This window comes from Cololabis saira, chromosome 20, assembly GCF_033807715.1.
Source record: "Cololabis saira isolate AMF1-May2022 chromosome 20, fColSai1.1, whole genome shotgun sequence".
Taxonomy (NCBI): domain Eukaryota; kingdom Metazoa; phylum Chordata; class Actinopteri; order Beloniformes; family Belonidae; genus Cololabis; species Cololabis saira.
In genome coordinates, this window is record NC_084606.1 from 25,859,280 (window position 1) to 25,931,368 (window position 72,089).

General features: G+C 45.6%; 2 protein-coding genes across 2 annotated transcripts; both read left to right on the forward strand.

Annotated features, from left to right (window-relative positions):
* Window positions 1-2,231: 2,231 nt before the first annotated feature.
* On the forward strand, window positions 2,232-58,093 carry kdm6ba (lysine (K)-specific demethylase 6B, a). The gene is made up of 24 exons (XM_061710521.1): window positions 2,232-2,613; window positions 26,041-26,121; window positions 42,168-42,254; window positions 43,718-43,839; window positions 43,941-44,064; window positions 44,212-44,307; window positions 44,932-45,217; window positions 45,306-45,383; window positions 45,571-45,741; window positions 46,513-46,695; window positions 46,864-47,415; window positions 48,361-51,728; window positions 51,849-51,975; window positions 52,113-52,218; window positions 52,338-52,543; window positions 53,282-53,373; window positions 53,455-53,523; window positions 53,607-53,755; window positions 54,691-54,805; window positions 54,882-55,069; window positions 55,151-55,292; window positions 55,375-55,501; window positions 56,288-56,458; window positions 56,541-58,093. The coding sequence occupies exons 5-24, from the start codon at window positions 43,946-43,948 to the stop codon at window positions 56,562-56,564; spliced, it is 6,369 nt and encodes a 2,122-aa protein (XP_061566505.1). The 5' UTR covers window positions 2,232-2,613; window positions 26,041-26,121; window positions 42,168-42,254; window positions 43,718-43,839; window positions 43,941-43,945; the 3' UTR covers window positions 56,565-58,093.
* Window positions 58,094-61,916: 3,823 nt separating this feature from the next.
* On the forward strand, window positions 61,917-71,205 carry tmem88b (transmembrane protein 88 b). Its single transcript, XM_061709778.1, has 4 exons — window positions 61,917-62,357; window positions 64,684-65,082; window positions 69,318-69,619; window positions 70,931-71,205. Exons 2-3 carry the CDS (start codon window positions 64,690-64,692, stop codon window positions 69,603-69,605), a joined length of 681 nt encoding a protein of 226 aa, XP_061565762.1. The 5' UTR covers window positions 61,917-62,357; window positions 64,684-64,689; the 3' UTR covers window positions 69,606-69,619; window positions 70,931-71,205.
* The last annotated feature ends 884 nt before the right edge of the window (window positions 71,206-72,089 follow it).

The following is a 72,089-nucleotide window of genomic DNA, read 5'->3' on the forward strand; positions in this document are numbered from 1 at the left end:
AAGATTCATGCTCTGTGCAGCAGCAATGCCCACGCTGTCATTGGTATTTATACTGTATGTCTGCGTCGCTCTGCAGTTACACCACCAGCCACTAGTTGGCTGTGTGGATTCTTTTGTGCAGTGGTACGCTTTCTGTTGTTCATTCATTCATCAAAAATGGCGACAGTAGAGCAGATCTTGTGTGAGTTGGAGATTATAAAAGTTTAACAGCAGTTAAATGAAATTACGGCAACTAAAAGTGGAATTGAGCCATCTGGCTGTCTTTGTTGTGCGGAAATGATGTATCCCATAAATGAATAAACTTTCAGACTTTTTTTAATCTGCTCATCAATCTGCTCTGTTTCTCGCCGTCTGTATTGGAAATAGCAGCAAAGAAGATGGAAAAAGTGGGGGATAAAATGCTTTAACGCGTAACACCACACATTCCACTGTGGTGCGATTCGATTGGCCGATTCTTTCATCATCCACTACGTAGGATCAGGCTCCAAAACTTCTCTCAAATCTACACAAGTCATTAAGGTTTTGTTCCTGTATTCATGTAGTTTGGTCAGAATGTTGTGGTTCTTTCTGAGAGTACTTCACTTCTCACTATAACTGGAACAAGCAGTTCACAAACAGAATTTGTCACCATGAGGACACCTGCTTAAATTTAGTTTGATTCTGATGTCAAAATGCACAAAGCAAACTACACAAACAGTAAACAGTATGTACTCGGTACTGGTGTGCCATTCAGCATTGCTACGTAGTATGCTTGAAAACCTGAACGCCAGCCACGAGACGACTGGACTGGCCTCAGCGGCAGCGACCCGCCTCCCTACGTGATCACCGTATCCAGGGTAGATGGTCAGTTACTCTGGAAACTTTGTCAGGTCTCGCTCACCAGCTACATATTTTCTGCAGACCGTGGATTGTGGCAGCGCTGGACGGTGGGTGTTTTCTCACCCCTTCACCAAGTCCCCACCACTATTTCACTGGCGAGCACCAGGCTGCGAGCTGCGATTCGTTGGCCGATTCTTTCATCAGCACCTGCAGGTCATCATGACATGAGAAAAGCTTCCTCCCCATTTAAAGTCGGTGGATAGGGTGCCGTAAAGTAAGACACAGGTGTCACAAGAGACGACCGCGACAGGACTCAGGTGTTACTTTGGTTGGTAGCAGGTACAGCAGACCACAAGAGTTCCCAAAAATATTCCTTCAAGTGCTTTAGAAAGTGATATTTTATCATTAAAAAAACCTCCTTGCTGGTGTTTTAATTAGCAGCATAAATAATCTGATTATTTTTAATTTGAAGAAGTCACTGGCTGCAGGAAGAGAGTAACAAACTCCTCCGGTGTAATGTTGCACCGTGTCTTTGTACCCAACCTGGGAGCCATTGTTCTCCCAGTGCCACATGTGAGCCGGTTTTTAGCTGCTTATCACCAGCTTCACACATCTGTCAGGCATGAAGATGTCAGCGCAATAAAAACCCACATCTGCAGGGCAACACATGCTGCAGACTTTTACAACCCCAATCAAGGGGTAATCTGCGTCTGTGTTTTTTTTTTTTTTATTCAATTTTTTTTTAAATCATCAGCGTTCCTACTGTAGGTCGGAGCGCGCCTCCATCAGTCTTACATCACACTAATAAAGTGGAGAAATCGAGGTAGAGAGTGAACACAGAGGCTCCTTCTGCTCTCCAATCCCATCTGTTTGACTGAGAGGGAGGGAGGAGAGAGTATGTGAGGGGGGGGGGGTGGCAGACGAATGAGAACGAGGCCAGATCAGGCGGAGGGAGGGATGGAGGGAGGGAAGAGGGGGCTGTTTAGAGAAAGGCAGGGAGCGAGGAAAAAGGGAGAATCAGAGGGAGGCAGGCTGGGGGGTTGGGCTCCGAGCTTGTGAGGGAGCAGGAGAGAGGAGGCAGCAAGCAAATGTGTGTTGTATATGTCTGTGTTTGTGCGCGTGTGTGCACGCTCGCTCTGTTCCTTTCCTTTCTTTGTTTGACTACTGAGTGAGGAGAAAAAAAAGAAAAAAAAAAAGAGTCAGAATAAAGGAAGGCTGAGGAGAGGGTGAGGAAGAGAAACGCAGGCTGAAGGGGGAAAGAAGAGGAGGATCTAAAACCAGTCACTTTTATTCTTTAGAGAGGTGAAGAGGATTTCTATTTTGGTCTGCTTCTTCTTTCTTTTTTTTTTAATCCCTGACTTCTGCCTTGCAGGCTGTAGAATAAGACAGATAATATATATATATATATATATAAATACAACAACAAAAACAACAGTGCTGCATGCTTTTGAACACAGTATCATATTCAGGAGCAGTGAGTGTTTTGTGTGGCGCCGTGTGAGTGTGTGAGAGTGTGTGTGTGTGTGTGTGTGTGTGTGTGAGTGTGTGTGTGTGTGCCGGCTGAGGCGGTGGGGGGAGGCAGTCCGTGCAGTTTAAAGGGAAAACACAAGGCACACACAAAGCTGGGAGCGCAGGCAGGCAAGGCAGCAGGAAAGGCAGGGATAGGAGAGGAAAGGAAAGGTTGTGGGAATCTGCTGAGCTGGCTGAGGCTCTAATCAACAAGCCTCTCTTGGATTTTACCCCCTGAGCCGGCTCCGTGGGTCTCCCCGTCCGCCGAGCCTGAGCGTTGCCACGGTAAGATGAGCCTCGTATCCACAACCCTCTCAGCTGTTTGTCCTGCTACCACTCTGCAGACAAAAGCAGCAGAAAGTTGCTGTATGTGTGTGTGTGTGTGTGTGTGTGTGTGTGTGTGTGTGTGTGTGTGTGTGTGTGTGTGTGCAGGCAGAGAGGAGCTAAGCTAAGGGCTGAAGCCGAGGCTAAAAGGTGTGAGGAATGCAGCACAAAGGGAGCTTGTGTGCTCCAGCTGGGGCTGTGTGTGTTTGCATGTGTGTGTATCTTTGCGGAGTAGCCTGAATGTTTATGTCTCGGGGCTACCCAAAGTTTTGCATGTGGTGGACACCCAGAAATAGACGAGCTCAGGACCTCATTGCTCCCCTTTTGGAAGAAAGAAAAGTCTTGTTTTAGCTGTTGAAAGCTCCCATCCTGTCATGCTTTTACAAAGTGAATATTCAAAGCAAATTTACTTCAATTTTTCCTCATCGTCTTTTTGTTTCACCTTCCCTCTTCACCTCATGCTGATTTAAATGTCTTCTCTCTCTTTTATCTGCACCCGTCAGACCGCTCTCTTTATCTCCCAGTCATTGAACTAGCAGGTGACTGTACTGAACATGTGTCTTGTGACTTTGCTGCTCAATAGTCTCAATAGTGTCTATCAGAGGAGCACGAAGGCACCGAAACGCCGGCTCCCGGTGACCTTAAAGGCACCGCCGGTTCAACACGGGTCTCAGTCGCACAAAGTTTGGGTTGTGCTGTGGTCACAGGAGCTTGTTCACCCGTCTGTGGATGGCACCCGTTTTCTATGTGTGTGTGTGTGTTTGTGTGTGTGTGTATATATATGTGTGTGTGTGTGTGTGTGGGTGTGTGTGTGTGTCTTAGAGATATTAAAGAGCTACTAGGGGCCGGTTTTCAGTGTGAGCTTGCTCCTCCCCTCTGCTAGTGTGTGAGAAACTTAACACTTGTGCCAGCGTCTGCCTGAAGCTAATATTGGTGTCAGTGTGTGACTGTGTAAGCGTGTGTGTGTGTGTGTGTGTGTGTGTGTCTGTGGGGGGTGGGGAGGCTGTCCCCTGTCCTAATTAAGTCTGTGCCCCCCCCCACCCACCCCGTGTTCAACCAATATAAACATTCCCAGAACAAAACCCCCTCCAGAAAGACATCCCTGGCGTCCTACTGTAAACTGATCCCTACAGTACTGCGCTCACACACATGCACGACATACGAAATAATGTCACTATTACATTTTCTGCCCCCACTCTTTACTCCCCCCCCCCATCTCTCTTCACAAGTTCATTACCAGTGGAATCTCACTAAAATCTAGTTTTCCTCTTCTTTTTTCTCCCCCCTTCCTCCACCACATCCTGTCCAGCTGCGATTATCCAATAGCAAAGGTTGTCTGCTGTGGACTGCAATACATCATAGCTGCACACTCGCTATCTGACATAGCCTTGCCCAATTAGGAAACGCAGCATACAGGACGTGGCCAGCGCTAATGCTGTGTTAATCTGTTTATACTGGACTGCTGGTTCCCATACAGAATAAACAGCGGGGTCTATTACATCACAATATGAAAGAGTATGATGTATAACATTTTTGCTGTGGCAAAATTGATTATGCCTGAATAGATTGCTTTTTAACTGAGTTCTGCATGTCTGAAGTGAAGCAGTTAGTCTGTAATGTATGTACTGGATTACACTGTAGATTAGAATAGATTACGTTAAATGGTGCAGTTTCCTGGATAAATACAAGACTCAAAGACAGCACCTCTAGAAAATGGGTTAATATTATATATAATATTATAGTAAAAAATGTCTTATTTTAAGCAAAAACATCCTTGCTAATGGGGTAAGAAACATTTCTTGACTAGAATTCCCAAAACTGGGAAAATTGTCCAGATTTTCTCAAAACAAGGCTTTCTAGGAAATTGGTTTTTACAGTGTAGAGTTGATAATGTTGCATTTAGGAAAGACGTGTTATATTGGATTTTAAGAAGGATTTGTACACTGTGTTAAACAAAAAACTCCAGGAAAATGGAATTAGGTCGCATATTTAGTAGCCACCATATCAGGCATGGGAGGAAAGATTGTCTGTTGAATTGATTTTATTTTTAAAAAAAATGTTGTATACCTCTGAATCAGCTTTTAGAGAGTAAAACAATCAGCTAGTGAAAGATAGCAGAGGCTGCAGGGTGAGCACTCCACTACCTTTTTCTGGGCTCTCTTCAGCGGATTTATGGTCCCACGTAGCCTACCTGTTGTTTTGGGTTTATACTCGTCTGCTGTCATTTGCTTCAGCTTGCAGTTACACCAGCAAATGCTAGGTGGCAGTGCAGCTTCTTCTTTTCTGTGGTGCGTCTCCTCGCAGTGATTTTGTTTGCTTCCTTTATAAAACACAGACGTGGCGCCAGAGGAATTAAAACTGGCTTTATGTGAGTTTGAGTTAATAAATGTTAGCTTCAACAAACAGTTGGACATCAGGTTATAGCGTTGTTTACAGCGTAGGGATCCCTGCTATGGAGTACATATGTCATTGGTTCAACGTTGATGAATAAATCAACCCAGGTCATCCAGGTCATTCCCTTTTACGTCTTGGATTAGAGTCGTTGTCCCAAATTTGTGTTTTTGTATTCTGCTCTTGCCGTGAGAAACGTCCCCAACATCATGGTTTCTAAGTACTTTACAATGATACTTTTTGTTTTTAACCCACCAAACAAACAAAAAAAGGATTTTTAAGCATTATTCATGGGATGCATTCAGGAAAAAACATCAGATTTATAAGTTTATCGGCACTAAACTTGGCTGATCACTGGTCAGAACCAGTTGGCTAGAAAATTGGCTCCAACCAGTCAGAGCTTTGTCTAGCTTGATTTCTATCTCCAACATTTGGTCTTTATTAAGAAACAATTCAGACAGTAAACAACCTCTTCCCTCTGTCGTTAAAAATAAAAAAGGGGGAAAAAAAGCCATGAATACTTAAAAGGGCCATTATACACCAGCGTAGCATTTGGCTACCAAACCGTGTGAGTGTTTTCAGATCTCCCCGTCAGACATCAATATTTACGAAGTTAAACATTAAAGCTTAAATATATTGAGGTGTTTTTGTTTAGTTTTTATTTTTCCCTTTTGAAAGTTGATTTGACTTAAGTATTTGCACTAATCTGCACGTCCACTAAAACATCGCTGGAGTAGTTTTACAAAACCTTGTCAAAGTTTAGAAAAGTCTGTTTTCATCCGTGTTTTGCGGAAACTTTTATGAAAAATTCAACATTTTAAAATATATTTCTAAGCAACGCATTATACGGGAAATATCCTGCATTTGTTAAAATGTGTTAAACACACGTTAAACGACTACTGGTCACCAAGTCCGGTGCTATAATAGTGTCCAGAACGCGTCCTCGCAGGTTGTTTTGCATGACGCTGTTTCTTTGTAAGCTCGGTTTGCATAGTCATTAATTGGGGGAGGGGCCAGCCCTGCCCAGCTGTAGGACAACGTGTGCGCTGGAACCCTCTGTTCAGCAACAAGACCCCCCCCATCATCACCCCCTGTGGCCGCCGTGCTCATGCACTCCTCTGCAGATGTGCACAAACACACATGCAGACGAGATAGAGGGAGCATGGTTGGCTGATTGAATTTGTGTGTGTGCATGTGTGCTGCACTCCTCTGTACCCCTCTTCAGCCCCAGGGCAACCCCCCCAACACACACACACACACACACACACACACACACACACACACACACACACACACACACACACACACACACACACAGACACACACACACACACACAAACAACTGAGGAGATTGTGCATTCATTGGACTGGAGGCTGAGATGGCGAGGGGGTGGTGGCGGTGATTGAGTGTGCTGCCTAGAGAAGAAAAAGAGAGGCGGAAAGAAGAGAGAGAGAGAAGAGGGGGAAGGGAGGGCTGCCTTGCGTTTAAAAAAAAGGGGGGGGGGGGAGGGGGGAGAAGAGCAGACTTGGGGGGTGGAGGTGAGGGGAGCATGGCGGGGCTGCTGGCGCCGCGGCTGGGTTGTGTCTGGAGAGAGAGAGAGGGGCTAATAACAGCTCATGTTCGGCTAATAATCTGAGACACGCTCGTCTCAATAAACGTGCTTCTGTGTTCGGACGCTGGAACAATTCAACGTGCAGCCGCTTCACACGAGCTCCTGCATCCTCAGCTCCGCCGCCACCGGTGTCGGCGGGGAAAAGTGCTGTCCGGCTCGAGAGGGATGTGCACGACATTTCTATTTAAAGCTCTGGCTGGGGTTGAAGACCAAGGAGTTCAGTGCAGCATCCAACTTCTGAACTAGATAACATGGGAGTAAAGATGGGTACAAACATACATATACACAGATATATATATATATATATATGTGTATATGTATATGTATATATATATATATATATATATATATATTGCTGTAGCACCTGAATTTCCCCTCTGGGGATGAATAAAGGACTATCTTATCTATGTTATCTTATTTTACTGGCATATTTATTTATTTTTACAGTCATATTTGAAAATGAAACTACCACCCCATAGTGCAAGCGTACAAACTCGTTGACTAAAACAAAGAGCAAAACATTATATGCATATATATATATATATATATATATATATATACATATACATATACACCGTATGTATATTTTGTGCATTTAAGTCAAGACGGATGCATGTTTGTGAATCTTGAAGGAAAATGTTAATGAACTGATTAACATTTTAGCCAATCTTTTTCTAATCTTGATAGAAGGACAATGTTTCACATTTTGTTCTGCGTCTTAATGGTCTGCGCTAATTCTTTATCTATGATTACACTGATTTCCTACTCAAAAGAAGGATAAGGCTTTGGTAGGTAATTCTATTATGCAGGGTCAAAGGGCTGTTGCAGATTAGCTTTGGCCTTGAAGCTTATATCCACCACAGCGACTATCTTGTGAAGGTAGCTGTACATGATTAGCCGAGAGCAAGACAAAGGAGCAGAGAAGCCGGGGATGAGATGTAAGAGAGGGAAATAAAAACTAGTGTAGATGAAGAGATCTTTGAGAGAGTGAAAGGGACAAAACGTCCACGCTGTTACTCCGAAATTAGCGCAGACCGTAAATGGCGCTCGTGGGAGTTTTCGGTTCTGCTGGTGAGGTTCCAGCGTTGCAGCCTGATCTGCAAACAAACATTCAACCAGATTAGTGTTGACTGTTGATGGTGAAACACGCACTGCAACGTGAGCATAAACCCGATTACTGGCTCAAGTCAGATACTTTAGATGTCTGTTTTGTTGACCTCCAACCACAAGGGTTGTAGTAGGACTTTACCCAAGTTATTGTTGTTTTTGGTTCAGGATCATCCATTAAGGATCCAATAAGACCAATTTAGACTTATCGAGTCCTTCCAGAGGTTGCAGGCTTGCAGATGTAAACCTGTTGGAGATCCACGTTATCTTTAATGTCGTTGCTTGTTCCAGTAACGCTTTCTTCTGAAATTACGAATGAGTCCACATTCCCCTCCGCCCCAGGTCTCTTCAAACGACCTGTACCTTCCTAAACACGCATCTGACCACCATCATGCAGAAATCTTCTGGGCATTAAATCATTTTTTTTTCTTTAATTAACTTGCCCTTTATATATATTTTTTTTCTTTACTTATCTTACACATATGAACAATGTCAATAAAGAATCTTGATTCTTGAATCTTGAAGAGTATACAGGACTGATGGCGCCATCAGCAGGGAAGTACTTGGCTTGATGAACCAGTCTGGGAGGATTCATTTAAATAATCCCCTCCTTGAATTTTGTGCTCTCTCAAAAAATACATATGCAACAGGCCCGGGTGTGAAGATCACCGTGCACACGCTTTCTAGGCACAAATCAATCACAGAGCCTGCGACTGCACCCACAGTGTCGGAGGTATATGCTGAGTGTGCACATGGCTTCTTTGTGTAGTGAGGAGCCTCAGGATGGCTGATGTGGGTTAATAGCTTCCAGTCGTCTCAGACAGCAGAGGACGGCGTCACTGCCTCTGGACAAACATTAACAGAACTATACTGTGATTGAACCTGGTGTAACTGACCTTGTAAATGACTGACACTGTTATGTGCAGCACACTGGCATCGCATGGCCGACTTCTTTCTGGGTGGAGATGTATGGCTGGCTGCGACGATACTGAAGCATCACCTGTGATGCTTGAATGCCACTTCTGACGACACGGCTGCTCTCAGACACAGCAGAGTGCACCTCTAGTGGGCCGGAGTGGTATTACAAGATGCATCCTAGCATCTCCACTCATATTTAATTCCAGGGAGAGTTTCCCCTTAATATTTGTATTTATTTATTTCTGTACCTCGAACTCGACGCTGTCGCTTGGCTGCTGCTAAACTCTTAAGATCTGCTCGTCCAACATAAAAACCACAATCTGTAGTCTCCGGCAGAAACACAGATTCATATAAACACACACAAACGCACGATGGCTGTCCCGTGCCCTCTGCTTTTAGTCCACTCTGTAATTGCTTGTGACAAATACACACCAGGCCTTTGAAGGTTTCTGCTCTCAGGCAGGCCTTTCATTTCGTCTGCTTCTGTTTATTTGCGGCGTTTCCCCCCCAACTGATGTGGCCCAGCGCTGTTTCACTTGGTGTGTGCACACGAGGATTCCTCTGGTCTTCCCGGTTTGAGTTTGGGGAATGTCTCGGTCGCTGAGCATAGAAATAGAAACTGTTTTAGGCCTCGACTACAAAGGGTTTAGTGTGCTGTAACTGAAGTGTGTTTTGTCATCAGTGCATTAATGTTTGGCTACATCTTATACTGTAAATGGTATAAAAAATTGCTTAATGGGGCTTGAATGGCTTATTTTTTTGTAAATGTGTGTGTATTTCTTCATGCAAAGCTGCAGACAGAACCCACCTGTGCATGAAATGCAAACATGCATCTGCAACAAAACCGCAATACAAACCAGTTTAGTACACATTCGTGGACGTTTGTCAACGGCAAATGCAAAACACTCCAACCGGTCTGTCCTTGAACCAACACACACTGGCGCACCAGCTAAAACCTGTGTGACCCTGCAGTCACCTCCATTGATCAGCGGGCTGACAGTGATGCATTAACGTGATTGTGTTTCCGGGGAGACGCAGGTTTAATAAGGGCAGGACGGCAGGAAGTTGGTGTGTGCGCTCCAAGAGGGACTGACAGCTGAAACTGATGAGACCAGAAAATGTTTCTCTGTTGTTTCTTTAAAGGTCTCTTCTTTCCATTTTTCCCCCTCCTGTCTTATCCCTGAAGTATTACTCTATTTGCACGGTTCAACCCGATACTTCTGTGTTCTCCTCTTCTGTTCCTCCTCTAGTCTTTCTCCCGCGTTGCCTGTCTCTTTAACCCAGTCGCACACTGAACCCTGACCCTCTCAGTTGTGTAACGTCTATGACAACTTTGCTTTTATGCGAGCCGCGATGTGTGTCTTGCTGCACTTTCCTCTACGCTCCAATCCCAGCTGAGCCGCACCAGACTTGCTGGTAAGATCTAGGGCAGAGTTTGAAAGTGTTCTGCACTGATTTCAGCCCATTTTCCCGTCAATGTTTCTGTTTTTTGTGTTTCTTTGAACTGGTTGAAGTGCACATGCAGATAGAAATGCCAGAAATCATAGCTGCACTTGTTTGGAAGAAGAGTTTACAAAGATACTTGTTTTTCTGCATAGGTATGTCTGGAGGTCAGCAGGTTCACTGTGGCCTTTAGAGTGTGTGTGTGTGTGTGTGTGTGTGTGTGTGTGTGTGTGTGTGTGTGTGTGTGTGTGCGTGTGCGTGTGTGTGTGTCAGGCACCGCGTATGTAACACGATCTGCGTCGAAGTCCTTCATCCTCCTCGGTGTGTCTACACCCTCCCTCGGCGTCCCTCTGTACGACGTCTTTGCCCGTCCATTAACACCCGTCTCTCCTTTGTCTGCTTCTTTTCCTGTCTCTCCTCCATCTTTCCCTTTTTTGACTCAGATTTGTAAACGTTTCTCAATCACAGCCTTGAGAGACATCTGTCCAACTCCTCAGTCCTTATAGCTTTTGGGCCCGATCGTGTCTAGACCTATAGCCCTGAGAAAGAACAGCTGGCGGCCTTTCCTCAGACCCTCTTAGGTTCCTCCGTTGGGTAACGACCTGACAACTCTGTTAGCAGATTTCAGCGGCTATAATCAACATTTTTTCTTGTGTCCCTGTACGAGCACCGTCGACGGAAGCCTCCAAACTTTACACCGACACAAGTGAGCCGTCTGGCCGTGTAGAAGTCTGTCACTCAGTACGTTTACATGCACTAACAGAAAGTTGAATTGTTGCCTTAATCCGACCGATATCAAAGTTTTATAATCCATACACCTTAGTCGAACCGAACTGAAGTTCTTGAGATCGAGCTTTTAGTGCCAGATAATGCGTCCTAATCCGAGTTATTCCGGCATGTATACACAGGGGAGTGGGAATAACAACAGTCACGGACGGCATTAGTGCTTAGTATGTACGACGACTCCTTCGTGCTTGTTTACTAATTGTACCGGAAGAATGCCAACACGAAAGTGCGTGTGGCGCCACCTAGCGTCGCGGAGTCGAACGCACCTCACTCAATAATCAACGTGCATGTAAACTTGGATTGCTGGGAAACTCCAGTTTAATCCTTAGTAGATTGTTGCCAATACCTAGATTTAGATCTGTATGGAACCACACTGAATGTTTCAACTATTGATACTGGTTTTTTTTTTTTGTTTTTTTTTTTCATGAATAAATTGTTGCCCCAGAATAGGTGTACTCTCTGGTAGGACTTACAGTTGCTTACCTGAAAACAATCATTGAGAAAAACAGAGGAGACATTTTTCCATTAGATTGGAGAAATGACACTGAAACTAAAAAAAAATCCTTTTTTACATTAATAGAAACCAAATGTCTCTCTTTCATGCATCACAATTGTCTTAATAACTTAATTACAGTATTTAATTACTCTGCTAGTCTCTGTGCCACTGTGCAACTACTTGAGGCAAAAGTGCAAAACTAATGACAAATTCTTGTCATTAGTTGCATATTATTTTAGTGAAATTGGATAATTTTTCATGTCACAGGTGAGCTGCGGTTCAGTGGTTGAAAATCACTAGAAAATGGTTTTATTCCAACTGAAATCAAACTAGAATAAACTCATATTCGGACTAATGGATCCAGATAACTCGGTCAGAAGTGGGACTTATCCCTGAATGTTAACGTTCTCTCGGAGCGACGTGCTCCATAGTTCCCACTTAAACCTCGGACCTGAAGGTGCTGGTAGAAGCCAACACAGAGACGGAGAATAAGTAACTGGAAAATAAAAGCTACTAAAGAACTCCTGAAATGCCTGAAGCTGTTTGTCTGTGAAGTTGACCGTCGTACTTTGGTCCAGTTTACCAGCCGAACCAGAGATGAAGCCCAACGCTAAATAGCCCAACCCAGACGTGTAGCCAGCTATCAAGGTGGAGGCTGGTATACTTTGGTCAGCGGTTCGATTCCTCTCACCTGATTGTATGTCGGGACAGAGAAAGACCTTAAATGGCCCAGTTGAGCCGACTGCTCCCATCCCTCCACCGGAGCTCATGACCGAGTCCAGACTTGTTTATGAGAGTTTCTTTTAGAGAAATATGATATATTTAATACAATTATCTTTTTGTGCATTATTTTTATGTACTTTTGACCCATTTGTTTTGTATTGATTCTGTTCCTCTTCATAAACAGCTGTTATGAGTGATGTTAATGTACTTTTATTCCACTTTCTGGTCTGTTTTTGTTTGATTTAGCTGACTTTAGTTTTTAAGGGGTTGCCTTTGCCTCACGAAGCACTTTCACACTTAAACCGGATAAATAAAGCTCACTTTCTTTGACACACTCAGCTTTGATTTCAGAGATCAGAGGAGGGGGAATTAGACTGGGGGGGGGGGGTTGGGAAGGGGGCACTGAGGTTGTAAGTGACTGCCTTTGTTTCCTTTGTTTGGCTTGTGTTAGATATCTGGATGTGTACTGCAAGCTGAGTGTACTGTAGTGCACTGATGCAATAGTGTGTGTGTGTGTGTGTGTGTGTGTGTGTGTGTGTGTGTGTGTGTGTGTGTGTGTGTGTGTGTGTGTGTGTGTGTGTGTGTGTGTGTGTGTGTGTGTTGGGCGGGGCAGGATGATGGAGGAGGTCATGAAACAGGCTGAGTCTGTCCCACAGGATTTCTATCACTGATATATAGAATTACAAGCTTGACTGTGTGTGTAGTCGGCAGCATCGCCGTCAGCCGCTCGACACGGCCTCTTCCTCTTTGTGCTGCTTTGTTCACCAGCTGGAAATAGAAATCCTATTTTTTTTATTTAAAAAAGGAAAAAAAAAAAGCACAACCCCTAAATATATACCGTGCCACGAAAAGAAAATGCTCAAGCAGTCCATTACCGTTGGGAGTCGATGAGCCTTAAATAAAACGCGGCAAAGAAATTAAAAAGTCCAACACACAAAGGCCGGTAGCCAGAGGCCGACATGTAGGTGGTTTTGAGTCGTTATTGGTCAGACCGACGTCCTCCGCCCTTCCACTACCACAAAATATCCTCCCAGCTGTTTGGCTGCTCACAAGTTTTCAGCCCCGAGTCTTCAAATCCACAAACGTGAGCTTTGATTGGTGTTTGTGCTGCGTGTTTGCAGTTTCCAGGCGCTGCGTGTTTGTGCGTTTCCTGTGGTCCGGTGCCATATGGCAGCTCCGTCGGCCCACAGTGCAAACACAGCTGGCTGCCTCCCGTGGCTGCACGGGGGTACGGCAGGCCGCCTGCAGAGGCAGAAAAGCCTGATAGGAGGATCACGCTCACTGTCACATTAATATGACTGCTGGGAGTCGTGCATTAGTGTCCGTGTTGTAGCCTAATGTCAGACTGCCACCATTACGTCTCCTAACAACTACTCCCGTCACATTGGTAGCAGATTAGTAATTACTGAGAAGAGTTTCAGACAATTACGGCTAAACGGACGTCTTCCTGAAACGATGGTCTGTTTTTCCTGCTTTTAAACATGTTGGATACTGTCATCTGTTTCTCATGCGGTCGCCTGATTTGAGAGGTTTTATTAAAGACGCACGAGGCAGCGTGCACCGGAGACACAAAGAGGGAGATAAAGAAGAGAGGAAAGAGAAGAACATTGCACATCATAAATAAAATGTCAGAAACCCTGGTGCATGCGAGCCAGTGCTCAGGATAGCGTGAAATCTGCTCTCGCCCCCTCCTTTCTTGTCCTCCCTCCCTGCCGCTCTCCCTCCCTCGCTCTTTGTGCATGTGTGTGTGTGTTTGCAGGGTAATTGAGGTGTGTGACCTTGCTGTGGGCCTGGCAGGTGTACGGCAGGGGGATGAGATGGATGGAGAGCAGCGCTCTCATACGTTGGCTGGCAGCCTGCCGTCATGTTCGCACCGAGGATGTATGCGCTTGGCATCCTGGGGAGGACAGAAACACAAGTGATTGCATGTGTGGGTGGAAGTGCAGCGTTGTTCTGTCGGCTTCTTTGCGTGCGACTTGGAAATTGGATCATGTGTGTGGGTGTGTGGGCTATTGAGCAGACAAGGGGGCGTATATTTTCTATATGCTGCAGCGTGCACATCTAAATCTGCTTTAAATTCAAATGTAGATCCATTTAACATTCTTGAACATTACTGTCAGATTAACACGTCAGTATGTATCATTAAGGCTGTATTTCATTTACATGATGTTGTTTCCCGCCACAAATATGTTCCTTGAGTCTTCCTGGTGCTTGTTGTGTGTGAAGGAGAGGATCCACCTCTTGGATCTGAGGCCCCGTTTACACGTAGCCGGGTATTTACAAAAACGGAGGCGTTTTCATGCGTTTTGGCCGTTCGTTTACACGGAAACGGAGGTCAAAGTCACCAAAAACGATCATTTCTGAAAACTCCGGCCAAAGTGGAGATTTTCAAAAACTCCGTTTTCCCGTTTGCGTCTAAACGGAGGAAAACGGAGATTTAAGCTTCAGAACGTCACATTATGCACCAGAAACTCATCAGCGTCATGTGTGCGACCTGTGTTTACAATTAGTTTGGCCACCGTCAATATTTTCTTGTATTTTACCTGTTTAATATTCTAAAGTCACACTTAAAAGTAACTTCCCCCCCGTCCAGCCTCCTGCTCATTCAAGCCTGTGAGCGCGTCAGCCAGCAGCATGAAGCCTGAATTATGGTTCCGCGTTAAATCGACGGCGTAGGGTACGCGGCGACGCGCAAGGTACGTGCGCGTCGCCGCGTACCCTACGCCGTAGGCTCTGCGTTAATGTAACGCGGAACCATAAATCAGCCTTAACAGGAAGTTACACACGTGTCATTTGTTGATGTTTTTCCAGGATTCTGATTGGCTTGCATGACGTTAAGAGCGTTTTCATGCGGGTCCGTGTAAACGAGAATTTTTTTGAAAACGTAGAGGGGAAAATATCCGTTTTTGTAAATACCCGGCTACGTGTAAACGTGGTCTGATTTCTCAGGTTCTCAGTCTCAGGTTTGGTTCATGTAACGGTGACGTTTTACCATCATCGATAGTTCTGAGTTCTTGAAGAAGGTCTATTTTAGGTTTTATGTTGTCTTCTTCTTCACCAACATTGTAGTCTTTTATTTCACACAAAAATACTGTGTATAATTCGCATTTGCAGCCGTTCAAAGCCCTTGTTTTAAATGGTCAGACGGCGCCGTGTACCTCAGCTGTTTCTGCATGTCTGCAGGGCAGCATCAGGACCTGCAGACGGGCTAGTCGCCGTCCCAACTGTGTCACAGTAGCAACGATATAATGTTACCAAGCTGCACCTCCTGAACCAGTTTTATGTTCCAACGGTGACGTCAAGAGAGGAAATCATGACCAATATAAATTAGCTTGCATAATAAACTAATATACAATTTTATATATAAACATTTTAACATCACAATGACCCTTGTCCCCTTGTAATCATCGGTTTGGTTTAAAGATCTCAATTTTTCAAGAAAATGGTATTTGACCATTTTCAGATGGAAAGAAGGTGTAGATCAGACGTTGTTGTTTTCTGGTTGTATTTCTGTTCTGCACAGACAGTGATGGCATGAGGAGGCACAGCAGGGAGACCCTCCTCTCCGCTGGTGCTCGACATCCGTGTGGTGAACTAGATCCCTTAAAGAGACAGGAGCCGAAACAGGACGTCTTAGACGAGGCGCTGCAGCGATGAACTGAGTTGTTTTTAAAGAGTAAAGCCTCGTCAACGACCACGACGCCGTCTCTAACATCACCTCCAACCCTGACCTGCAGGGAATATGCTTCCGTCTCCTTGAATTTAGGTCTAGCAGCCTGAAATACATGTCACACCGAGCAGCTTAGACATGAGACATGATATCTAGTGTAAATCTGCGGAGCATCGTCCTCTCCCACACCCACCCAGCGTCTCTGCACAGTAGCACCGTGCATCTGTGTCATGTCACTGGGTTCTTGCGTCCCAGAGTAACCTACTCCCACCCTCCCATACCGGTGCAGTCTCTCACCCCTCCCTTTCTCTGTTCTTGTGTCTCAGACAGTCATCGTCAATCTCTTCATTTTCTCTCTCCCTCTCTCTCTACCTCATTCCTCAGCTCTCCATGCTTTCTCCCCAAGAAGTCTCCCCCTCTCTCCTGTCTCTGTCATCCTCTCACTTTCTATATTTAATGTGTGTCACCAACCTGCTCTCTCTCTTTCTCTCTCACCCACCCCATCATGCAGCCATAACACACACACACACACACACACACACACACACACACACACACACACACACACCACTGCAGGCTCTCTCATGAAGCATACACAAACACAAAACTGTCTTTGTGCATATATTAACAGATCCCAGCTCCTAAGCTGACTGCTGCATGCATAATCTATCTGCACATGCAGCGTGTGTGTGTGTGTGTGTGTGTGTGTGTGTGTGTGTGTGTGTGTGTGTGTGTGTGTGTGTGTGTGTGTGTGTGTGTGTGTGTGTGTGTGTGTGTGTGTGTGTGTGTGTGTGTGTGTGTGTGTGTGTGTGTGTGTGTGTGTGTGGCCCCAGGCTCCACCCTCACAAGACAGGTGTGGACCAGATTGAGTTCCACCTCATTTCCTTTGCCCTGCGCAGCTGGTCAAGGACACGTTTACACACACACAAGCGCAGCCACATTGGACATGCGGTTATGCACATGCACACACACATGTTTTAAGAGCGTGGATATGCATGCTCCGCAGTTAAAGACAGAACATAGCACACATGCAGCATTAGCATAGACTTCCTCAGGAAGAGGATTAGAGCCGTGATTACAACTCAATTGGCAGAGTGTCTCCATGGTGACGCAGAGAGCATCAAGTAGCGGAAGCCCCTCCCACTGCATGCAGTTGTTATATACACTCACCATCATGTTTACGGCTGTCGCTGATTATTTATCCATAATCTGATTGGCTTAAATAAATGAAAAGGTAAACAAACACTTGTGGAAACAGCACTCTCTGCTGACCTCAGCAAGCAGATGTCTGCGCTGGGAGTCGAACGGTGCATGATCAATATGACGACCTGTTGAAATAGGGCTGCAACTATTGATTATTATGGTATTTGCTGTTGTCATATTTGCTCCAGCTGTTCATCACAGCATCTCAGCGTGGGAGTTACAGGCAGGACGACCGGTGAGGTAGGCAGGTGCGGCGACCCCCTCGTGACATCACCAACATCACACCGTCTCCATGGTCACAATTAATGTTGTTCTTCTTCTACTGCCCTCTTCCTTACCTGAAGTTACCACAGTAACGCACCAATGCTGGCCTGTTTGCTCTCATGAACGTGGTTTTTTTCAACACTAAAAATGTTCAGATTGATTTTGTTGACTTAAACCTACGTTAAAGTGGGTTATCTAATCTCTCGTATGCGCCGTTTGTTCCTCCTTTATGACATTTCTAGGCTGACAGTGTTAGGATCATCCTATTTCTCACATGATGAGGATTTCTGTGTGTTTCTGTTATTTCTGAGGCGCGGGCCCAAAGCAGGAAGTGCAGGGTCACAGCACCAGATGCATAAACAATGCAGACGCACTGAAACCACGCGTACGCCTTTTCCCACACACAAACTGCTATTTATAAAGGAAGAATGTGGGTGAGCATGTGCACACCTTATGCACCTAATTCCTCATATTTGCTTTAATGAACCAAATGAAGACAAAACGACGTCACTATACATGTAAACTATTAAACCAGTGAACAGATGCTCCTCCTGCACACCCAATGACCCCCGTGCTGTATCGCTCTCCCTTCAAATGTTGCAGATAAAGCACCCTGGGCCTCCTCCTCCCCTCGTGCTTCCCCCCCGTAGGGTCCTTCCTCTGTACTTTTACATTCAGAAGTTCATTTTCTGTTCATCATCTCTCAACTGAGACATCAGTACCAGATATTTCACTTTCCTCTCTTCACTTAGAAGTGTCAGTTTCATATCTGCTGTTACCTTCGTGCTCATATTTGTTTATTTGTGCTACAAAACAGCGTCTCTGCGTGTGGATGACTGGAAGTAGGAGAGGAAATCAGGCCCGTGCATGTGCATACAATTTCTCAATAATTGATATCTACAAAAGAGAACCATATGTACACACAAGTTTGTAAATGTACACGTTTTCGTGTATGAACCTGCAGAGTTTGGTGCATGTGGACCACAGTGTCTGGACGGCAGCCAGGCGACTTCCCCCTCAGCCTCCAAACACCCAGATTCTGTTACATCTCCTTAAAGAAATGCAGCCGGAAGGAAGAGACGCAGGAAAAGCAGCTCGCATGTATCTACACATCATGTGGCTGTAAAACGACTTGACGGTGAACGTTTCGTATTACAAGCACACACAGTCATGCTTATGTTTGCGCGTGTGTGGTCCGTTCAGACGGTATGAGCCCCCATGTGGGGATCATGTGTGCACACGGATAAAGAAGTCTTTCTCAGCAGATGTCACACATCCCCTCCTTCACACACTCGACACACTTTCACATATAGCCGTTCGTACAAACAGACCCCGCTACAGCTTCAGGCTTGCATCACTTTTCCTGCAAACACACCTTCTTTGTTAAAATCTCGCCGCTTGCAAACACCAGATTTCCATCTGCAGGCTTTATATTTAATTGCTATGAACTCATTGTGGTTTGGACGGAGCACAAACAGCAGGGTGGTTATGAAGGCCTGAGTCAGTCTTCCTGGTATGTAACAGTTAAACTGCATTGTGCAACTGGATAGTACAGTTCAGCACCTCTGCTCAGGTATGTGGGCTTGGTGGGACTTGCCGGACCACTCCGCCATCTGCTCATAACACTCGGCTTGATTTGTACTTCTGCCTTGAACATACACGAGTTTATACTAGTGGGCCAAGCGGTGACGAGGATCTCTATCTCTTTGTTTGCGTGTCCGTGTCCCACCAGCACCGTGACGGTTGCTCCTTGTGATGAGTCTCTGTTTGTGATGGTTTGTACCTGTAAATCCAGCTCAGCAGAAAAGAGTTTGCAGAGGAAATGATGCACAAGACAGTTTAAGTCACTTGTACGAATTAGAAAAGGACTCAAAGATCAGTCACATGTATCACGTTAGTGTATGCGTGTTTCTGCAAGGGAGATTGAGTTATCGACTTATTTATCGATCATCTGGTTCATGAGATTAAATCTGCTACTTGGAGGTTTCACCTGCTGCTGTCGTTAGACGCCAGCGGCCGTCTCTGGTCCTTTATTGGACGTTTGAGGCTCCTGTGTGTCAGGACTCTCGATTGAAACCATTTTATGAGAGTGTAAGCCCGAGCTTTACAAGGTGCAGCAGTACAACTGCCTTTTATCATCATCGTGTGAATCTTGTGCTCATGCAGACTGACGTGTATCCGGGTCCGTCCACTAAACACCCCTTGAAATATCTCAGCACCACATCTCTGAGAAGATGTTCGATCAGCAGGCGGTTTTGATTTGAAAAAAGGTTGCTGTGGAAAGATGTCTTTACTGTACCTTGCTTGATGTGAACAAACCTTTCCTGAGAAACATGTTGGCCAACATTTCCGCCAACTGAAAACACAACGGGTGCATGATTCATTATCTACGTGAAACAAATGAACTTCGGTGCTTCTGCTAAAAGCATTTAACAGCCAGTGCACGGTTTACTTTTGTGAAATTCCTTTGAACCTTCACGCCGCAGGTGGACACAGACGAACCCAGCAGTAAAATCAGCTACAACTCTCACTTCACGTGTCGTACTCGCTCCTTCCACCGCAAGTCATTATCAAAGTCAGTTATCATCTTTAAGGAACGTTTAACGTTCCTGTTTTTCTAAGCCGCCTGTCTGTCGGGACCCCCCGGGCCACGTTTCTCAGCCGGTGATTGAAGCAGGTTCAGGCTCGCCGGCAGCCTGCACTCAGCATCCTGGTGTTGTTGTTTTCAAACCAGCAACGGTGCGTCAGCATGCGCAGTCTGGTGGTCGGAGATCCGAACCCTCATGTCACAAACCTCCATCAGAACAACCAGTGAACTCTGTTCAAAGAGTTTCCTGGGAGTCGGAGAGCAAGGGAACCATCCATCTGTGTTCTTTCTGATCAAACTTCAGTCATGTCGTAATTATTCCTGCAGCCAGGCGGGTTATGTGGTGCTGTATTTTGGCGCTGAAGCTGGCCCGTCAGACTTTCAGGGTTTGACGACAACGCTGTGTTTTATTTTGGAGGACTGACGTCACTGTGACTGCTTCTGCCTCTGCGAGGGACACGCTCTGCTCAGCTGCTGCGTTTGTGAGGAGGAGGAGAAGAAAGAAAAAGGGCAGTGGGGGTAAAAACAGGCCTGTGTTAAAAGGGTTATATTCATCAGCCCCCAATTTGCACACGCTTGCTCAAACATCTCACAAAGACCAACTCTTTCAGCCTCCCTCTCTCTCACACACACAATCACTCTGTTCACAGCTCTTGATTTTGGCAGCAGCCACAGTCGGGCTGCTTTCATTAGCATCTGTCTAGACACAATTTATTACCAACTGTTCATTCCTGTCCTCTCCCCTTCTCCGTCGTTCTTTTCGTCTTATTGTGGGCTCACTTGTGCTGGATTTCAGACAGTCTCGAGCTGATGAGTCTGTCACCCTCCTCCTCTTAATGTGGGTGTCGTTTTCCTGCTCGTCCCCAAAGAGGAAGTGGGTCTGTCTGCCTCGTCTGTCACTTGGTGCATCCATCCGTTTCTTGCATGTGTTGGTGCACACGCGTGGGAGTGAGAGTGGGTGTGATGGTTGGTGCATGGCAGGCTCAGTTGTGACCATGACCTTTTTACAGAAGTTCAAACATCCCCAACCACAGTTGCTGTCTGTAGCTCTGCCAGCTCTGGCCGCGCAACACATGCATGTTTACATGCAAATGAGGCAGAAGCAGACTGTCTGCCTCTCTCGTGCATGCACACTGAAGTAATGTGGACACCACCCATTTCAAAGGCTTTTACTGGCTTAACTTGTTCCTGAATGGTGCCACGCTAGTGGGAGCCTGCTGTAATAGCTCTGGTCATAGTGTGTCTTCCCAATACCACCCCAGACCAAACGGGGGCAGTATAGAGCAACGTTCACGTGCCACAAGTCCACAGCAGTGGTTCTCAACCCCTGCTCTGCAGGTGTTAGATGCAGAGCAGGAGTACTTGAGGACCCCCGGTCTACAGGCATCAAAACTTTTACTCTTCTTTCATATACTCATATTGATTTTATTGATCTACCTTATTTTCCGGACTATACGTCGCTCCCGAGTTAAAGTCGCATTTTTGGGGGAAATTTATTTGATAAAATCCAACACCAAGAACAGACGTCATCTTGACAGGAAAATAAAGAAAAATAGAATAAAGGCTGAATACTTGTACGGTATGCTTACGTTACATGACACAACTGAGAACGTCCCTGGTATATTAACATAACATATTAAGAGTTATTCAGATAACTATAGCATAAATAACATGCTAAGAAGTTTACCAAACCATCCGTGTCACTGCAAATAACTAAAATCTAATGAAATATTCATCCTGGGTGTCACTTTTAAACAACTCCGCTAACTCCAGAGGTAGAAGATGCAGCGCTTCCTCTTCTACGCCGCTTACGTCAGACTCATCGTCAATTGCAGTTCGCCCTCTTGAGGTTTAGTGTGAAAATAACATGTGAAATGATATACCTGTAATAATGTGTTAATAATTTCACACATAAGTCGCTCCCCTGGCCAAACTATGAAAAAAAACCACGACTTAAAGTCCGGTATAAACATTTGGAAGTCGGCTGGTAATTCTGACAGTTTGAAACCTCTGTTATGACGAGTAACCATGACAACGGGAAAGTTGTTTTCATCCGGGAAGTTGATCAGGCTTTCCAGATTAAACCCCCAAAGAGAGATGAATTGAAGAGGAGGCGTTTATGCTGGAGGGTTGGAGCAAAAAAGGGAAGTAAGGAGGAAGAAGTCAAGAGCTTGTGGAAAAATGGGGGATCACTGGCCAATAAATGGACAATCTTGGATCGCTGATGCAGCACAAACATCAGAAGCTGCAGTATTATACAACATATTCCTGACTCAGATGCTTCTCTGCACAGGTTTCAGAAAATAGAGGAAGAAAGAGGCTGCAGGAAGAGTGGTGAAGGCAAAAGAGGTGTTACTGGTATGCTTGTTGTAAAACAGATGGTATACTCCTGGATGTGCCACTGTGAAGGAACGTCTACGCAGCCTGGATACTGAACTGGTGGCTGTCAGTTTCCTTCCGTGTAATTTACATGGAGACTTCAAAAATTTAATCAACCAAAACTGCATGTGATTTTATCAGTTAAGCTGTTGCCAGGCTACCAACCCAACACTTGGATACATATAGTTGCTGATCAAAAATGCAAACACAGAGGAGTTTCACCAACTCAGTTTGGAAGATTTGAAGAAAACACTTGAATGAAACAACTGGTTGAGAGAAGAAATGTTGCATCTCCGTCTCCAAATCTGTAAATGTGAGCCGGTGGGGAAACGTCGCCGCCTCTGTCAGCTTGATAATGTCCTTATCTGCCCGTGATCTCACACGCAACTCCAGGATGTAGTGTGACGGCATTCCTGGAGATTTTGAAGTTGTCCACAAAACAAGGCGGCCTGGCTCGTGATCAGCTCCTCGATGCACGAACACGACCGACATGCATCTGATAGCAGGCTGCTGATTTAGCCGATTTTCTGCTTTGAAACGCACAACAACAAGCACAGCAGACAGATTGACATGGTGCAGGGACACAGACACGGGCAGACAGTAAATCTAGACTGAGGAAACATCATTTACTAGCACCCCTGCAACAACCCAGCGTTATGTTTTTGGGTGCGCGTGCAGGTATGAAGCCTGTTGCCCTGACTTGAAGAGACTGAGTGAATCACCTGTGACTAAAGCGCGGGGCAGTCCGAGCTCGGCTACTAAACTCACGACATGCAGGTTCACACTCGTCGACTGGAGTGTGTGAGGTGGGTTGAAGATAGAAGTTATTATGAGACACGAGACAAAAACAGACCTGTCAGTTGTGTTTAACAACCTGCGCGTGTGCAAGTGAGAGGCATGTTGATCTGGATTTGACATCTTTTTATATGTGCATTTGTTTATAATGTTGTATATTAGCGTGTTTTGGGGACTTCTGGGTTTGAGGCTTTTAGTTCTTGGAAAAGACGTCTTTAATGCTTTGATGGATTTCTGAGGAACGATGTTTACTACGGTTTGTTTTTCACAAGTTGACCTTATTTTTCTGTCCTTACACTGAATAATTCACCTGGAGAAGTCTTGGAAATGTTCAGTGGGAGCTGCTGTTGTGTCATTCAGAGGAATATACTAACAAAATGCATCAGGAAATATTCAATAATATTATTCTTATTGGAAATGTACTGATCACAGTTTTCTGGGAAAACACCAAAGTTCTTAAAGTTCTGAATTTCTCTCCAAGAACTACAATTATCCCGTAAACGATCACAGCGGCTGCTTCTGAAGCGTTCTGCTAGCTTTGATTTGAGCTTTTTTACCCTTTGTGAGCTCCGTGCTAAACTTTTATCAGCTCCAACTCACATAGGACATGTTTAAGCTCTACTGCTAAGTCTGAGCTACATGCAGGAAGTAAACAAAAGGAAAGAGCATCATAATGGATAATTAGAAATGCCAAGCCTCATGTCTGTACGCTACGTGCATACTTTGGGTGAAATGGCAAAACGGGTTTTGTTTGTTTTTATTTAAATGATGAAAAGGTTCTGATTATTTTGGTGAAAGGTTATGGTTATAAGCTGTGCTGGAGTGTTTTTATTTTTATTTTGACTGCTTGTTGCTGCAAAAACCCCTCGGAGTAATAAATAGCGGTGCAGCGTTTTGATGTCTGATAAGCTTTGGTGTCACTCATCCAGGATTTGATCTGCTCTTCCTGGATGCTACCACAGCTCCTCCTGTTTTACATATTGTTCTGTTCTGGTGTGAAAGCTGCACTCTTATACAAATAACGCTAAATCCTCGTGTCACTTCCTATCTGCCTCTGTAAGAAACCCGGGCTGCTTTCCCTCCCTCCTTATCTCCTGCACACTGCCTCACTTTCTCCTCCTCCTTTCTCGTTTGCCAGACTCAAGGTCTCCCCTTGCTGCTTCTCCCCCATCCCTTTCTGCCCCTCCGTCTCCTTTTCATCTCGTCTTGCCTCCACCTCTGAGCAGCCTTTGTTGCTGGCTCCTCTGCCTCCCTCTCACATGTGGTTAATGTCATTGACTGATGCTCCCACTGGTTAACCTTTACAGACACAAGATAAGCATCACTTACTTTATCTTTCTGTCTCCCTCTCGGCCTTGCAGAGCCGTTCACGTGTTCTGTCTCATCTCATCTTCACATCGCTGTTTCAGAACAAACATGTAATTTGAAAAAAAAAGTTTGTCCTCCGCCTCACCAAACCTCATTTATCTCTGACCATCTTTTTCACAGCCCTCCCTCTCATCTGTTTTTCTCCACTCTCGATATCAATCACCGTCGAACGATAACGCTCAAGTATGTGACATTTAAATGATGTGTCATGAAAGAGTATCATCCTCCAGCTCATAAACAAACACACTTGCTCACCCTGGTGTTTCTCCGTTTTTTTTAAGGTAGTACCGCTGAAAAAACACCCACATTCTTCTTCACACACCTACACACACAGCTGTGGACCTTCAGGGAGTCCGCACTTTGACCTCTGGAGCTTTAACCACCAGGCTGATGGCTGAGCCAGCGTTTTCTGCCTCGTATTGACACAACTGTCACACACCCTGCACAAGCTGCTGAGCACACTGTGTGTGTGTGTGTGTGTGTGTGTGTGTGTGTGTGTGTGCGTGTGCGTGCTGGGGGTGGGGACGGGGGGCATATGGAGGCCATCGTGTGCATGTTATGGTGCAGGTAGGACATTAGAGAACAGGGAAGGAAGGCGGGAGAGGTGGGAGGGTAAGAAACGATGGGCTCCTCCTGGCAGGTAACTCGGGTTCGGACCCCGGTCCAGAGGGCAGAGCCAGGTGAAGTTTACGACCCGGCGTCTCCGTGTGCAGGTGAAGGTTCAGAGGAAAGGCTGAGTTACATGAGAGGAGGACGACAACGAGAGACACGGTGACATTTAGCCAGAAACCTGTCAACCACAGCCGCTTGTTAAAAGGGCATCTTCGGTGCATGTGGGAGTGTGCGAAGTGGGAGTGTGCGTTAATCTGCTGCTCTGTTTCTGCTACTGGTGCATTTGCTTTAATGTTTGAGCTCATCGCAGGTGCCGTGTGTTCTCAGGGTGTGTGTGTGTGTGTGTGTGTGTGTGTGTGTGTGTGTGTGTGTGTGTGTGTGTGTGTGTGTGTGTGTGTGTGTGTGTGTGTGTGTGTGTGTGTGTGTGTGTGTGTGTGTGTGTGTGTGTGTGTGTGTGTGTGTGTGAAGGTGTGTGTGTGAAGGTGTGTGTGTGTGTGTGTGTGAAGGTGTGTGTGTGTGTGTGTGTGTGAAGGTGTGTGTTGGCGTTGCGGAGATATGCCAGAGTGCCACCTGTTCTCAGTCATGTGGCCCGGCACTGACTCACCGAACGGGCGACACACGAGGAACACACACACAGATGGCCACAGCGCTGGTCCAGGCCCTGCTGTGCACTTTGGCTGACACACACACACACACACACACACACACACACACACACACACACTCGCGCTGCGGCTTCCTAAGCCACACTGATGACATAGCAGCAACATCACGGCCACAGAGCAGTCGGCCGACGTCACGCGTGCATAATGAAGTAACCCATGTGAAGAAAATGACATGCGCTGTGGTTTGGGGGGGGCGAGGTGATGATCTTCTAACATTCATGAACTTTGCTTCAACTCTGGTGTCGCACACATGGCCCACATCTTTCCAGCTGGACTCAAACTTATGGATCAAATTGTACCACCCTGATTTTAAAATATTTTTTTTTTTTTTTAATTCTCACCTGAGTTCTTCCATGTTTTGTTTTCAGGAGGTAAAGGGTGTCATGGTGGCCCGTGGCTCCTGAGAGAGAAAAACAGAGCGAGGGGACCGCTTCACCTGCCATCAGCAGGTAAGACTCATCCATTCAGCTTTTCTTCTCTATTGTTCACAAATATCCAGCAAAGTTTATCAGCAATATCAAATGTTGTATCACAACACGAAACTGGTTGTTTCAGAGTTTCAGTTGAACAGGTAGAGCAAAAGGGTGAGATGTGCGAGAAGAGAATGAGTAAGAGGAGTAGGAGGAAAGCCGAGCGCGTTACTCACACGTTCATGACTGGAGAAGGTGGTGGGTTGTGAAATCATGAGTGGATCACTTCATCTTTACAATCTTGTTCACTCACAACCAGCTCTTTTGATCTGCGCGTTGTAACTGTTGAAAGAGAAACTAGTCTTCTTTAAAGGCCTGTGGGTCACATTAAACCTTCAGGTCTTTGCACTTCAAAGAAATAAAAGAGAGGAAAAAGTTAATGATTAGCTTGTTCATTCACTGGTTTTCAGTCCTCAAACAATACACCAGCAGTGCGCCGTCAGGCATGAAGATGCTATATTTCTCTTTTACTTCCCTCAAAGGTTTTAAACTGTTAAACATGGTTTCATGACATTGATTTAAAACATTTCAACCAAACGCTTAATGAATGAACTTAATCACCATGTTAATCATTAATTAAAACAACGATGGTGGTTGTTGCGCTACAAAATCCACTCCAAGTGATGCATCACGAGATCCACTTTAATCCAGGTCTGTGCTTCAAATTAATACTTAAGACTTTTAAAGACGTTTTAAGACTTTACAAACATCCACACAAGTAATTTGTTCCAGGTAGGATGTGAGGACTTTGGGGTTTCCAACTAGACGGGTCTTTTCTGCATACGCCAAAGTAAAAAGCTGAATTCGGCCGATAACGTACCCGGTCCAGAGCCGGGTCCTCGCAGCCGGGTAACCGCCGGCGTTACGTTTGGACCAGTCTCTGATAAAAAAAAAAAAAAACTATTCCAGGGTGGTTGTGAGAATGCAATCGATTACAGGTCACTGGCACCGTAATGCCTTACCGACCAACGACCAAATGTCACATATACAACCGTAAACACAGCCCTCCTTAATTAAAACGTACCTCGGTTCATCTCCACGCCGTTTCTGAAGCTGAACGATGTTTTCGAGTCTCATCAGACGCTTAAAATCCTTGATTCCCAGGTTACTTCTGGCCAACATGAGCGGGTATTACGCTACAGACGTATTAACCGCTCCAACTGTTTTTAGTAAGTGTGACACATGATGCAGCTGAGCGGTGATTAGCATCTGAAATCATCCTGCTGTGGTTAAAGGCAGCCGTGGACGTGAGCTGAAGGAGAACTTCAGTGTAACTTCAGCCAAACTTTTATCTTTCTGCTGCTGTATTTCTTGAAAGATTTTGTCATTTGCACGCCAGTAAATTCATTTCTAAGAGTTAACTTGAAGATTTGATATAAAAAACAAATATAACTCAAATGTGTTTTATTAAAATAAAATTAAGTTTTCAGAAAAATGTGCCATCTGAAGCAACATCTTATTAACACCAACTAAAAAAAAGGAAATACTTTTATAAGGATTTTCAAGGAATCAGCTGTATATAAAGTCATTTAAAGAGCTCGTAAATGATGTCTATATGTATATATATGATGGTAATTATAAATAAATCAGAGAGAGCCCTTCCTCCCTCATTCGTTTAGGAGCGTTAGCTCAACTTTGTTAGTCCTGCTGAGATTTCAGGAGTTTCACTTCTGTCAACGTTGTTACTTTTAAAGATAAATAAAATACTTTTCCAGCCCTGACGGCTCCACGTGTGCTTCAGGAACTGAGGAAGGATCATTTCAGTCGGTGATGTGTTGCTCATCATTGTTTGTGTATAATTATGGCTCACGTCTGTCTCAGGTAGCGGTCGATACGGTCGTGTGGTTTTGGGGCTCTTTCTATTTTTAGAGCAAGTCACTTTCTTTGAGCCCATTTCTACAGATCTGGCTGCTCGATTCTTTTCATTAGAGCTCTGAAAACTCATTTGCTCTTAACCGTGTAAAACACCTGACATCGGGTTGAGGAGAAATGCAGCGCTTCGCTTTATCACGAATCTGCAGTGGGGATTGGCCGTTAGGGACCCGGAGGGGAAGCCGGCGCTGCGTCCTTGAAGGAGGATCTTAATTATCGGGGCTGCAGCTTCATGACTGATACATGTGGGTGTACCAAGCCAGTCTGTCTGTCTGCTGCGTGTGTGGCTCCGTCTCCTCGTGGTGGGACTGTGTGTGAGTGGAAGTGTGGAGGTGATTATTATCGCGTCTATCGGCCTCGGTACCCAGAGTCTGACTCATGTTGTGCCACATGTACGCACACGCAGTCCCACACACAGGCCTACGCGGCGGAGGCTGAGCAGGACCATCTGTACCCGGGACACGGACTCCTGTATCTGCATGCACACTCACGTTCCTGCTAACATGATAATGTTCACCATAATCTCCATGTTTTCCTCTCGGACGGCCCTGCCGTCTAGACTCCATTAGTATTATGTTCTGCTTATTTTTTAATGTGTGTGTGTGTGTGTTTATGTGACCGGTATGTCAGGAATCCGTGGGGTTCGCACCCATGGGAGCGCTGCTGCATGCTGTGTATTTTGAGTGTGAGAACTGAGCTGTCCTGGTCCTGGTCCCTGATCTCTTTAATTACACCCCTGAAGCACACACACACACACACACACACACACACACACACACACACACACACACACACACACACACACGTACTATACAAACAATTCTATACTTTAAATTATGTGAAATATATGTTAATATTCCATATAATTAAGTATTGAATTGTTTCTTTGAATGTAAAGAACTGAAATACACATTGCTTCCTGTCTCTCTCTCACACACACACACACACATATACACACACACACACACACACACACACACACACACATATATACATTTGGGACCTGCAAGAAAGTCTGTAATGTCTTGGCGTTAATTGTTGTGGGAGAGGAAGGATGGGAGTTCAGCTCTGACATCTATAATTTTCACACACTGTCATTATATACAATATCGTAGTCCTATGAAAGAAACAGCTGGGGGAGCAGAGAATGTGGGGACTGTGTGTGAGGCGGGTGGCAGCCGGGGTCGGCTCACTGGGGCTCCCCCCATAACCCACATCAGTCCCCCTCTTGATCATTTTGCAGGGTTGATACCGTCCCACCACACTTTTACGGTGCAGTAATTCACACAGAGCTGAGACACGCTGGAGATGATTGAGCTGCTTTTGAGGGAACCACAGGAACTTTCTCACAAGGTGGGTTTTCATTATCGGGGGGTCTGGCCTGGTTTTATGAGGCCGAGTTCGTGATCGAGGATGGCCCACCGTGGGAGTGCTCAGGAACCTCTGCAGGGCCAACGCGTGACCCTGACGGGGGTGAGGTTCTTCAGTACAGTCCTAAGAAGCTGCAGGGTCGGGGTGGGGTCGACTTTGTGCTGACTGGATAAGCTGTGGGCAGGAGATTAGGTTTTTCAGCTGTCTCAAAGTCCTCTTCAAGGGTGACCATCGCTGTCTCTTCTCATTTAGAGCCACCGCAGCCGTGCAAGCGACCACCAAAGACAAACGCTGCAACCATTTCAGCTCCTTCAGTCCTTCAGTCCAGTTTGTTATTGTCTTCTTATTTTATTTATTGGCGGTTGGCAGACAACAAAAGTGGTGCATCATCACTGTCAGGTGGTATGGCGTGGATCCTACTAGGTCCGTAAATGGAGACATGATGGTTGAAAATGGAGAGGAGGAAGTTGACACCCCGGACCCCTGCTAATGGAAACACGCCTACGGTTCTTGTAGTTCCCATTCTTGTGTTGTCACAGCAAGAACTACAGATGATTTCGTCCTCCACAAGGTCTAGTCCTGCTTCCAGTTGAGAGTAGATAGGTTCCAGAGCCAACGGGGGAGACGGTTGGTCCTGGCTCTGATGCAGCTGGACATTGATTGGGCCGAACAGCATAACTGTACAGTGATTGGCCCAGACGATGATGTCAGCTTTCAACAAGCGGTTGAATAAACAAGTGAAACATCAGAACCTGCCGTTACTAAATACAAGAACAAAAGCGGGCCACATAAACAGTCATCCTCTGATTGTCTCCAGGTTAATGGAAGGAGTGAGAAGCCCAGAATTTATTGAATCAATATGTGACAAAAACAAATTGCATTGTAATTTTCGCTGGTCTTCTATCTAGATGGCTGTTGCATCACTTCAGCATACCCATCTGCACACAGTGATGGTACATTATCTGTTAGGTAATTCCCTACAACCACTAGGGAGTCCCTAGCACAGATTAGAGTGCACCTTCCCTCAGCGCTCCTCATGCAAGATCTGCTCCAATAATCTGCCTCACAGGGAATATGTGAGAACACAATACTGCCACGGATGATCCAGGTCAGCTGAACCAGCCTCCTTCAACAGAGCAGCAGTTTGACATGCAGAGCATTTGCATTGATAGCAGTGTGTGTGTCTATTTCTGTCGGCGTGAGACCAGCCAGGTTTGAAATAGAAGGAACTCTGGGCCACTGAGCTAAATAATGACACGGCGAGTGTGAATGGAGGACAGTAGATGATATCAGCAGCATTCACAATGCTCTGTTTTATACGGCAGATTATTCACGACTTGAGCAATTCAGGCCGTAATAGCTTCCAGATGAAGTGATAAAATGTATACATAATGATGATTACAACATAACAGATACAGCTGAATTTGTTTATTGTGCCATCTGGAACTTTATTACCGAATTTTCATATCCTGCATATTTGCCGTGCCGTACGTATCGGCTCGATGAAAACTTTTGGACAAGCGCCTTATATCTTCAACTCTCACTTTTGCAGACTCATGGCAGCTGGAGATTCTTTCACTCTCACCACACACACAGATAACTCTCTGTACAGTATCTGTCCTGCTGCACAGCTGTCTTACCGATGCTTGAGAGGAGAGGAACAAACATATAGAGCTGCTACTGTGCTGCTCTTCCTCCCCACAACCATCATCACTCATGCACATAAGCGTTACTTGACAAAGGACCTCCCCTGGTAGGATACGCAACACTTACTCCATCATGGACTTGGATCTATCAAACTCCTCACTGCAGAGGAAAAGAGGAAGAAATAACTTCAATCATCTCCAAATATGCTGCAAGTGGTGCGTTTTGTAAAATAAGATAAGAGCTGATGTGAGAGTGGTACCATGACTGGTTTATTCTGGGCCAGGTAAGTTTCACACGGCTCTGATTTTATTGTTGTTGTTCTTTTTTAGAGCCGCTATGACCACAAATAAACTGCATGTGTGAGTATCCTGCAGTCATCCATGACACACACACACCCTGCAGCGTCTAATTTTACCTCCGGTTCTCTTGGTGAGGCAGGGATTTCTAAATATAACCTCCACACACACACGTGTGTGAGTGTGTGTGACACATTCTGTCGGTTGCACCAGTGTTGCTCTTTGGCATTATTACAGAGTACAGGATGGTTACTTTGGCAACAAAAAGCTGGAACAAATCATGTTTCCGTTTTTGCAGAGAACCATTTCTGGTTTCCAAGGGCTTGTTTGTCTCACGGAAGCTGCTGGTCTTTGAGAACACGGCGTGTCCTTCTCATCGTCCATCAACACATCCGTCTTGGATGAAACTGTGGTTTTCTATGGGATCAATCTTGAGCCAGTAGTAATAGTAGTGAATTTGAATTGTTTATATCTATATGTGAATCATTCGATTTGAATCTGAATTAATTGATTTTGAATAATTGCTTGAATCTGAATGGACTCGTTTAAAATGTCATCTATTGGTTTGGATTTGCATCGCGATAAGATAAAAACTGTATTTCATTCTATTGAAAAAATAATTACTTGTATGGGATGAAACACGAGATATCAGCCGCTGCTGCTGAAGTCCAGACTGTTTATGCTGCAATATCACAGACGTGGTTTTCTGAGAGCCTTGAAAGGCGACGCACAAGGAGTTGCCTTGTCAAACATCATATCGGTACATATATTACTCTTCCTGTTATACATGTTATGTATTTTATTTATGTATTTACAAACCTGAGCATTGGACCGCTGGTCGCTGGTCATCACTCCGCCAGGTATAGATGACGTAAGTGCTTTACGTCCCATCTGCCTTCAACTAGTTTTGCCTGACGCGAAGGCCCAGATGTGTGGCACAAATAATTGAATATAAAAACTGAATTTGACTGGAGAGAAGTGAAACTGAGAAGTGAGAATTAATTAAGGAGCTGATTTTTTTAATAGAAAGAAATACAGTTTTGATTTTATCCTGATGCACTTTCAAACCAATAGATTCAATTTTAAATTAGTGCATTCAGAATTTAAGAGCAATTATTCAAATCAGTCCATTCAGGTTGATTGACTCAGCTCTTTGAGGAACATTTCTGTATCTAGTTAACTTCTCTGCTCATCAGGATGAGTTATGAGATCCGTCCAGCTCTTTGCATGACTCAGCACTGAGAAAGCTGCAGGCACTTATGCCAAGAGGATATTATGGTGAATGTAAGACCTAATTTTGCTGAATAAAGGGACTGTTTTGTTGGGTGGGGAAGAAAAAAATAAAATTAAAAATCCTCTAGCACTTGCATGGCACCACCTGTGTCCAACTGGACTCTTTGCCAACTGGTTCTGCTGTACGCAGGAGATGATGATGTTCAGTCATCTCAATGTCTCCTTAAAGTCAGAGTTGTCTCTTCTCATTTATCTCAACTACTACTTAATCTTTGCCCTAAACTTTTATTTGTTGGCGGGTGGCAAACAGTGAAACGTGGGCATTATTACCAGCAAGTGGTATGGAGTAGTAGTTTGGTAAATCAGTGGATCCTACCGGGTCCATCACTACAAATGGAGACATGATACCTGAAAGGAGGTTTACAATTTACAATTACAGCCTCCAAGGTTTTCCTCTGGACCCCTGCTGATGCAAACCTGTCCAAGAACAAGTTTAGTTTTCTTATTATTGGTCCCACTCTGGCTTTATACTCTAAGGTAATAGATGCAAGTATTCATTTGTAAGTAAATATAAAAACAAATACAAACTTAAGAATCTACTCTACCATCCCACAGTGGTGCTGTGTCTTCTCACAATACTGTGGCTTAGCCCTTCAGTTTAAAATCAAGGAATATTTGCTGCTTATTACGAAATGTTGTCTATCTGCAGCAATCTTCCATGCTTGATATCAGCAAAGCACAGACTAAAGTTTCAGCTACCGTCCAAGTGGGACAACTGTGCATCAATCAGTGCAGTTACATGCACATCTAAATCAAGCTATTGGCAACAATCTAGGATTAAACTGGAGGTTCAGAGACATCCAGGTATATATGCGGGAGGAGGAGACGATCGATTATTGAGTGAGGTGCGTTGCTCCGCAACGCTAGGTGGCGCCACACATACTTTTACGTTAGCATTCTTCCAGTTCCTTCTTTGTTGTTCCTCTTCTTCTCCTAATGTGTTCATATTCTGGAGGGGGGTCCCTTAACTGTTCACTTGCTTATTAGCTTATTTCTGAATTTGAAAATTGCCTTAAAATTGGCAAAGGTTCCTGCTTTCTTAAACGTATTACTATGTATCTAATAACATATTAGTATGTTAACATTCTAATAACATATTAGTATGTTGTTGACATTCTAATAACATATTAGTATGTTGTTAACATTCTAATAACATATTAGTATGTTAACATTCTAATAACATTAGTATGTTGTTAACATTCTAATAACATATTAGTATGTTAACATTCTAATAACATATTAGTATGTTAACATTCTAATAACATATTAGTATGTTAACATTCTAATAACATATTAGTATGTTGTTAACATTCTAATAACATATTAGTATGTTAACATTCTAATAACATTAGTATGTTGTTAACATTCTAATAACATATTAGTATGTTGTTAACATTCTAATAACATATTAGTATGTTAACATTCTAATAACATATTAGTATGTTGTTAACATTCTAATAACATATTAGTATGTTAACATTCTAATAACATTAGTATGTTGTTAACATTCTAATAACATATTAGTATGTTAACATTCTAATAACATATTAGTATGTTGTTAACATTCTAATAACATATTAGTATGTTAACATTCTAATAACATTAGTATGTTGTTAACATTCTAATAACATATTAGTATGTTGTTAACATTCTAATAACATATTAGTATGTTAACATTCAAATAACATTAGTATGTTGTTAACATTCTAATAACATATTAGTATGTTGTTGACATTCTAATAACATATTAGTATCTTATTAACATTCTAATAACATATTACTATTTTATTCCATGAAGCAATAGTTTACAGAGAATAAATCAACAGAAATGGCTCTCAAACCTACTTTAGTTTATTTATAGGGGATAATTTGGAGGCAATTAGCCCAGGTCGTCATTGTAAATGAGAAACTCTTCTCAACTGACTTACCTGGTTAAATAAAGGTTAAATAGATTAAATTAAAATATATTTCCCTTTTTTCTACTGCTTTTAATAGTAAAACTAGACTTTAATAGAGATACTGTTCCTGCCTTCCTCTGTTACCGAGGTGTAAAGCTCGTCCTCGTCCAGAAACAGAGCGTGTTCTCCGCGGTGCTGGATCCAACAGTCGGTCACGAGTCACGACACACGCGGGTGGTGAAACCCCCCAGGAGCACCGGTACTGGTACTGGTACTGGTACTGGTACTGGTACCGGTGCCGGTGCCGGGGGTCGGACTGGTGCCCAGTCTGCTCTGTCAGGGAATTCCGGTGACGTCACGAGCGCGCCTCCGTGCGCTGCAGCCCTTTAAAGCGGCGCTGCTGCCGAGCAGAGCAGGAGAGAGCGGAGCCGTGCAGGCACCAGCCCACAATACACGCACTCACACGGGAGGAACACGCAGGACGTGCAGGCACCAGCCCCACAATACACTCACTCACACGGAGGAACGAGCAGGACGGAGTCCGGCAGGATCAGCACAGCCGCTACGGCAGGATCTCCGGCTCGGGGAGGAATCCCTGCCCCGCTCCGGGCTCCAAACTTGGGAATACAAAGAGCCAGACGGCGACTGCGGACTTAAAGGACCCGGATATTCATTCAAAAGAGAGCGATCTTTTTATTTTCTTTCTTTTTTCTTCCCTTTCCTGGAGGGTTAATTTGAAACTTACTCGTGAAAGGTGAGTACGGGGACATTTAAAAGTCCACTTGGGTTTGTTTTGGTCGCAACCCCAGAGCTGACACTGTTGGGAATAAGAGCTGATCATTTGATTCAATTATCGTAATTGACTAAAGAGGCTGTGATCGATGAGGTTTGGAGGGGGGGGGGGGGGGTTTGGCTGTTTCCCCCCTCGCCCCTCATTTCCCCCTTATTTCCCACGCGTGAGCGCCTCAGTTAGTTAGGGGAACTGCTTTCTTCACATCACCGACGCACGTGGGTGCGTGTAATTTCTGCGGTTTAAATTTGCTTTGACGTTGTGGAGAAACCAATGTAATTTCTCCGGCTGGTTCCCCAGAGATGTGCCGAGGCTGGTTCCGCGTGTCCAGAGTACACGAGCACAGCGGTCCGTGTTTATCACCTAATGAATGAAAGTGATGTTATTGATGCGCGATCGGATAGTAAATCGGCACTTTTTGCGCGTGAAGCCCCTAATCATGTCTCCGAAGACGGGAGGAGAAAACTGCTGGTGTAAGGAGATCTGTGTGTGTGTGTGTGTGTGTGTGTGTGTGTGTGTGTGTGTGTGTGTGTGTGTGTGTGTGTGTGTGTGTGTGTGTGTGTGTGTGTGTGTGTGTGTGTGTGTGTGTGTGTGTGTGTGTGTGTGTGTGTGTGGGGTGGGGGTGGGCAGGATCACTGAGGTCGGCAGTATAAAGTGAATGGATTGCTCCCACCTCAACCCCCCAGTCGGTCCTTGTCCACACAAAGAAGTCGCTCTGAAAGGAAGTGATTTGCATCACCTCTCTTTTCTGGGGGGGGAGGAGGGCCGGTGTTTTGGTGCTGCCCCCTAGGTTTGTGTTCCAGGGTTAGTCGGTGCACCCCGTTTTGTTCCGTCACTATCTTATTATGGGTCAGTTCATCCACCTCAGATAAATAAAAATAAAAAACCAGCATCGTTTCTGCGGGTCAGCAGATGAGCAGCTGATGACTTTTAGACTTAGGGGTGGGGGGCTATAAGCCGCTTTATTGCCCGCAATAACTCACCTGAGGTGGGGGGAGCGGAGCGTGTCGGCATGGGGTCTCAGTAAAACAACAACAACAAGAAAAGGCGCCTTTGAAGCTCCATTTCCGATCAGTCGGATCGATTGGCGTGGAAAACAGCATCACGTCTTGTTTTTTTTCCCCTTCTGGTGTCTGAAGCTGTAAAAGTTAAGAAACACGCACGCGCATAGGCCCCGCCCCCAGGCTGTCCCGTGATCACTGAAGGAGCGCATGTGTGTGTGAATGAACAATCACCGCCCACTTTTTACTATGAACGGTCACGTACACGCAGAAATAGCGCGAGGGAGGGAGGGATGGGAGGAAAAGAAGGACATGAAGGAAATGACACCCTCCAATAATGAGTCACACAGTTTGAGTAACCAGAAGTGAGGTGTGTGTGTGTGAGGTTTCTGTTACGCTCCACACCTCTCCTTCCCCTCATGTGCAGCTGAAATGAAAGTGTAGCTGTGTTTATAATATATCTGGAGATTGGGTTTGGTCGGTGTGTGTGTGTAGTGTGGGAAATGGGTCAGTAGGCTGGCTGAAGAGCTTACGCATCCTCGCTGACAGTGTTGAAGAAAGCATCCCAACATGGAGCACTTTCACCCCCCTACTCGTTTCTGTCGTACACCGAGGGCGGTAATATTTATTGCACTGAGGTAACAGCGTGTTCACGCTCCAGTGGTGGTGCGTGGATCTCGTCAGGGCTGCAGGGTGAAGGGTTATTGGGTTTGTTTGGGGCCGGCTGAGGGCAGAAACCCAGTTAAGCGAGTGTGGAATTCCTCCGTTCCTTGTGAGACGGGCTTCTGAGGACTCGAGTGTCTGAGAGTGGAGGTCTGAAAGCTCTGGAAAGGTGTCCGCCGTGTGGACGAAATTTGTCCAGCGGAAAACAAAAGGTGGAAAATGGTTTACAAATATAGAGACAGATTATCGGGCAAATCTGAATGTTCACTATTAAGCAATTAGTGTTCGAAAATGTCAAAGTCAGGTGGAGTTGCACTAATAGACCATAAAACAACACGTTAAAGTCTTGGCGTAGGTTTTTATGGACGGTGATTAGACATTAGTCTTGTAGAAGACATCACATCTGTACTGAGTTTCAGGGTGTTGGACCCTTGTTTTGGATCTGAGGGCCATCAGCCGATGCCAATGCTGTCGGACGGGTTGGTCCGTCCCAGTTTGGAGAGGAAAAGCTGTTTGCTAAACCGGCTGAGTCAGGTGAAACGTTCCCTCCGAGTTGGAGATATCTCTGGATCGTCGCCACTGATGATGAAAGTTCGGTTGAAGGGGGGGGGGGGGGGGGGGGGGGGGGGTGAGAGTGCGAACCTACACGGCACAGACTCCTACCTAACGTTGCACCGGCTCCCACTCCTTGGAAAGAAATGTTTGATTCTTTCCATTCCTCCCGTCACCTCACCTCGCCTCCCGTGACGGCGTTCACCCGCCTCGACCCTGACAGGGTGCAGGCACCGGTCTCCAGCGCAGCAAGCTCGTGAACAAACCGCCTGCAGAATTGGCAGGAGGTGGCGCCGGCATTTGAGGAATCTCTAAACAGGCTTTGGATGTTTTCTGAACTAAAAGTACAAACTGTGCCGTCATAACAACGTAGCTGCCTCTGCGTCACAGCTGTTCTGATCCTTCAGCACAACAACAACCTGCGTAACACCCGCTGTAAGACCAGCCCCACGCTGACCATCTGTACACACTGTCATTATCTCTGATGCTTATAGCTCATGCACACACACACGTTGTTGTTGTTGTGTTACTGGTACCCACCGCCTGCTTACGAGGGATAATGCGAGTCTGGGGAGGAAGAGGAAAGGATGGAGTGTTAGGTCATCCTGCCCTGCGTGGCTGTAAACACGCTGCTCTCATAAAACTCTGATGAATTGCCTTCTCTCTCTCTCTCTCTCTCTCTCTCCAACTGTTGGTAAAGACGCGGCCTGCTCCCATGGCAACCGTTGCCAAGGAAGCAGAGTCTTATCGGGGACCAGAAGCACCTGGAAAGGAGAGAGCGGCGTGACGGAGGGAGGGGGGTTTTGCTCCGTTGTCCGGAGCGTTTAAGAGATTTGTTGACGAAAACAAGCAGATGAGGAAGGAGGGAAAAAGTTGGGGGCTTTTCAGATTGCTCAAGTGTAGAAATCGAGACCGGTGACAACATGTTGTCAATAAGACGCCCACATCGTTTTTTAGACTTCGGCTTTATCAGGATTTATAATCCTTTCTTTGAATGTCCCGAGTCAGGTGCTGAGTCACCGCAGTTGTTGTTGAGTCTGCAAAGAAAATCTAACTGAAACGGTTTCTGTGAAAGTTCAGCACACGCTGCTGGGAGCGGGACTCCAGCACAAACATGCACACTCATCCTGCCATCACGCCGTTGGTCACCCACTTTTACCATCAGCCAGGGGGGAAAAAAGGAGCCAAAAGTCGCGTCAGGTCAGTTATTTGTTGTGTTTTCGCTGAACAGGCTGGTGACTCATCGCTCGTGCCGTTCACACAAGATAATATGTCGGGTTTGGGCTCCTTTTCTTTTTTTTTTCTTCACATCAGCAAAGTCTCAGATTAGTCAGAAGAGGTTTTTTGAGTCAGAATACCAGTGAAAGCAGAAACGCAGAAACACATGCGCTGTATCTTTAACAGGAAGTCGTGTGAAAGGCTCCCTCCGAGCCTGGATTTGATAGACACAGACACCACTGGGGGAGGCCTACTTCCTGTGGTTGTGACGACAGTTTCCTCTCTCCTCAGAGCTCACTTCCCTTTCTCTGTAACGTCACACACAAGTGCAACTGGTCTCTGTGTGTGTGTGTGTGTGTGTGTGTGTGTGTGTGTGTGTGTGTGTGTGTGTGTGTGTGTGTGTGTGTGTGTGTGTGTGTGTGTGTGTGTGTGTGTGTGTGTGTGTGTGTGTGTGTGTGTGTGTGTGTGTGTCAGTAACCCAGTTGTGTGTTGCCAGTCACAGGCCAGATGTTGCGGTGTTGAGAGCAAGAGACAAAAGGGGCCTCGTGTTTTTGTTTTTCTACCACCTCCTTCCTGCGTCTTCTGCCACTTTTTCCACTGAAAGACGAAAATGCCGTTTGTTGTTTGTCACTGAAATGTACCTTCTCTTCCCCTGATTGATTCTCGAGTAAAGCAAAATCAACTGGGGAGAAAGTAGTCACGTTAGCATAAAATAATAAACTTCCGTCCAGCGGAGAGTAAAGGTGAAGGTGTTGGGTCTTCCTCGGCCCCCGCTTCACTTCACCGTGGCCCTGAGTTCGCAGCAGATGCTGGAACTTAACGGGGGAGATAACGTACGCCCACGCAAGCAACTTTTGGGAATTTCACAGATCCTGTTTTATTTTGAAAACCCTCCGATTGCCTTTTTAATTTGAACAGGATTTTGGAAACGGTGACGCATCGTTTGGTTCTTGGGATGATCTTATCCGTCACCAGGTGACGGCGCTGTAACAGATCAAACCGATCTATAATTCCCCCCGCAGTGATCCGCCTCGCCAACAAATCTCTGATCTTGTTTGATGCAGTTTTTCTCGTTCTGAGGATTCTACTCCAACCAACCAAGCCTGTATGTCCTGTTTACGCCACCGTGTGCCTCGCCCACGTCCCGGTTTGTTCATGCTTATCAGTGCAGACGAGTGAAGTGATGAAAGGGCTGTTTAACTCGTTCACACCGGGAGTGTCCCAAGTACTGAAACTGCAATATTCACATGTTGGATCAAGTTTGTTGGGGGTTCGGTGTTGAGATGTCCTCCGTTGACCCGACGGGGCTGGTGGATGCAGATGTGATGAAGCCACGGTAGCTCTCATCTCCGGCTGGTAATGACGTGCGCTGACATTTGTACATGCACACATTCAGGATTACAAAAGCCAAAGAGGTGGGGGGGGGGGAAATGTTCGGTGTTTCCTCCAGGACACGATCTCTATCAGGGACGGGTTATGTAATCAGCACCAACAACACAGACATGGAGACACTTGGTTTTCTGCTATCTGCCTTCTCTCTGCATCCGATCTGCTCGGTTCCCATCAGACGGGCGCTTCAGAGACTTTACTGCAGCTGTAACACTCTCCAGATGTGCGGCGCTACCCCATAATGCTCTTTTATATTAAATCGTTGTTGTTTATAGGGTAGTTCCAGGATCTGTTGCTCTCTCTCCCGACTTCGCTGATCGATATTTCAAAGCTAAAAAACCTCACAGATGTGGTAAAGGCCACATTTTTGTTTTCTACCTCAAACCAGGGAGATGAGAAGTTTCCCAGGCAGGAAGTGTCGGATATTTCTGGCGGTGTGCGGCCTCTCTGACTCCCTGCTTCCATGTGGTTGTCTGGCCGGAGACCAGGACCGGCCGGCGGCTGGCAGGGGAAGTCAGACGTCATCCTAATTTCAACCATTTGTTCCCCACCACTCGTGCTGGTGACTCGACGGGCTTGTGACCAGGGCTTGGATCACGTGGGGGTTTTATTTTGAGCAAGTTTCTTGTGCTGCCGGAGGATTTGAACAGAACTCCTCTATCTTCTGCCCGGTTTCTCAGTCTTGCCTCGTCGCCGTGCCAACAGCTGCTGTCTCTAGCACAATAACCAACTTGCCTAACAATGCTGAGGGTGTTGACAGGAACGTTGAGGTCTAGTGACCTGGGGGGGGGGTTCTCAACGAGTGACGAAAGGGAACTTTTGAACAATAAATTGCGTAATCTGTTGGCTCGATAGATGTGTTCAGTGGTGTGTGGAGAAGGTGATCAAATGTCTTATCTCACTTCCTGTGTACACAACAATACCGTGACTGGTTTGGGTAATAGTGAAAGCAGCAGGCTGCAACGCTTGACTCATTCAGATGACCGTTATGAATTAAATGAATCAGATTATAACTTCTTTGATTGATTTTTGAAAAAACAGACATGTGTTGGTAGACATTTTCATTTCTCCTAAAATTGTGGTTTGATTGATTTTGATTTCGTCTCCGTCATGAAACCCCCGTCGAGCTCATCACATCCTGTTTTGTACATCTAAACACGCATGCATGCAAAACGCATCAAAACGCGTGGCATGCAGCATGGCATCACCAAATCCGAGAAATTCCCACCGACGACGTATCAGAAATATGCCGTAACGCCCACAGTCACCTGACTGTAAGCGGTGTCCCGGGAGGCGGAGTTTCGGGCCAGTGCCTTCGGGTAAACCCTCCTCCGGGTTGCTGAGTCATTGGGGGTTCTCCGAAAAAGTGCAACGTGCTCCAACAAGCAATTTCACTGATTCCCTTCGTAGCATTGTCTTCTCACTTTGCTGCTCTCAGAGCCGAGTTTCTAGCAGCAGAGCTGTGAGCGATACGATGGCCAGAGCAGCGACTGGAGAAGATGACTGTTTGGCTGCCACAGACATAAACACACCTCCATAAAAGTTGTAATTACAACTTTGTCACAGTGTCCCCATTTCCACTCGCTGGTTTGGTCTCTTTGTTCTCCACCTTCTTTCTTAGACGAACTCCCCGTCCGGTGCTTTTATTATTTTATTATTAATCTATTATTAGCCGGTTTGAGACCAGACTCGTCTTGAGTGTCTTTTAGCCTGTTTACTGTTGTGCTTCACGTGAGACGAGACTGAGCGAACGAGCCCCCCGGCTTCCACCGCGTCAGCCTCCCAGCTGATTTTACCCCTCCGCCTCCGAGCCACCCTCGGGCTTCCACGTCGCTCTGAACCGGGGGGGTGTTGGTAGTAACGATGCGTCGCCTCACGTCAGGGTGGAGAAGCAGCTCGGTACTTTCACACTGAGAGAAAAGACCACCTTCGGCTTTGAATGAATCATACTTTGACTCTTGAGACTTGACATGCGCCTCGTCTTGTTTTCATGACAGCTTGACAACAACAAAGGTTTTCTCTTTGTTTCCTCCAGGACTGAGGAGACCCCAGAGAGATGATTGGCAGCTGAAGCTGAGACTTAACACAACTGTGAATCGATAACTTGGTGCTACTCTAAAAGGTAAGCTCAGCATGAGTGTGTTTGACTTGCAGACGTGACGTTGAGCGGCGGACTATCTTCACACGGCAGCAGCGTCTGGTGGACGCTGATCTGCGTGAGGTGGAAGGGAAGAGACGCCACTGAAATATCCACCGCAGGGCTGGAAATAGAGAGAGATCCAGAGCTGGTGGGAGGAGGAACTGGTGGGAGGAAGTACTGCGTATGTCCAGGGCTAATTTAGGAGAACTCGTGGAAGAACGCGGTGTTGTGCCAAAGCAAAAGTAGTGAATCATAACCCCTGTGTGTGCCAGTCTGACTCTCCCGATGATGCAATACTTCCCAGTGAGCTTTCTGCCGCACGTCTGGAGCTTCGAGTCGCTTAACACTTGTATGATACTCAAGTTATTGTGGCCAAGTGAGGAAATGCAATGACGAGAATCGGTCATCTTGTTGGTTTTAGACACTTTAATATGTTTGTTTTCACTGGCGTTCCAAGTTATTTTGATGAAATATAGATACTAACATCGGGTTTTGTCATGGAGCTCTTTTGTTGTCGTCTTTGTTTCCCGATGCCTTCGCTCTTTTGTAGTTTGTGAGTCAGGTGTAACAGAAAAGCATCGTCTCTCAGCTTCTTTTATGTTTCTCCCTCACAACTGTTTTTCTTTGTCATCTCGGTGTGTGTGGGTGTTTTCATGGCACCGCTCCCATCGCCACTCCATCTCCCTCCCTCCAGTCCTTTCCTCTTTTCCATCGCTTCTCCTTAATCTATCCTTCCATCCTGTTCAGACCGTCTGTCGCCCCCCCCCCCCCCCCTTCTTCCTCTTCATCACGCCTGCAGTAATGAGATTAAACCTTAGTGTATCCACCGGGTACGCAGTTTATACACGCCCTACAGAGTGCTGCGCTGCACACACATAATCATCCACTTAAAAGAGAGCACGGTTTTCTCTCGCATGCACTAAAGCGGCCGTGCAGCTTGCACGTTTGGACCGGTTCCAGCGCTGCACACTCTTGGCATGTGACCAAAGCCTGTCACCCTTAGTCTTTCCTTCTGTCTCTCGCTATGGAGAGGCCCATGGTAAGGATTACAGTAATGCTAGGCCTGTCCTCGTAGGTGAGCTTCCCGCTGAGCCATCTGGGTCTCAGAAATAATCCTGCCCTCACCATGCAGCCCGCTGACACCACCTACAGGCTGAACGGTGCATCGCAGTTAGCCACAGACAAAGAAGTGATTAAAATGTGACACTTACAGTGGATTTATTTAAGTTTCTTGGTAAAACAAAAGATTAGTCTGTACATCAGCATCCAGTATCCTTGAGCAGATGGCTCTGCTGCCCTCTTTTCTACTCTCTTCTTATTGCTGACACCCACTCACACACCGCCCAGCCTATATAACAGAGAGCCCTGTGACATTTGTTGCCTGTTCAGTGCATGTCTGTGTCACTCGTTCTCATAGACGCTCTTCTGTCCATCCCCCTCCGCAGCCAGTTGGCTTTTAGGTACTTGGTGCAGAAGACAGAGGAGTCGGACGCCGCATATATTCTCAGTGTTGGAGTGAGGCCCTCTCTGTGCTGCAGTGGAGGGCTTCACAAGTACAGCTAGTCCGGTGAGTAGACAGAGTTACCACATATTTGTTTTGTCATTTTAAAACATAAAATATTCATGTTGTGATACAGCTTTGTGTGAATGTGTTTGTTAATCACTCAGGCTGGATGCATCACGCAGTAGAGCAGTTAGGCGGGCGCGGCACACGGGATTCCTTCCCTCTGGACGGACTCAACCGGGGACCATGGCCTCCCATGAGCGGCCGTTCCTGGCAGCCACCTGCCAGGTATGTCGCCATGACAACACATGCACATCTCATCCTATTGGGTAGAATATGTACTTGAAAGTTTAAAAGTTGTCTAACTTGAGTTCAAGTACTATTCAAACTTTATATTGCCCGAGTTTAATCTGTGTGCTGTTTGCTCTCGATCAGGTGTTCACCTGCCATGAATCAACACCAGCTACTTCCCCATCTACCTCCTGGCCCCATCAGTGGACTGAACCACCACAACAAATATTTAAGTAATGGGTAAGTCAAGTACAGCGTCGTTGCTGACGGATGTGAACTGGATTTACGTCATTTTTTTTTTTTTTTACAAATATTTTTATTGACTTTATCAATTACAGTACAGAGACACACAAAACAGAACAAGGCACATTAATACGTACAAATAGGCACTTGAAGATATTCCAAATGTAGATATTTAAGTGGTATATTTTACTGTGTGGTAACTGACTGATTCTCATCATGGCGTTTAAAAAAGAGAAGAAAAGAAAAGGATATCGCTAATGAGTGACCAACATGTACATACACAGATGGAAACACATTATGTACTTATGGAACGCTCCCTCCATCCAAAATGTGATCAAGACCTTGTTAGAAATAAACAAGAGGTTGAATATATAAAAATAAGAATAAAAAATATATAATATACAATAAACAGTAGACTACAAAACTGGAATAAAAATCCTCCCCCTCCAGAAATTGCATAAAAGAGCCCCAAATCTTCTCAAATGTGTTATATTTCCCTTTAACAACATATATAAGTTTCTCTAAAGCAAGGCATTGCAGTAATCCCTCAACCCAACTCTGCAGATTTACGTAGTTTTACCGGATTCTGACCATTTGGACGCGGGTTTGACTTTCTTGCAGGGTATTGAGAGGAGGTGAGAAGCTGGAGCTCCAGCAGGCGATGCTGCCAGGAATGCAGAGGGAGCCACAGCGGCCCCCGCTTCACCATCTTCATCCCCCACCTCCTCACAGAGCCTGGGAGCAGTTAGGCCAGCTGTACGAGTCCCACCTCCCTCACCAAGGCCACCCTGTCCTGCCCCTGCCTAACGAGCACTCGCTGCGTCTCCATAACGGAAGCTATTCAGGCAGCAATGGACACCCCCCAAACCCCAACCTTCCTCCTGGCAGACCCAACTCACTGCTGAAGGTGAGGAACTAAGATGACATGATTGCAGGTGTTTGCAGTGAGAGAGAAAGTGGTGCAAATGCTCTGTTGGTGTTCTCGCCTGCTGTAGTTTGGGGGTCCTCAGGAGCAGCATGTTCCCCGGGGTCCACCACTGCTGGGAGAAGAAATGTGGGCTCAGGTGCACCAGGTAGGAGCCTCTCTAATTGGCTGTGATTGTGTTTCATCATCCTCGCATAGAAACACGACAACCCTCATTCAGACAACCATGTTGATGGGAGTCACTCCGGTAGAAATGTCTGCTGAATATTTCAACGAAGGGATTGTAGACTGACTTCATCCACCACTTTACATGTCCTTGTTTTTTCTGCCCACAGCAGAGGGCCTACCCAGGGAAGATGCTCGGGGGTCAGCTGAAGAGACCAGGCCCTCCATTGGGAGAGCACTCGGTGATCCAACACACTCCTCCCCCATCACTCCACATACCCTCCCGTCCTGCTGCTGAGGACTGTCCCAGCCCCAATAAGAGGAAAAAGAGCTTGGATCAGGTACAAGAGTATTAAACTTTAATTTTTCCTCTTAGTACCAAAGAAACTGCTTAAATTAGTATAAGACTTCTTCTCAGTGTTTCTATTCCTAAGCCTTGCCTGTTCTTATCTTTTCTGAAGTATCGACTCTTACCTATTGATAAGGTGAATGCCTATCAAACATGCCTTTTTATTCATAAGTTTATATACAGTAAACAAGATCTGCCTATTACTTTTCACAATTTCTTTATTCTGACAACAGACTTTCACTCATATCAAACAAGGTTTAGTAACAATAGCTTATCTATACCGTCCTCCCGAACCTCAAGTCACCAATTCAACATTACTTATAGAGGCCCCAAGCTCTGGTCTGACTTAAACTCTTCACTGAGGTCCACCTCCTCCCAATGCATTTTCAAAAAAAACCTAAAGGAATTTTTACTTTCCACAGGAACCTAATTTACTTTCTCTACTCAACCTTTAATTTTATCGACCTTTAATTATATATTCTTTCTCATTGTTCTGCTTTTGTCAAATTTTTTGTTCTTTCTTTGTGTTTTTTACTATTAGTTGTTTCAAGTACTTGAATTCCTGTTGCTATTGATCTTTGTCTTTTGTTGTTGTTTAGCTCATGCATGCTGTCTGCTTGTCCTTTGTTTTGTTTTTTTGACAGGGGTGGAACCTTGTACAAGTTCGCTATAGAACTTCGTTCCCTCCTTGCGCAGTGCTTCATGCATCTTTTTGTGCTAAATTAATAAACTCTAAACTCTAAACTCTTATTCCCTGCGACAGACATCTCATCCTGGGATGCAGCGTTTCGCTGGTCCCGGTCAACCTCTGCCATCTCAGCAGCAATCATCGGCTCAACGGCTCCCCCAGAAACCTGCTTTCTGGAACCCCATTCACAAGGACAACGGCGTTCTCTGGCAGCCCCAGACCTCCGACCACAAGAACCCACAATCACAGGAGTTTCAGGTCTGAACAGTAACAAAAAGGCCCAATTTAACCCAGTAGGATGCAGTCACTGTTGTCTTTAGTCAGAAGGAAATGTCATATTGGTTTCATGAAGATGTATTGATTTTAATACCCTCAGATCCGAGCAAAGAGTGATGTACTTTTCCCTCCTTTTCTATGGTTTAACAGGAAAATGGCAAACATAGAATGGGCAGCTATACCCCAAAGTCCTCTCCTGCCTCTTCCAGCCCTTCCAACCTCTCCCCTCCACTGAATTCCCCTCCAGGGAGTTACAACCAAGGATGTGTCCCTCAGCTTCCGAAAGACACATTACAACCTCAGGCTATAAACCATCACTCCCCTCAATCTTCCTACCCGAGTCCCGGCGCCAAACGGGAGCACGCTCCACCCTACCAGGCCATGGAGTCGAGAAGTCTTCACAGCCAGAGGGGCCCTCTCATCGGGGGCTATGGTGGCAGCCAAGCTACCCCTCACATAGCATGTACCCCAACCAGGGCTGATAGAGAGCTGCACCTAAAAGTCCAGTCATCACCAGCAAATGCTGCTGCAACCAGCAACAAGAAAAGCAGCAGCAGTGTGCCTTACAGCCACTTCCAGCCTCACCCAGGGCTGGGGCACCAGGGTCCTCCTCCTGCCAGCCGCACCTCAGTACCTCAGCAACAGAGAGGTGGTCCTCACGAGGCCTGGAGACATCAGCGCACTCCCAGCAGTCAGTCCACGGTGAGTATCCGTCATTCATGTGTGTTTACTGTGAAGTAAAGTTGCTTTAGTCAACGAAAATTATGACTAAATATCGTCGTCAACAAACCTTTATCACCTGAGGAAAACGAGACGCAACGAAAATGCGGGTCATGTGACGATAACAATAATTAAATATATAATGCAATATCGTAGAGGAATAAAAACAAGACTAAAATGTAGATTACAAAATAAAAACGCTGCTAAAATGTGTCTTCATTTTCGTTGACCAAAACGTTCTACCAAAGACCCTTAATGTCCATGTATTCAGTAGTTACCTCTGGTTTAGTTCTGCTGCTGGGTGACGTTAGTCCTCAATCCCAGTCGGGGCGGGGGGTAATCAGATCCAGAAGATGCAGCTGCAGGTTAGAGGCTGATGCCGTTAACGCAGAGCTCTAGGTTCACGTACATTAAAAACAAAGTTACATAGAGAAAGGGGCCGATGGCCGGCCACGCTGGGATCTTCTCTGGGGCTGGAGAAGAAGAAGAAGAAGAGACCCTCTTTGGATACACTTTCCTACATAGACGTGGAAAAAGAAAAAGATGGGGAGAAATACGGAAAAATAAATATATTGTAAACTCAAATTAGAGCGTCTTCTGTATCTGGAATTAATGTATTCTTGAGTCTATAAGGTAACAATAATATAATAAGATAACCTTGTTTGAATTGTAAAATGGGTTTGGCTAAATACAATCTTCGACTAAAATAACATGCTCAAACTTTTAGTCAACTGAAACTTAAGAATGAACGTGACTTAAACTAATAAAAACTAAAATGATAGCTTGACCCAAAGACTAGACTAAAACTAAAATTGAAACAGGCTGACAGAAACAACACCAGTGCAAGTCTGAGTGTCACAAATGTTGCTTGATATAATCTGCGGATGGTTGTTGCATCAACTGACTGGAAATGTTGCATTTCTTCAGGAGTCGAGCATCTTCAGACTTCCAGGTGTGCAACCTCAGCACCAGCAGAGCCACAATCGGACTGCAGACGGTCGGCTTTCAGGTTCCTCCCAGCATCACCATCACATCAGCTCTCCTCTGCCCTCAGCCAACTCCACCAGAACACCCGTCATCACATCTCAGGCCTCCTGCGCCATCGGCCAGTACAGCAGGAGCTCTAACGGCGTTGCTATGGATGGTGTCTCTACGGCGACCGCATCGCGCCCAGCTGGCTGCTCTATGAACAATGGCAGCAGTAATACCAGCTGGCAGAGAGAGGTGTTGCCGGTGGCCCAAACCTCCAGTAGCGCTGTCATCAGCTCTAAACCTCAGATGGACGCTGCGCTCCAGCTGGGTGGCCAGCGAGGCCAGACTCCTGCTGCCAGCAGGCCTCAGAAACACGAGCTGCACCATCAGCATCCGGGGAACGCCACAAAGTCCCCGCCAGGGAAGGGAAAGATGTCGTACTATCAACAGGCTGAACTGGAGCCGGTCTTTCCTCCGTTTTCTTCATCGTCTTTGTTCTCCTCAGGGCACCAGAGGACGGGGGAAAGTGTAATTACAAGTAGAGTGTCAAACCTACACCCTACATATTGTCCTCCTTCTCTTTCTTCGGTCAAGCGTCCCGCTGAAGCACCGGCTCCGGCCCAGCCCTCCAGGGCGGGTCATCTGACACCGAGATACTCTGTTCCTCCGTTTCCCACCTCCGTCCCTCAGTCCATCGGAGAGGCCCTGGACAAGCTGGACGCAGAGCTGGAGGGACACATGAGGGCGGAAGAGAGGAGGAGGAGGGACAGGGAGGAGCAGGAGAGGCTCAGAGAAGAGGAGAAACAAAAGAGGGAGCTGGAAATCAGAAAGAAGCTGGAAGAGGAGAAGAAAAGGAAAGAAATGGAGAGACAGGAGGAAGAGAGGAGACGGAGGGAGTGGGAAAGGCAGGAGCAGGAGAAGCAGAGGAGGCAGGAAGAGGAAAGAAAGAAAAGAGAAATGGAGAGAGTAGAAAAAGAGAGGAAGAGGCAAGAGGAGGAGAGGAAGAAAATGGAGCGGGAAAGAAAGAGGAGAGACTGGGAGAGGCACGAGGAGGAGAGGAGGAGGAGAGAACAGGAGTGGGAGGAAGAGGAGAGGAAAAGAACTGAGAGGGAAGAAGAGGAGCGACGGAGGGAGGACAAGCTGCGCGCTGATAAACAACAGACGGCTGACAACCAGGAGCGGCTGCATTTGAGACACACCTCCGCTGCCCCCCCGCCCCCTCCCCTCTCCTCTGTGGCTGCACCTCCGTCAGGTCCGTCGCCCCCCCACTCCCGGGCTTCTCCTCCTTATCCCTGGCTGAGCCGCGGCGGCACCACCGCCGCCGCCGGACCTCCTGCCGAGCGGCTGCGGCCGCCTCCCCTCACGCCTCAGACCGAGTACGCCAGAGAGAAGCAGCGGCAGAGGGAGATGTGGAACAACAACCCCACATTCACCCCCCCACCAACACACAATACCTCAGGGATGAACCAGCCGGCCTACCCCGCCAAGCCCCCGGCAATGCAAGCAGCACCCAGCCAATCCAAAGACTCGGCCCGGGAGAAGGACGCCAGCCAACAACCCCTCCCCAACTCAGCACTTAGAGAGCCCCCAAAACTCTACCAGGCCTTCTCCAGGGAGACCCCCCCGCCCTTGTCGTCGGCCCCCGGCTGCAGCAGGGACACCAGCCAGCAGCTGCAGGAGAGCGGCTTGGAGAACGCCGGCTCCGACTCGGACAGCGCTCAGTTCGAGGAGGAGCCCTCGGAGCTGCCCACCATGCTCCCCGACGGTCTGGCCAACATCATGGCCATGCTGGACGAGTCCATCAAGAAGGAGGAGGAGCTGTACAACAGTGATAAAAGCAGGTGTGCGGGGCTGCTCGACGGCTTCGCTCCGAGTGCCGAGCCCGTTAAGAGTTACCTGTGCGCCCCAGACCTGATTCCAGCTACCAAGCTGCAGCCTAACCTGGAAGACTTCGGCGCCAACGAGAGCCCGCCGGTGCTCAGCCGCCAGGGCTCGCTGGCCTCCCCCTGCAGTCGCACCTCGTCCCTCAACGAGGAGGAGGAGGACTTCAACAAGGCTTCTCCGACCGTTCCCCCGAAGACCAAGCCGCCCCTGGACATGGTGATGGGGGTCGGCAACACCAACTACCGCCACAGCGACCTGGCTAAACTGTACGGCCTCACGGAGCAGACTAAAAGTGAGGCGGACGAGGAGTCGGAGGAGGATTCTGAGGCCCCGTCTTGCTCCCCGCCGCCTCAGAGACCCCACCTCCACCAGACGGGGGTAAATAGCATGTTTAAATCTCTTGCGACGGTCTTGGAGAGCCAGAAGTACGCGTACCGGGGCGGGCCGTTTGGAAGACCCCCCCCATCCGCTCTGGTTGGTGTTAAATACTCCTCCTCGTTGTCGCTTGGACCTGACATTTGCCGCCAGCAGGGCAGTTCTCCCACGTCAGACTCCACCAATCCACCATTCAGTCCTGCTGTGCCCCCCCTCAAGTCCTCCCCCCGCTCACTACTGGAGGACAAGAAAATGAAACTGGAGGACAGTGATGTGTGGACGGATGAGGGAGAAACTGAGGACACACTGAACCCCGTCAAAAGCAGCATTCCAACCGTGAAACCCATCAAGTTGATCAAGGAGGAGGAGGAGCTGACCATCATCTCCGACTCTTCTCTGCAAGAGCTGGGAAACAGCTGCGAGGTCTTGCTCAGCCGGCAGTCGCTCGATAAACCCAGCAGACACGGCAAGCATGAGAAGGTAAAGGAGCACAAAGACAGAGACAAGAAGAGAAAGCACGGCCACGGCCACAGCAGCAGGAAGCACGAACACAAGAAGGACAGAAAGAAGCACCGAGATAAGGGAGACTTTTCCTCTTCATCCTCATCCTCGTCGTCCCATTCAGGCTCCGGCCACAAGCGGCACAAAGACGGCAAGAGCCATAAAGAGAAGAAGGATCGTAGGATTCTCTGCGACCTCAATCTGCAAAAGCGCGAGTCGGAGAAGAACCGAAGTCATTATGAGACTGACAAGAAGAACCGCAAAGACGCGTCTGGCGCCAGCTCCGGCAGCGAGGACGAGCGCGCAGAATGGACCTCGGACTCCGGAGAGAGATCCTCCGAGCACAGACACGGGTCCGAGCCCGGCTCGTCGCTGGGCTCCATGGACTTCCTGAAGTTAAAGGCCGTGTCGGACGGGCCGCCCAAGGAGCTGAAGATTCGCCTGATCAAGGTGGAGAGCGGGGACAGGGAGACGTTCATCGCCTCGGAGGTGGAGGAGAAGAGGATTCCTCTGCAGGACATCACCATCGAGAACTCTGCAAGCGAGATTATCCGGTCCTGCAAGTAAGTACACTGCATTATTCGTTTAATCATATTTAATTTAATCTAAAATGATCAAACAGACCGGTATACATGGTGGTGTGGTGGGCTCGTCCTCTTATTTCTTTATTTTCCTTGTTCCAGGGGGGCTCGAGTCAAAGGGAAATTTAAAGAATCTTTTCTGCTGCCCGCCTTCTCTGTGAAGCCCGTCATAGCCTCGGAGGAACCCATCCCCAGAGAGAAACTCAATCCTCCCACACCCAGCATCTACGTACGTCACCACACGCCTCACATGTTGAATAATTGTTGGTGTTTTCACGGTTTTACTGAATACATCCGCTGCCCTCTGGTGGCGACTTATGGCAGCTGAAAAGGTGAGAATACTGACAGGATGATCCTTCATTGCAGCTGGAGAGCAAGAGGGATGCCTTCTCCCCGGTGCTGCTGCAGTTCTGCACCGATCCCAAGAATCCCGTTACCGTCATTAGAGGACTGGCTGGATCCCTCCGACTCAGTACGTTCAGACTTCTTCTTAACACACCAGTTATATTAAATACTGTTGCACGTCATTCTCCCACTTTGACCATCTGCAGATCAACGATTTAAGCTCTATGTTTTTCCCTCCGTTTTCAGACTTGGGGCTGTTTTCCACAAAGTCCCTGGTGGAAGCCAATGCAGAGCAGGCCGTAGAGGTGAGGACTCAAGTGCAGCAGCCGGCTGACGAGAACTGGGACCCCAGTGGCACCGGCCAGACGTGGCCCTGCGAGAGCAGCCGCTCCTACACCACCATCGCCAAGTACGCCCAGTACCAGGCCTCCAGCTTCCAGGAGAGCCTTCAGGTACGCAACCCCTCACCTCCGTTTGCATATTGTCAGTGGTGGACAGTAACGGAGTAAATTTACTTGAGTACTGTACTTAAGTACATATCCTCAAAACGATACCGCCAAAGTAGCCTGCGTTTGTCAAGACAGAGCCACAACAAGTCAAGACAGAGCCGCAGCAATGGCTACGCCTGCGTCAGGAGAAGAAAGACAATCCGCTGAGTCGTCTGAGTCTGATAATGAGCCGGACTCGGAGCAGGGACTTTCACAAAATCCTTGGCCGTATCTTAACTCAATGTTTGAGTTCGACAGGGTAAAAAACGAGGGCACAGACAAACCACAGACATTTATTTTCAAATGTTTATTGTGTCTGCCGAAGCAGAACTACCTCTCTGCTTTCAACAACTCAACATCGAATTCTCAGAAACAAGAGTTAAAAGATCCTTAAATTAATTTAGAAAAAAATATAGAAATTTACTGATGTGGAAAATAAGAAATTTACTCTTACTCTTACTTTTACTTAAAGTAAATTTAAAAGCATTTACTTTTGGATACTTAAGTACCTTTAAAAGCAAGTACTTTTCTACTCTTACTCGAGTAATATTTTGACTGAGCTACTTTTACTTGTAACGGAGTAAATTTTGACCAGTAGTATTTGTACTCTTACTCAAGTACTGGGGTCGAGTACTCTGTCCACCTCTGCATATTGTTTTGCGTGACACAGAGCGTCAAGATTTCTATGATCTGTTTCTTCAGGAGGAAAAAGGCAGTGATGAGGAGGATGAAGAAGATGAGAAGAAGCCACTCAGCTGTACTGATAACAAGGACTCCTCTAAAGAGAACACCAAGTAAGAATAAAGTTAACAATTAAATATTAACACTAAAAGAATTTTTGAACTTTGCTCTAATGAAATATGTTTTCCTTTCAGTGGTGAGCAGAAAGCAGTTGGAAAGATTATTAAATTTGGCACCAATATTGACCTTTCTGATCCCAAGAGGTGAGCAGCGTCTACGTTAGGCCCCACCCCTATAATGGCTGCCGTGGCAACAGCTCTAATAGCATCCGTGCCTCGTCTTTCAGGTGGAAGGCCCAGCTTCAGGAGCTGCAGAAGCTCCCGGCCTTCATGCGCGTGGCGTCCAGTGGGAACATGCTGAGCCACGTGGGACACACCATTTTAGGCATGAACACCGTCCAGCTCTACATGAAGGTTCCTGGGAGCCGAACGCCGGGTGAGGAACATCACCAGACAGGGGGGGGGTTTAAACACCAACACCTACAACTAGGGATGCAAATTATCGATTATTTCATTAATTGATAACCTTATCGATCGATCATCGATTAGTTGATAAGTGGCGTTTTTCCCCCATCTGAGATACAAACATAATTTTTTTGCTTATATAAAATACAAAGGACATTTTAATGTATTCCTTAATCAAATATTTATTTGATACAAAAGTAACAAAAAGACATTTTTGTACCACAAGGAATATAATATAAAGTGCACTTCAAGGCTATTAGTAGTAGCAGCAGCCATAATAGTGTCATTTGTGTCAAGCAAATTTTAAGTTCTAGTTACGTTTTAAGTTTTGGCAGTGTTCAAAATAAAATTATGAGACCTGCTGTATTGGAGCACATTTTCTTTTAGTTAAAACTGTAGCGGGGACAGATGTTTAGAGGAACCTATGTATGTACCGGGTGAAGGCTGATTTATGGTTCCGCGTTACAACAACGCAGAGCCGCCGCCGTAGGCTACGGCGGCGGCTCTGCGTCGATTTAGGGCGGAACCATAATTCAGGCTTTAGGGGGACATATCGAAGAACAACCAGAAGAATATAGAGTGGATTAAAAATAAGAGTTAAGCACTGAGCTATATGTGTCTCCCGTCTGGGCCATTGCAGACTCATTGCCTGAGCATGATATTACTAAAACCAAACCTATCCGCCGTCTCTTTCTTCTAACTTTATGTGCGCGCCGCGGCGCGTTGTGTCGCATTAAATGTGGTCCGGGCGTAATACCAGCTGGTGAAGTTAAACCAAAAAAATAAATAAATAAATAGATTAATTGTAATCGTTAATTTTAATCGGGTAATTTCATAACGGCAATTAATCGAAAATCGAGTAATTGTTAACATCCCTACCTACAACATTTTGTCTTTGCTCCACAGGTCACCAGGAGAACAATAACTTCTGTTCAGTAAACATCAACATCGGCCCAGGAGACTGCGAGTGGTTCTCCGTCCACGAGAACTACTGGGGGGCGATCAATGACTTCTGTGAAAAGTGAGAATTTCTCCATGTTTAATGCAGTTTTATACCTATAAAGTGCAGCAGTGAGACCGATTGATTATGTCGTCAGGCATGGAGTGGACTACCTAACGGGGTCCTGGTGGCCAGTGTTGGAGGACCTCTACAAGGCCAACATCCCCGTGTACCGCTTCATCCAGCGGCCCGGGGACTTGGTGTGGATCAATGCCGGCACCGTTCACTGGGTCCAGGCCGTCGGCTGGTGCAACAACATTGCCTGGAACGTCGGACCTCTCAGCGGTAAATATTGCACCATCTAGTGGCCGAATGCAGATCACATCCACAGCATCACCCTCAACATGGCTCCATGTGCGTCTGCAGGTTACCAGTACCAGCTGGCTCTGGAGAGATTCGAGTGGAACGAGGTGAAGAAGGTCAAGTCAATTGTTCCCATGATTCACGTGTCCTGGAATGTGGCCCGCACTCTGAAAATCACAGACTCCGACACCTACAAGATGATCAAGTAAGCGATAAATCTTCCTGTCCTCAAGATAAACTGCGTGATTACGTCTGAATCCAAAATTAACGCACACTGTTCTTGTCAGACACTGCCTCCTGCAGTCCATGAAGCACATCCAGATCCTGCGAGACCAACTGGTGTCCGAAGGCAAAAAGATTTCCTACCAGAGTCGGGTCAAAGATGAGCCGGCCTACTACTGCAATGAGTGTGATGTGAGTACATCTGTCTCTGGTACCGTATGCATAAGTTAGCAGCTTTGTTACATGCAAATCTAAAGGCTGTGAAGATGAAACATCTACAGTAAATTCCGGCATATAAGCCGCTATGTTTTTTTCACACGCTTTCAGACTGCGGCTTTTACAACGATGCGGCTAATTTATGGATTTTCATAGGCTAACTAGCTTCCCGCGGCAACACATTTACCAGTAACCTCGTCATATCAGACCAATGAAACTGTTTCGGCAAACTACGGTAACTTGCGCATCTTCAGATCACCCATTGCGAGTGGATCCTTTAATTCCGACTCTGAAGAAGAGGACTTGGTTTTTAGGTTTTAGTGCACAGGAGAACGATAGTGATCAGTGACTTTTGCTGGTAGGTTCCTGTATTTTCGTAGAGAAAAGTAACGACGAAGTAATCCTTCAGGCTGGTCAATTCCAACGTCATTACTGTTAAAAGCACTGTTCTGTTTTTTCACTGTTCTGAAAAAAGGCATTTTGCAGTATGTATGTAGTTGTGGATGCTACCGGCATTTAATTAAAAGTTTAAAAAAAAAATCTTACCGCGTTTATATCTCATGTTTCAACGGGGACACCTGCGGCGTATTACAATTTCTTTTAAAAATTAGCAGGTGCGGCCTATATACTCCAGAATTTACGGCAGTTTGTTTGAGATATGAAAAGTGACATCGATCAAAGGCGTGAAAAACATACACTTACCCCCCAGATGTGGGTGAGGCATCAGTCTGAGACTTGACTGACCCGTCTCTCTCGTCACAGGTGGAGGTGTTCAACTTGCTGTTTGTGACCTCTGAAAACAGCAGCAGGAAGACGTACGTGGTCCACTGCGAGGACTGCGCGCGGCAGCGCAACCCCCAGCTGACCAATGTGGTGGTGCTGGAGCAGTACCGCATCGAGGAGATCATGAACATGTACGACTCCTTCACCCTGGTGAGTAGCCGTCGCCGCGTCCAATGCTCGTTCATCTGACTCCTCTCCGGTGGTTTTCATCGTCTCTCTGTCATCTCACCAGGCCGCCACCTCCTCCTCCCGGTGACGGAGCCCCCCCCGCCGCCTGCGTCTCCTCAGCCAGAACCAAAACTCCTGCAAGCCAGGACAAAAGACAGTTTTCACTTTGGTTGTCAACTTTCATTGTTTCCATGCGTTTTTTGCTACTGCTCCGACTCGCCGAATAGCCAGTTGAATACGTTTACTCGTTACTGTTTACAAAGAAGACGCCACCAATAAGATACCAGTTTACTCTCAGATGGTGCTTTTGAGCAGAACCCCTGGCAACGGGGCAGCCGGTGCTGCCATTGAACAAAGTGTGGTCGACGGTTTCAATGGCATGTTTTTTGTTTTTTTTAATCGTCTTGAATTCTGAAATTTGTACATGCTGTGTGAAATTTGTGGGGTGCTGTCTTTTTTTACAATAATTTATTGTCTCGTTTCTTTTTTTCTAAATTAGCTCAGCCTAGATATATACCACATTGGCCTTGTATTTAGAAAAGAGAGAAAATGAAAATACTAATAATAGAGAGATGAACATTTTTCTAAAGCATTATGGATTTTAAAAAGACATTTGTTTGGAATGCTTCAAAAGATACGGGTTATAGTGACTGGTTGTTTTTGGGGGTTTCATTTTTGCTTTTCGGAAGCTTGTATGTGTTGTAAATCTTTTTATGAATTATACCTTTTATTTCCTCTGAAGATTAATATTCAGTCGTCACACATGATCAGGTTCTCTGTTCATTTCTTCCATCTCTGTATGAATGAGCTACAAAAGAAAAGAAAAAGAAATCAGCATCATCTGGTGTGTGTTGTACTTCTGTTTGTTCCAGGATGCAGACTTTGTTTCCCCTCTTCTTTGCCAGTGTACATTTAATTTAAAAAGTTTCTTCTATTTATTGGATATCAATGTTCTCCCTTTTTGAATATGGTTGTACAATTTTGCTCCCCACCCATCTTTTTTTAAACTTTTATTTTATTCTTAGTGGTGACTGATTTACTCGGTAAGAACTGAGATGTGGAGCTCGTATGTCTGCAGGAGTGGAGACTGCTGTTTCCCCGGTGCTTACCTCACAACTCCTGTTTATTTTTTTTTCCTTTCTTTCTCTCTCTCTCGATATATATAAATATATATATATAAAAATTAAATCTTTATCTTGAATATAACACCACCTTTCCTGTAGACGATAGACACACTACTCATGTAGAGACGATGACTAATGGAATGCTGTGTTTGTATGCTCATTAAGGAAAAAGAGGACTTTCTCCAAAGTGTTTTGTTTTTTAACTCTGTAGGGGGTTTCTAGGTGAGATTTTTATGATAATGGGATAGATGGTGCTAATTGTTCTCTTTGAACAACCTTTTTTTTGTCTTCTTTTAAAATGAGAATTCTATTTTTCCTGTTGCAATATTACACTTCCCCTTCTCTTTGTGGTCTTTTTATTTATAACTGCACTGTTTATATAATTCACACAGACATACTTGCAGACACACACCAAACTGAGCCAGACATGTCTTAAACACTTGTGAACTTGTGTGACATTACTATGACTATTAATAAACGCTTTTGATAAATCCAGGAGACTTTTTCTGAATGTCTTAACATCTCGTCTGTCCGCCTCGTATGTTGCCACGACAACCAGGCCTGGTCTGGTCTTTTCACCAGTACGTAACTAACCCAGCATTGTGTTGATACAACTCAGAAGCCTGTTACCATGGTAACCGGCTCCGTGAAGTGACCCTTCCTCGCTGGCAGGTTAAGCTATAAGGAAACTCTTTAGCTTCTACCCGTCTCCTCCCAACTGAGGCAGCGTTCAGGACGTGGGGTTGTCATAGCAACACAATCCCAGAGACGTAGAAGCTGAATTAATACACATTGATTGACTTTGCGCTTTACATGGGATCTTTCTGTCTAACGTTTGCAACACACATTTGAGAAACAACGGTACGTCGAGTCATGAGGAAAGTCCTCACACACGTCTTAAATCCTAATTTCATAAAAGTGTGATGGGTAGAGCTCTACTGTCAGCCTCCTCCCCACATATCTATATCTAAGTTACAACATATGAGTTACATCTTTTGAGACCCTAAACAACCAACTGAACCTGCTTTGAGGTTTTTAAATCCAGCATCCTGCTGTCGTCCTCGTTGAAACCCTGCAGCCAAACAAGTCACAGTCCAAAAGACAATAATCAACCTCTACAAATCACAATCTCAGCTATGACAGATGTCCGGCGCTTGAGCTGTTAGTTGTGTGTGTTTAAATAAAAGCTTAATAAAACTTTTCCAGGCTGAAACTAAGGAAGGAGATTATACAGGAGCCAAAACTTCCTCGACAGCACAACAGGACAAAAGCAGGAGCAGCAAAAAAAACAGAAACCAGCCCGAGCTCCGTTTCCTCGCCGATAATTCGACAGGGAGCCAAACTCCTGAACCTCTTACAAAGAACGGCAGCACTTGTTTGCTTTAGTAACCACGTGGACCTACGCTTCGGCCCGTCCCAGTGCAAAAAACAACAACATTGAACCTGCTTATTTAACTTCTATACGACATTAATGTTTCTGAATTTATGCACAAAACCACCACATCAGGAAGCCGCACTTTTTCACGCTTCCCTCAAGTCCAACTTCGTTTTCCTGCAGGATGGTGAAGTTTTGGCAGCCCAGCATGTTCTGGGGTCACGGCGGAGGCCACAAGGCCAACTGAAGGACACGTTATTACAGGGCACACCGGAGGAAATCCTGCTTTAAAACACACAGGAAGACGACCTCCGTCCGTCTATCTGTCCACCCTGCTGCAGGCAGGTGGTGATAAGAGCTAGCAGTCCTCTCTCTGCCAACACGCACCGCCTCAGCGTCCAATCAGCGTCCAGGGACGCAATCATGATGTTCACAACTTTGAACTTTGTTTACTCTCCTCTGAAGCAACCATTTCATCTGACATAACAAGGAAAGAGGGTGGCGACGGACGCCGAGCAAGATTTGACGACACCGTCTTCAACCGTCCCTTTAATGTCCTCGGTTTTGCTGGATAAAGTCGGGACCAAAGAACGTCTGGACGTAAACAAACACTGCAAGCTCAAAGCAGAGGAAAAAGGGTGGAAAATCATCATCAGACAAGACTAATTATTGAACTCTGATCTTTTATCATTCGACCCGTCACCACCCTTCTCAATCTCCTGGGACCTTGTTCCTCGTGTCCAGAGCATCTCCCGATAGCGCACGTATCTAGTTTTCTCTGATGCCTCTTGTTGGTTTCAGATCTCTTATAGTTTCTTAAAGTGACGTCTTGCAGATTCTGCAGCACATTTGCGTTAAGACGAGCAGCTCATTCACCGATGACTAGACTTGTAGTCAAGACCGCCTAAACCGAGACCAAGACACTACCAAGACCAGAGAGTGTCAAGACCAAGACTAGTTCAGCTCAAGACCAAAAACAAACTAGTTATTTCATCATCTTGCGTGAGTTGTAGAACATCAGCACCATCCTGGTTCAACTAGTTTCCATATGAGGTTGTTTTCAACTGCAGCACAATAACACAGAGAAGTGGATGATGATGTTGAACTCCCTATAAATGTTTTCATCCATCAGCTGAGATCAGATATGTGTGGCGACTGAACTACCGCTATTTCTACTATTGGAGGATTGACTCCGGTGCTTTTAAGGATTGACACGACTACTAACTAGTCCCAAAGTCCTCTAACAGAATAAGCAGCCTCCAACACCCCCCTCCACCTCAGAAAAGGAATGAATAGTAAATGTTAATAATAATAAATTACCTTATTTACCATTATAGTAATCAGATTACACTGTATATCAGCATCACTGAAATGGACCTGATGCTTAATCAATCACAACGATATGCAAATATATTATTCATATATTTATTCAAACAAGGCCGTTATAAACACAAAACTGTAATTAAATACAGACACATGCAGATGCACCAAAACATTAAATCAGATGCAAAATACAACTAGTTTACAAAACTGTACATTAACAAGAGGAAGAACTGGTGATTAACCTTGGTGCGCAACGACATCTCAATTATCCGGGTCCTAGACCTGGCGAGACCTAGAGACCCGAGACAAGACCAAGACCAAGACCACAAAAAAGTGGTCTCGAGACCAACACCGGTCTTGGTCTACCAATGACACAAACACTACCGATCCGGAGTCCAGGACCGACATTACTGACCAAAAAACTGAAAAAATTAGAAGGATCTTTTTTTTTGTTCGTAGACGTTCTCATTAAAAACAAGGAAACAGTTCTGTTGGGTGGAAAAAAAGGCTAAATAAGGTCTCAATGTTCCAGCCCATAATGGATGTGTACATTTATTCTGTCATAAATCTCTTGTTTCTAATTAAATCTGGACACAACTGCATTAAAATTAAAAAATATATTAAAAAACAGAGGTTAAAGCAAATCCCAGATATTTAGGACTTCAATTCTCACCATTCCACTCTGGTGTCCTTTAGATTACTTTATAAAGATTAAATGTGCTCATTTAGAGCTTCATTTCATGCATCCAGCGCCCGTAGGAGACTAAGCTATGACCAAACATCAGCAATAACATCCCAACAGCTCAAACCGGGGAAAACATTTGCACAAACACACATTCAGGGCTGTTTTTAGAAATAAATCACCAACTGGGACAGGGGGCTCTAAAGAGGAGTCCATTAACATGTGTGCATGTCCAAACTTCTCTCTGGTGGGGTATTTTGAAATCATGCAGTTTTTCTTTATCTAATGTCAGTCCATCACTAAAAAGACAGTTATTTATTATTATTATCTAAAATGGCTATTTGTAACAAAACTGAACCACATTAGTAATATTAATCTTTAACTTATCATAAAACAGTACAAAAACTTCATGTCTCATCCTCACAGATTCATGGGAAAGTAATTCGACTGCCATCTTAAAAATCCCCGACTCAGATCATTGAAACATAAAACAATCCTCCCAACAGCATTAAATCTCTCTCATCCACCTCAACGATAAGCGTTTTACAAGCAGACACCTCCGTTGTGGAGGTACCTCAACGCACCACAAGTCTGGCCCCTGCTGCCCTTCCCCCTCGCTCGCTGCTCTCCTGAACCTCAACTTATCAGGTTAGCCACCCCCGTGACCCCAACACACAGCACCCAGCCCCCACTACAGCAGGGAGAGGGCGAGGGGGGGCAGCATGTCCTGGATATGAGAGGAGGAATGCCTGTGCTGAGAGGAGTTGCTGGAGAAAAGCAACGGAGGAGGGGGGCTGATAAGTCTGGTAGGCGGAGGGAAAGTGGGATGGATGCAGGGAGTACAGAGGAGGGAAGAGGCAGACAGAGGGTGAAGGGGGGGTTAAAAGAGAGAGAGAGAGAGAGAGAGAGAGAGAGAGAGAGAGAGAGAGAGAGAGAGAGAGAGGGAGGAGGGCAGACACAAGTTTGACATATTTAAAACAAAGACCACACCATTTGTGAGCGTCATTATCTCCAGCAGCTACAGAAAGCGAGAACGCCATCGGCGGCGAATGAATCTGCACGTGGAAAAGAAAACAGAGGACTGGACTTTGGGAGCTTCCCTGGTAACCGTGACACCGGAGACAGGAAAGGGCTGCAGAGAGTCCACATACCACCCCTGAGAAGAGAAGGGCTTCAGGAGGGAACCGCAGCAAAGACACCACCTGGGTGCAGCTTTGCACAATAAAACAAGTGGAGATAGAGCAGCTAAAGGGATAAAAAAGGTGCATCAAGAACTTATGTGTGGAGGACTGAAGGATCTGGAGAAGTCTTGAGGAGAAACGCAGGAACAAACTGGAGGAACAGCAGCAAGAGGTCCACCGGGCCCCACAGCACAACGTGAGTACGAGCAGCTGCATCACTCAAACATTCAGGCCACATCATCTCTAAACGGCGGAGACACTATTAAGTTATCTGCATAAACTAATGTGCAAGTCTGCGTCCTGAGAAACTGGCTTGTCAAAGCTGCTTTGTCCCTGATTGTGGGGTAATAAGAAGGAACAATAGAGGAGCACTGAAGCATGATAACGGTGTCAGACCGAGCCCAACCTCACACACCAAGGAGGACCAGCTCAAAACCACAACACGGAGGCCGCCGGCCGCCATGTGATCAGCGATACGCCGCCGCCTGCCACTCCTCCGTTAATTCACGGCGTGTTATTTAGAGAAATCCCACTCAGTCAAGACAGCAATGAAGAGTAAGAGGGGCGGGGCGGCCAAAGTGTATTTTCAGTAACCTGCACAATGAGTCACCACCCACACACACACACACACACACACACACACACACACACACACACACACACACACACACACACACACACACACACACACACACACACACACACACACACACACACACACACACACACACACACACACACACACACACACACACACTTTCCTGCCAGTCCTTCCTCTGTGACCTTCCACCTCACAACAACACTTGGGACAACAATGGGGGTGACACATGTGCAAAAATAAACACGAAAGCACCCAGGGCTGCGTCATAAGAGTAAGACGGGAGAGAACCTCCAGCTTTACAACTTTCCTTCAATACATCTCATCCTCAGTTGGCTGTGCAGCCAGAATACCCCCCCGACTGGGATTATTTGTTCATATTATAATAAATAGGCCTGAACCTAAAATGAAATCAATTGTCCTCAAACATTTGGACAGTTTACACCAGATCAGCGCTTCCCACTTACTGACGGAGGCTCGTGTTGCTTTTACACATCGTAGCATCCTGACGTATGATCGGGTCACACGGTGGGAAAATCTGGCGCTTCAGCAAAGTTCTTTGCAGCTGCTTCTCCACACCCATGAAACCTGACGCACAAAACCCCCGCCAAAAGACAAATCCTGACCCAATGGTTGGGAAGGTGCAACCCCCCCCTGTCCATGACTCCGCTGTCCTCAGCATGGTGGGGGCATCACTGCCTCATGACCTCTGAGAGGTGAGGATATCCTGTACCAGACGCAGATGCTTGCTACGTAAAATATCTGTCCGACGACTGCGAACTGAAGAATATTGGACCAGAACAGACTTTCTGCAGAAGCTCCGGCTCAGAAACCTGAAAACATGGGCTACAACCTAAATAAGAAGCGGGCCGGGCCGCAACTCTCGTGCAATGATAATAAACAAATTTACCTGGTTCTTGTCTTTTTAAAAGTGTTTCTTTCTTAAATGCTTAACTTTAATACTTAAGATAGGATACAAGCTCGTCTTCACCTCACTTGTGTACAAACTACATCCTCCCTTTAGGCCGGTCAGCTGACTGATAAGCATCACGCCTCGGGCAACGGGACACTAATGGCACTTTTCCACTAGTACCTACTCGGCTCGACTCAACTCAGCCTGGTTTCTTTTCCATAACAATTCAGCACCTGGAGCAGAAGTAGGAGGTTGGAGCGAAGCTGCTGTGAGGTATTTGATTGTATGATCTAAACGGAGAAGACAACAACACTAAAGATGTAGAACCTGGAGGAGATGATGTATGTGCTGCTGGGTCTGTGGCTTGTGTTCGATATCAAGTTAAAAAATGAGAGTGAGAGAAGCTTCAAGTGGCAACGCTTTTTAATTTTTTTTTGTTTGTCTCAGCGCTGCTGAAAAGTCAGCTGGGAGCCGCCAGCAGCTATGAAGTGACAGAGCTCCTGGTAGATCTGGTTGTTCCTTATCGCCCGTCTAGATCCCTTTTTAATTCTCTCCTCAGCACCAGGTTTATGAACATCTGCACCTCAGAGTTGGATCATGAAACAGACTTTTGCTGCCATTGCCTGTCGGATAAAATTAACAAGAAGCCGCCGTCAGAGTCTCTTTCGCTGATGTCACATCCTGACTCAGACGTCTGACTCCAACCCCCCGACCAATGGGTGGCCTGTAGTGTGACGACGTCAGATACAGCCGACTCAGCCGCTTAGAACCTCGGCAGAGTAGTTACAGAAAAAGTATCTACTCGGCACGTTAGACCCCTAGTAGAAAAAGCGCCAAACCGAGGTGAATCGAGTCGGGCTGAGTAGGTGCTAGTGGAAAAGCGCCATAACACAGCCAGATAATCATCCACCCTCCACTAATTGGAAGAGTGGAGCTCCACTAATTTCCAGAATAGTTTTTGTTTATTCTCCCCGACAATCTTTTAACATATCGTGTCCCATCGTCTCTTAGTTCACGATGAGTATGAGCGGGACTCTGGAGAAGGGGGCGCACCACCAAGCCCTGGACCTGTCGGAGGAGCTGCCGCCTCACCTGCACCATCACCACACCAACCACCACCAGAGCTTCCACCACTCCAACTCCCTGGCCTCCACCGCCGCCATGGGCGGAGGCAGGGAGACGCCTTCGCGCGTGGTCATACCCCCGCCCTACTGCGTGGCGGAGAGCGGGGGCAGCGAGGCCCCCCTGGAGCTGCGGGGCTCGCTGGACTGCTGGGCCTGCTCCGTGCTGGTGACGGCCCAGAACCTGGTGATCGCCGCCATCAACGCCTGCCTCGCCGGGGTGGTGTTCGGCACCATCCTGACTCCAGCCACCGTCATGGTCGTGTTCGGCTTCCTGTGCCACTCCACGGTAAGAACGGGGGACGGAGCAGAGGAGGGAGGGGATGTTGGAGCTCTGGACTCTATTCATCAAACATCCTGAAGTCCTGATCTCATAACTTTGAACAGGTTTAGGGTGGAGTTTGGCTCCATCACTGACAAAGGATTTCATAACCAGATAAACCGATAGATGGGTATCTGGACGGGCCGAATGGTCAGGAGTCTAAGGAACCAAGGCTGCTTGGGGTTCAAAGAGTACGTAAAAAAAATGAAAATAAATATTTGATGACAACAAGAAGAATATTTGAGAAGTATTTGGGACTTTCTGTCGATCCACGGCCGGAGAGACCCCGATTCTCCTGGTTCTCATGTTCTTCCCACAATTAGACCTCATGTGACAGCAGCTTAGCGGAGGATTAACCAGGCTCTGCTTCGGCAGGATAAAGAAAAGAGGGAGAGAGCAAATTAAAAAAAAAAAGAAAAAGGCTGAGAAAATAAAACAGAATGAAAGTATTTAAGGTTCTTTAAACTTAACAACACAAAAAGAAACACTAAAGACATTTGAAATGACTCACGCAGGCACTTTATACGGCGTTGCGGACTCGAGAAGAGCTTTACGACTATAATCTGCTTTGTATCTGGAGCCACCGAGTTTTAAAAGAAAGCTTACGAGTCTAATCAGGTGCACCTCCGACCAAACGTACTTTCTCTCCTAAAAGCTGAGCTACATAACTTTTTATGGTTGTGTGTTGCCATCACGATACAGCTTAGGACAAAAATGTACTTTCAGAGTTCACAAATATATCCAATGAAACCACTATGAGATGTTTGGACCCACTTGTATGCAAGTGATGTACTAAACCTACTAAACTTGGATCATCTGTATTCATTCATGATAATCTGATGGAGTCAGTTTCAGCCCAGATACTCAGATAGTGGTTCAGACATATAATACAGGTGTTAATAAGTTGTTCCACAACAATACTCTGAAGTCTGGAAACTGCATTTCTTTAGACTTCCTTGGCCTTTGTGCATTCAGTTTCATTTTTACCAACTAGATGCAGTTTGATGGTTCAACGATAACAGAATATTACACTTCTCTAATTAGGCGTCCAGTCATTTCATTGCATCTGACCAGACTGTTTATCTCCCTTCTCCCTCTGTAACACAAACGCTCTTTTGAACCCTTTTGACATTTCAACTCAATTTATATAATATATATATATATATATATATATATTCATGTGACCAATTTACTACCAAACACTCGCTGCGTTCTTTTCAGATAAAGAAGATGAGTTCAATACATCTAATAACAATCCCAATGATTTAAATTCAGATCCAGTCAAAGACGCTCTGATCTAAACCACATTAGTCTGAGTCAACTAACATAACTGGACTCCTTTAAATCCAGTTTAATACAGTAAAACAGTATTTATAAAAATACAGATTAGTGAAAGTTTTCTAGCTAATGAAAGTTAATGACGGCAATACAGGCAAATACAAACGAGTGCGGAGCGGTTGTAAGTGCATCATGGGAATATAAACAGCAGCCTTGGCCGTTAACAGGATAACTTAAAAACCTGGAGCCGAGTCCACGAGAGAGACGTCTGGTAACTGAAGGCTCTGCCTCGTTCTGTACTTTGAGAAGCTCCCAGAAATACTAGAAAGGAGAGTTGCTCGTTGCTCAGTTGATGCATGGACCAGGCGTCATTCCAGACTTTTCTGCAGCGTGACAGCTCAAGTTTCATCTGACCAAAGGACACCTTCCCACACTTCCTCTGGGGGATCTGGTTCGTCCTTTAGATGGTTCTTGAAGCTCCCTAACATCCACATTACTTTATCAATGTTGTGGACAGGGAACCATTTCAGCATCATTTAAATCACAAGGATGGCCAAAATAAATAAAGTGGCGTACATAAAGAGCTATGGTTATTTTTCTTCTCCCATAAGAAACCAACTACAACACTTGTATGTATAATAATCTATATGGAGATTTTATATCATCCATCATCTGCCTCGTTCACGCCAGCAGTTCGTTCCACCTCCGCAGTTCCTTTATTTTTTTCAAACCTGCTCTGCTGTGATTTGAGGTGTGTCTTAATGTGGAAAGGTGCAACCGTGGTAGGAGGGTGGGGGCAAACTTTGTGCAAAGGATCCAATTGGAGATGTCTGACAGAACTGTTCAGGTCCGTTGTGAGCAGGGCTGCGGCTATCGAATATTTTGGTGATCGATTATTCTATGAAATATTCCATCGATTAATCGGATAAAACTTTCTTTTGATTTATTAAAGCGCAATTATAAATACAAAATAGAAAACAAGACAGATTACTTGATTAAAAACAATCAATTTGTTTCTTTTTGAGAATAATTGACATTTATTTACATATTAAGCAAACTAGTAAACTGTTTGTTAAATTTTCCAATAAAAATAAATAAAATTAATTTAAACTTAACATTTCCTGAAACATTAAAAAAAAAAAAGTTTTCTAAGTATCAAAAATAAAAAATATTCTTAAACACTACTTTTAAATTGTGCAACTTCACATTCAGAACCAACACGTTTCAACAGAGATGCTTGGCTGTGGACCGGGACTTGGAACAAGAGTCTTACACCATGTGGATACATTTAAATTCATTTTTAATTTGAAATAATCCCACAGCTTCAACATCTTCTTTCTCTTCCTCTTATTACTTTCGCTTTGCTGTGTTTTCTCATTCGCACTGTCACTGTTGTCAGTCCCGGCCTGTCTACTTACTTATAAGGGACACATGCCTGTTAGCACGTTGTGCCACATTAAAAAGAATCCGTGCGAAACGTGAAGTTTAAATGTATTTTTTATTTAAACGAGGCTTCAAGGCAGAGGAAATTCCTCTATCATTTTTTGTAATCGAGTTACTTGAGGTACTCGAGGAATCATTGCAGCCCTAGTAGTGAGCGTCTCTCTCTCTATCGCCCACTGAGGCCCCAGACTCCAGCAGCTACAAAGAAACTCGTCCCGGCGCTGCTGCGTGTCTCAGGATCAAGGACAAACCCGAGGAACGAGACTCAGTACATTCACGTCCACTAAGAAAAAGTCGAATTTTGCATTAATCCGACTGATATCGAATTTTTAAAAGCCGTGTATACACCTTAACCTAACTGAAGCTCTTGAGATCGAGCCATTAATGGGGCTCTAATTCCCGTTATTCGAGTTATACTGTCTTCAGACTGTCTTGAGACTGCAGAGCGACGTCAAGCTCTGTGAAAACCGACACTGGGGAGGGAACGTGTGAATCCACCAGGAAGGTGGAGGCAGAATCAAGAGGGTCCTACTCCTAGCTTTCCAATCCATCTCTCATCTGGCGGATTTGTTGTTTTTGCACCCCAAGCATCTTTACGTGCTTGCAGGGCTCCTTTCATCTGCTTTGGCTGTGAAGGGAAGAAAGACTGAGAAAGAAGCAGTCCACGCCTGACCATGAATTGTCTTTTGAACGAGGTGTGAAACTACCCTGAAACCGAAGAGCTGCGACTCCAACGTGGATCGAGGCTCAGGCGCCGACCTTCAAACTCCAAGTTATTCTAGTTCCAACTTTGATGCGTTTCGTTGAATTGACAGACTTATAATAATAATACATTTTATTTATAGAGCACTCTTCATTCAGGGAATCTCAGAGTGCTTACAAGATTAACACGAGTTAAAACTTTAGTTTAGAAGTTAAGACTTCTGTATTTCAGCAATGTTGAAATACAGAACTATGTGCAGTAGTGTAAACAAAGGCTTGACTTTACAATAACGGATGCCTTCCTCCTGCTGATCTCACAGAAAACCCCGTTTTTACTCTCAAGCACGTTGTGCAATCAAACATTCGCTTCATCTGTCACAGGGAGATAAGGATGATTCAGGCCTGCTGTCTCTCCTCTCCTCCGTTGGATTCCTGATCCTTTCACCTCTTTTCCCACTCCCTCCGTTATTACTCAACTACAAGTGTTTTGACATACAACATGTGCTGTTCTTCATCACTGAACACACTAATGCAGCTTTAAAGTGGCTCCTCAAAACCAGATTTGTGTGAAGCGGGCCTATTGTGCAGTTTGTGCATATGGATGCTAGAGATCATGCAATGTTTGCAGCCTTGTACTGGAGCCTGTCCTCACCTCGTAAACACATACCAGACTGCCTATTTCATATCTGTTCTCTCCTGCACCGCATCTAGCTGGGTTATGAGACATGCATACCTGCAGCACAGCTTTCCTCTTCATCTTCCTCGTCTCGCCCTCGCAGGTCCGGCCCCACGGGACGACCCCCTACTGCTCGGACCTGCTGACTGACGGAGGCTGCGTGGCTTTGCTGGTAGTGGGCTTCCTCCTGGTCACCCCTCTGCTGGTGCTGGCGCTGGCTGCGTACTGCCGCCTGGCCCGCCACCTCCAGCTGGGCCTGTGCTTCATCCCGTACAGCCGGGCCGTCTACAAGAACCTGCCGGCCACGCAACACCGCGGCCTGGGCACCGGCTGCTGCGGCGGAGGAGGAGACGGAGGCGAGAGCAGCGGGAAGGGGAAGGTCTGGGTGTGAGAGGGGAACAAGAGGTGAGGACAACCATTAGATGAAACATATAAATAAAAAGGGAAGAAAAGAAGAGAGCTGGGTTGTGGGAGGAGTAGGAAGACTAATAGAAGATAGGGGTCACTCCTGGGTGGGCGGGGCTATCAAAGATATTTTTGTTGGCATTGTTCCCGTGATTACATCGGATGTAACAGGAGCCGTCTCTCTTTAGTAACGTTCCAGTTATAAAAAAGGTACAAAAATTAGTTCACGCTGGATCAACTACATGTTTATCTGCAACAGTTCCACCGTGCAAAATCAGACAAACCCAAAATATATTCAGAGCAGAACAACAAAAATGTTGGAAATAAATCATTAAAAAAAAGAGTCAATTTCAACTTTGATGGCAGCAAAGAGAGTTGAGATGTGGTGTTTTAGACCATAAATACATCTGGAAAGTTGCAGAGATTTGGTTAGAGGGATGTTGCCCCCAACTTGTTTGATATAGGACTCGAGCTACGCAAGTCTTATTTACGGTATTTTTAATTATTTTATGCACCAACAGTGTTTCCCTGACAATGACTGCCCACATGGGAGCTGATGTTGCTATAAATACCTGCAGAGAGCTTTCAGCACTGATGTTTGGTTTCCAGATGTGCACGTTGCCCATTCCATTCCCTCTATCACCACACATGGAGACTTTTGGCCTGAACACTGTGAGAAGCTGCATGCCCCCACCCCCCACCCCCCACCCCACCCCACCCCTCTTTAGTCCCGAGGATTTGGAATTAACCGTTTGCAAAAAGAATTCAAAACTTTCATTTTACAAAACTGCCACAGGACAGTTTTTACCATTTTTTCTGAAGAGTTTGACGATAACAGGCATCCAGTATTGATTTTCAGCTTTCTCCTGTTTCTGACTTTTGCAGAAAAGATATTCAAACCCTTCAAATTTTAAGCTACAGACATGTTTTAATTACCCAGTCATGCCACTCATCTGTTACCAACTAATCTAATTACGGTATTAGCAAGATGCTCTTTTTAGGCATTTCTTTTAATTACCACTTAATTCTCTGTTTTTTTGTTGCCCATCTCCAACTTCATAAAGTTTTACTGCCTTTAAATTAGAAATTAACAAATACCATCAAGAAAGGTTTAATTTCTCACTTTCATATGTTTTCTATGCCCTCAGTGCACAATATTTGTAAAATGTATTTTTATTCAAATCTAACAAGACGTTTCATGTTTTTTTGCATTTGTAATAGCATTGTGATGTACAATGTGTTCATGAAATAAAGATAAAAGTTAAGGCTGAGAATCATCTGGCAATTGATAAAGTTATTTGTGTTTAACAGAGTCCAACTTCAGGAGGGGAAGGAAAGAGACATAATTCAACACTGAAATTGTCAAAAACAGAGAATGACCAAGCCACCTTCAACTTCCCCGAACAGACCACAGGAAAGAGGATCTCTGAAAATAGCTTATTGTGTTGACACAAAACTTGTATCTTATCACATTTATATTGTCATGAACACCATTTGACATGTGTAGCTCTGTGTTTAGCTGTTGCTATCTGTAATTACAGTTTCTTGTACCGTTTTTACTTTAAGAATAAAGTTTTTTGATTTTTCTCAGGTTGTCTGCCCTGTTACTACGATGAGGTGGCGTGGGCCGAGTCTCCCATGAGCAGTAGATGAGGGGAAATGATTAAATGTGACACTATTTAGTTTACGAGTGGACAAAAGGAGCCTTACTTGCAACGTATGTGCAATTGAAAAAACATTTCTGACTCGTTTCTGTGGGAGTTCATGCTGCAGCTAAACAATGTTCAATCCAGCGTGACACATTATTGCATTGGGATTTCTTTGATGATTATGTCTTAATTTATAAACAAATTTCAGGTGAAGCCACTCATAATTCCCGATAAAATTCAAGATGCAGTTGACTTGACAGAAAGCAGCGTTTGTCTCCCTCAAGTGGTGAAAGAGCAGAATGACAAGACAAAAAAAAAATGGCACAAATAAACACTTGCAAATATTTTGGACATAATCCAAAATATTTTTGTCTTCTAATGACAAACCATAAGAGAGTGGAGCAATTAAATTCGCATTTGATAAGTTTCTGGGTGGGATACACTGAAGGTGATGCACAGGACTCATGAATGGAATTAGATGATTTTCTGCTCGACCAGCTATGACCAGCAAGGGGGGCAAATGAGGATCCACCACCACAACTTTTGGAGTAACAAACATCATCCACCTACTGAGCATGCCCATTTTAATGAAACGAGAAAAGAAGTACAAATGTAAGAGACCACACAGCCATCGTTCACTAACAAAACAGTTGTGAGGAAAATCATAGAATTTCCATTAGTACATGATTAGGAATTTGATTCATCACCCGAGTCCCAAATACATAATACAGGGCGGGAAAATCTTCTTGTGCATTATGTTACCTAAATGTTTAATTTTGTTTTCAGGCCACGCACACAAACAACCTGCTAAAAGCCCGTCC

Coding starts and splice junctions, on each gene's coding strand:
- kdm6ba (XM_061710521.1), top strand. CDS start 43,946: ATGCATCACGCAGTAGAGCAGTTAGGCGGGCGCGGCACACGGGATTCC. Junction 47,416..48,360: donor CTCCCAGCAGTCAGTCCACG/GTGAGTATCCGT, acceptor GCATTTCTTCAG/GAGTCGAGCATCTTCAGACT. Junction 53,524..53,606: donor GACCTTTCTGATCCCAAGAG/GTGAGCAGCGTC, acceptor CTCGTCTTTCAG/GTGGAAGGCCCAGCTTCAGG.
- tmem88b (XM_061709778.1), top strand. CDS start 64,690: ATGAGTATGAGCGGGACTCTGGAGAAGGGGGCGCACCACCAAGCCCTG. Junction 65,083..69,317: donor GCTTCCTGTGCCACTCCACG/GTAAGAACGGGG, acceptor TCGCCCTCGCAG/GTCCGGCCCCACGGGACGAC.